The sequence below is a fragment of the Pelophylax lessonae genome (assembly GCF_965119305.1).
Source record: "Pelophylax lessonae genome assembly, chromosome: 1".
NCBI lineage: Eukaryota > Metazoa > Chordata > Amphibia > Anura > Ranidae > Pelophylax > Pelophylax lessonae.
The window spans coordinates 389,205,014-389,277,102 of NC_138768.1; the positions used below are offsets into that span (position 1 = coordinate 389,205,014).

Here is a 72,089-nt window from a genome sequence, read left to right on the forward strand (position 1 = left end):
GGAGGGAGAAGAAATCACCGAAGGGAGAAGAAACACTGAAGGGAGAAGAAACCACCGGAGGGAGAAGAAACACTGGAGGGAGAAAAAACACTGGAGGGAGAAACCTTGGAGAGAGAAGAGGACGAGGAAACAATTTTTATAAAAGGACTTGTCAAAAACCATCCCTTGTGTTTAATAACACTAGACTTCTTTTATTTTGGTGAATGAGTAGGGGGTACGATGTACCCCTACTAATTCACATGGAGGGGGCCTTGTTAAAGGGGGCTTCTAGATTCCGATAAGCCCTCTGCCCGCAGACCCCCACAGGGTTGTCGGAAAGATGCCCTTGTCACCATCAACATGGAGACAAGGTGCTTTGGGGTGGGGGGGGGGCAGAACTTGGATAAGGGTCTGGTATGAATTTTGGGAGGGGCCCCACGCCATTTTTTTCTTTAATTTTTGGTGTGGATGTGTCCCTCCAAATCCATACCAGACCCCCATGCCGTTTTTTTTTTCACAATTTTTTTTTTTTTTGCCAGTTACTTTTTTTTCTGGAATTTATAATAGTTGCATTTAAAATACATTTAATGTTGGTTTTAATAAATATATAACTACATTCTATGTTGTTTTTTAATATCTGCCTGGAGTCTAGCTGTAAAATACTAGCTATTCAAATTTGAGAAATAAACCTGGGGAACTCACATATTTTTCTTTCTTTATTGCAGCTTCACATAACAAGGCTAAAAAATCTTGTTAAATCCCATTTCACATAACATTTGTATGTGGTTATCGCACATTTTTTCATACATTTCTCTACTGACACTGTCCACTGTGTCATTGCCCCACCCCACCCCAAAAAGCACTGTAAACAAAAAAAAAAATATATAAAATAGGATAATAAAAATAAAAAATTACTGACATCATCCACTGCTCTACTGACACTGTCCACTGCCCCCCCCCCCCTCCCAAAAAAGCATTGTGGAAAAATGGTAAAAAAAAAATATTAATCAACCAACCCCCCCCCTCCCCTCTAAAGAATTGTAAAAAAGAATGTGAAAAAATAAAATTTTAAAAATTAATACAAAATGAAGCTGTAAATATTAAATATTATAAAATAAAATTGTAAAAATAAATAATACTAATGAAAATAAAAAACTACTGACAATGGCCACTGCTCTACTGACACCATCCGTCTGTGAAAAAAAAATTGTAAAAAAATAAATTGTAAAAAAAAAAAATCCTAAGGCTTCTTTCACACGGTCCGCCTCCGCAGGCGGATCCGTGTTGCTCAGCGGGGATCGATCCGCGATCCCCGCTGAGCTGGGCGGATGACAGCTCCGTCTCCGCTTGCAGAGCGGAGAGGGAGGTGTCTCAGCACCCGCTGCCCTCTATGGGGGATCGGAGGAGAGCGGACCGCTTGTCCGCTCTCATCAGATCTGCTCCGCTCCGATTACTGAACGGATGGAAAAATAGGGTTTCCATCCGTCCAGATTTCAGCACAGGATCGGATGCGGATGGCAGCGGGTATCAGCGGAGGTGACCTCCGCTGACACCCGCTGCCCCATAGAGCTGCATGGAGGATCCGATCAGATCCGCCTAAAAAACTGACAGGCGGATCTGATCGGACCGCCCGTGTGAAAGAGCCCTTAAACAAATAAAATCGAGAATTACTGACACCATCCACTGCTCTACTGACACTTTCCACTGCCATACCACCCCTAAAAAAACATTGTTAAAAAACAATTGTAACAAAATAAATAAAATAAAAAACTACTGACAATATCCACTGCTCTACTGGCACCATCCACTGCCCCCGCCCCTCTGAAGCATTGTGAAACAAAAATGTAAAAACAATGAAATTATGAAAAATAATAAGAAATTAAACTGTACATATAAAAAAATACTGACACAATCCACTGCCCCCCTCCCCCCCCCCAAAAAAAAAAGCATTGTAAAAAATAAAAAGTACAGTAGAAAATTACTGACACCTGTCCACTGCCCCCCACCCCCAAAAAGCATTGTAAAAATAATAAAATTGTAAAAAAAATAATAAAAATAACTGTCCACTGTTCTCCCCCCAATCTAATGTATTGTGAAACAAATGTTAAAAAAAAATGAAATTGTAAAAAATTATAAAAAATTGTGGCTGTAAATATTTATTATGATAAAATAAAATTGTAAAAAAATAATCATATCAATAAATCATAAAAATAAATAACTACTGACACTGGTCACTGCTCTACTGAAACCATCTATTGCCCCCAACTGTCCCTCTCCAAAGCCTTGTGAAAAAATGAAGCTGCAAAAATGAAATTAAACAAAAAAACTGAAAAAAATATTGATAATAAAAAAAAAAAAAACTTACTGACACTATCCACTGCTCCAATGACACCACCCACTAACCCCACCCCAACCCCTTCCCCCAAAGCATTGTGACAAAAATGTAAAAAAAAGAATAAATTGTAAAATTAATAAAAAAATAAAGCTGCAAAAATTTAAATAAAATAAAACAAAATTGGGAAAAAAGAATAAAAAAAATAAGAAAAAACTACTGACACTAGCCACTGCTCCACTGACAACAACCCCAAAGCTTTGTGAAAAAATATTGTAAAAAAAAAAAAAAACAAAAAAAAAAAACCAAAGCTTTGTTAAAAAATATTGTAAAAAAAAAAAAATTACACCATTAACGTTGTTTATTTATTTATTTATTTATTTATTTTTTGCTACCTTTGTTCCAGGAATGCGGAGTTCCCCTGGTTTTGGCTTTGAAATAAAGAATTGCAATAAATGTATAATACTATGTGATAAAATAATTTGTAAGGATGACATCATGCATCAGGTTTCTTGTGAGCAAGGTTAGCCATGAGACTCCCCTTACCCCACCATACAAGTATTGTCTTGGCAGGCTGAGGTCGCTGTAACCTAAAAGGGCCGCAGCTGGCAGTGTGGAGGTGGGGTTGGAGGAGCCGGTCATTCCCTTCTGTATGAAGGATTACGGTAGAAAGGCTGTGTCAGCTCAGGTCCTGTTGGCAGTACGGTGTAAAGTTTCAGCAGATGTGAGAAGACAATGATTAGGATGGAGCGATGAGAGGTGACAGTGTGCGGAGAGTGCTGGGAGTGCAGGATCAGCTATGGATGTGTTCCGATCAAGGAAGGCTGCAGGGAACACACATGGGTGTATGAAGGAGTCAGCCTAATTACACTGCACACACCCCGAGCAAGGAGTTTGGACTTGTCAGCCAGGAAGCAATCACTTATTTCTATGTAGATCCTTGTGCTGGGGATTGGTGCAAGTGACTTGGATTTCTTCTCCCAGCTTCTCCCATGGCTGACCCATCCAGTCCGGACCTGAGAGATATAGAGATCAAACTGGGGCGCAAGGTGCCTGAGAGCCTGGCCAGATCCCTGAGAGAGGAGCCCCCCAACACCACCGATGGCTTCCCCCAACACGTCCAGCCTGTCACCTTCCCCCAGTCCAGCACCCTGGAGAGGCTGGAGACCAAGATCCAACTTCTCAGACAGGACATGGTAAGTGCCACTGCTGACAGCTGTGTCCCTGGCATCATGGAGGATGGGGGCGCACAGCTGTGCATCCAGAGGAACAGGTGCTCCTGGCTTCCTGACCCTGAGCCAGGGGGTGCTGTCACATGGATGTGTCAGATCGTTCACAGGGGGGGGCACGCCAGATGCAGCTTAACGCGTTTTTAAACGCAGCACCAGCGCACGTGCAAGAATGCATTTCAGTGGCGCTGGTTTACTAAAACTGGAGAGTGCAAAATCTGGTGCAGCTGTTTATAATAGCCAATCAGCTTCTAACTTCAGCTTGTTTAGCTTGCCCTCGTTCACAGTCATGTGATTTGACAGATCAAATTGCATAAGTTGCATCCTTGGCTATGTTCAAATCAGTGCAATGCCCACTTTGCGGTGCTGCATTGATTTGAGAAAGTTGTTTTCACCCAATTTCAGGGGCGATTTGCATAGACCTCACACAGGTGTCTTCCAAGTGGCACTGACACGCGGCTACTAAATTGTGCGAATTCAGATGAAGTCGCACAATTTCAAAGACGCAGTCAATGTGAACGAGGGCTTATTTGACCAATAAAAAGCCTGGGAGCTGATTGGTTTCTATGCAAAGCTGCACCAGATTTCGCACCCTCCAGTTTTGGACTTTTCAGCCAGGAAGCAGTCACTTATTGGTAATAACGTATTAGGAAAGCAACGCCAATGAGTTGTGGTGCTACTTATAGAAATGACTTATTAGTAAAGCAACCCCAATGAGTTGTTGCAGTACTTATAGTAATAACTTATTAGTAAATTAACCCCAATGAGTCATTGTAGTACTTATAGAAATGACTTTTTAGTAAGGCAACTCTTCGGAGGGAAGACCATTTGTGTTCGCACACCCTGTGCACTTTTTGTGTTCTTCACGTTTGTGTGTGTGCACTTTTTTATGCACCGGGTGAAGTCTTTTGAGTGCGTTTCACACGCTACGGGCTTTAAAAAAAAAAAAAACCCCAATGAGTCGTTGCGCTACTTATAGAAATAACCTTTTAGTAAATCAACCCCAATGAGTTGTTGTGGTACTTATAGTAATAACTTTTTAGTAAATTAACCCCAATGAGTCATTGTAGTACTTATAGTAATAACTTATTAGTAAATTAACCCCAATGAGTCATTGTAGTACTTATAGTAATAACTTATTAGTAAATCAACCCCAATGAGTTGTTGTGGTACTTATAGTAATAACTTATTAGTAAATCAACCCCAATGAGTCGTTGTAGTGCTTATAGTAATAACTTATTAGTAAATTAACCCCAATGAGTCATTGTAGTACTTATAGTAATAACTTATTAGTAAATTAACCCCAATGAGTCGTTGTAGTGCTTATAGTAATAACTTATTAGTAAATTAACCCAAATGAGTCATTGTAGTACTTATAGTAATAACTTATTAGTAAATCAACCCCAATGAGTCGTTGTAGTGCTTATAGTAATAACTTATTAGTAAATTAACCCAAATGAGTCGTTGTAGTACTTATAGTAATAACTTATTAGTAAATTAACCCCAATGAGTTGTTGTGGTACTTATAGTAATAACTTATTAGTAAATAAACCCCAATAAGTCGTTGTAGTACTTATAGTAATAACTTATTAGTAAATTAACCCCAATGAGTCGTTGTAGTACTTACAGTAATAACTTATTAGTAAATTAACCCCAATGAGTTGTTGTGGTACTTATAGTAATAACTTATTAGTAAATAAACCCCAATAAGTTGTTGTAGTACTTATAGAAATAACTTATTATTAAATTAACCCCAATGAGTCGTTGTAGTACTGATAGTAATAACGTATTAGTAAATTAACCCCAATGAGTCATTGCAGTACTTATAGTAATAACTTATTAGTACATCAAAAACGCAGTGCCATTTGCTGAATCGGATTCTGGGGCAGCAAAAAAAAAGGGTCCTGCGCAATTTTGATGCGGTGCGATTTGAGCCATACAGAATGAATGGCTCAAATCGCACTGCTGCATTATCGCGTTTTTTTATTCGTGATTTGAACAGGAATGCGGTGTGATTCCTGCCCAAATTGCACGCAATTCCTGCACCGCATCCGTGTGGACTTAGTCTTTATCGGTGCCTTAAACAAAAAAAAAAAAAGTTTGTTCCACCATCAATACAATGCCTCCTGGGACTTGTAGTTCCCATGATTGTATTCTGAGGTTGGGGAGACTTCCCCCTGCTGTCATCATACACTGATCAGTGTTGCAGGCTAAAGCCAGCAGCGCAGATCAAGTGGCAAAATTCTGACTGGTGCAAATGTGAACGAATCCTAATAATGTACTTCCATCCGGTTTAAAACCCAAACCCAGCATGAGCTTTTTTTTTTTTAAGTTTTGATGGATAGTGAAAGGGTTAAAACTTCAAGTTTTTGCTGTTGTCTGTATTCCCATTCTGGAGATTCCGCTCACTTCCTGTCCCTGTGATAGAGTCATAGGGGCACAAAGTGGTATAAAATCTCTCCAATGATGGCGCAAGCAACAAAAACACTTTTTTGATTTGGGGTTGAAGCCCTGGTTCACACCAGTTTTGCTATAAAGTCATGCTACTTCAGCGCAACTTTACAGTTATCTATCAGTGTGATTTCATGTGCAGCTTGCTGACATCTGTGCGACTTCATTTAGGAGATGTCGATTGCACAGAAATAGTGTAGGAACCTTTTTCAAAGTTGCTGCGTCTTGAGTAGCAGCAATTTGAACAACAGTTCCATTGCCGCAAATGGGGTGTGACTTATCATGCGACTTTTAACTATCAAGTCGCATGGCAAGTCGAACTGGCGTGAGCTCATGCTGCTTTAAACCAAAAAAAAAAAAAACCTTAGGCTTTTAGTTCTGGATAGAGTAAGGAACAGCTAGAAAATCTGTCAAATTTTTATCGTGTTCTGTTTGCCCGCTGGGGTGATTTCTCCTCACTTCCTGTCCCTGCGACACCGGTACAAGAAATGTCAAGAATGTAGATCTTTAGGATGGGAATAAACAGCCATAAAAAGCTCAACATAGTTCTAACCTTTTCCCAATCTACCAAAAAATGTAATATATTGCAGCTTACCAATTATTAGATGTGGTGGCTATATTAGTTTTTTTTTTTTTTTTGGGCTTTTCTCCCCTCTATTTTCACCTGGTGATCTGACCAGTAACACACCCCCTGTATTATGTATTAGAGTTCCCCCACTCTGGATAAATGAGCACAGCAGTCAGCAGCATTGTCAGTCTGGTAGGGGAGTGTTAGATTTACTTGCAGATTTAGCTACACTAACACACTGAAGCTGAGCTCCAGCTCGCACTTTATAAGCAGTTACAGCAGTTTTCTTTTCATTTTGGGATAAATGTTTTTCATGAATAAATATAATCTGATCATTGTAAGCACCCCTGTCAGTGGTAAATAGATTGTCTAATCCCTGTAATTTGATATATTTAGAAGAGAGCTTGTGCTTTTGAAAAACAGACTTGCTGGCTGGATCACCAGATGAAAATAGAAAAAAAGAGAGCCTAAAAAGGAAAACTAATGCAGCCATCACATTTAAGAATTGCTTAGCTGTAATATAATACATTTTTGCTTTTGGGTTTAATATGGCTTGAAGATAGATTATGGGCGGGGTTACAAACCCCTTCTTATTACTGTCACCCCACTAATTTGAATCTCCTTTCTTTTCTTTTTTTTTGTCCTGGTGACCATAGTTTTGTGTAACCACTGGAGTGTACATGGGAATTCTTCCAATGCCTACACTTGGTGTAAGAGCAATTCACACCATTGCGTTGCAGTATCGTTGCATGCATTACTGCAAATGCAGTGCCATTCATTCTTAATGGTGCCAGAAAGGCATTTAACCAATGGATTTTGCTTTGCAAGTTAGGGATTCTTCACAAAGTAAGTTTACAAACTTCAATAATAGGAGTAGGTTAAAATTATTTGAAATACAACATAGAATTAAATGTATAATTTAATGCTTTGACCATAGGCACACTTTAAAAAAGCATACTGTAAAACCTGTAAACATGCCGGAACTTTTCAATATCAATATAGATTTATTTTACTTGTGCTTATAAGTTCCACCTGTGATGGACAGCCTGGGTGCCTCCATCAAGATACAGCTTCCTCCACTCTGGAACCAGGAACCAGATAGTATATTGCTTCCAAGAACTAGACGACACTAGCTTAGGTGCAAACTGGAACTGACCATTTATTGTAAATTTACACAGAATATATACCAAACAAAATCAGGTAAAAGCTTGATTACGTTATTCTAAACAATGCAAACTGTAAACAGTAATATCGTTTTTTTTTTTATTAAATTATTTTTTATTGCTCTTCTAGGTGGAGAAACATTAAATCACATATTTCTATTACTAGCAAAATTGCTCCCTGCAACAGGTGTAGTTAAAATTTTAGCATGTTCCAATCATAAGTAGGGCTGGGCGATTTTGCCAAAAAAAAAAAATCTTTGATTTTTAAAGAAAAATTTGAGTTTCGATTCGATTTTTCGATTTTTTTTTTCCAATGCACTTAAAAAATGACTGCAGACATCAGATATAGTGTCAAAAGTGCAACTTTATTGCTATTTTAACTCCTCAAGAGTTAAAATGCGTAGAATCCCAAAACAATAGACTACTAGACGTTAGACAGTAAAAGAAGACGCGGGGGCGTCGCGCTGAGCAGGGAGGGAGGAGAGCTCACTGTGTTGAGCGAGGACTGAGGAAGGAGAAGCGCTGTATATGTGTGTCTGACTCTGATGGACCACCGCCGCGCCTGGATGTTGTGACGTCAGCTGCGGGCGGTGCGTCTGTACAGGCCAGGGGCTGTGATAGGTACAGTCCAGAGAACGAGTCCACAGTAACCGGCCACCTTTTTTAGTTTGACTTCGAAACTATTTTTTTTTTCAAAAATTTGAGTTTTTTCTACAATAGTTTTTTCTGCCTTGTGCAGCCAGCCCCGGGCCCCGCGTAACTACACACACCCTGGGCCTGGGCTCCAGCTAGCTCCTAGTCCGCCGCACAGGAACCGAACTCCCCAGTAACGTTTAGTTTGAAACGTTTTTTTTTTTTAAACTCGAGTTTTTTGTACAATACTTTTTTTTTTTTTTTTATTATTACTTTATTTAATTTTATTTTTATTTAATGAAGTACTTTATTTTTAATTAATTATCGATAACGACAGTTGTAGTTCTGATATCTTCCACATGGAGGCGCAAATAATAAGTAACAATAATAATTATCATTAATAATAATAATTAGTGACCAGTGACCACAATAATAATGATGATGATGATGTTGTACAATACTTTTTTCTCCCTTGTGCAGCCACCGAACTGAGTCCCCACCGCTGCGCCTGGATGTGACGTCAGCTGCGGGGTGGGCGGTGCGTCTGTACAGGGGCACCGCCCGCTTCCTCTCTCGGCAGCTGACGTCACATCCAGGCCGGGGAGACTGTACTATCACAGCGCGCCGCAGCCCCGGGCCTGTACAAACGCACCGCCCGCCCCGCAGCTGACGTCACATCCAGGCGCGGCGGTGGGGACTCAGTTCGGTGGCTGCACAAGGGAGAAAAAAGTATTGTACAAAAAAACTCGAGTTTAAAAAAAAAAAACGTTTCAAACTAAAAAATCGATAAATCGATTAAATCGATTTATCGCCCAGCCCTAATCATAAGTATAACCTACATTGTCTTTAAAGCAGAGTCCCACATGCACGAGTCCCACATGCACGAGTCCCACATGCACGAGTCCCACATGCACGAGTCCCACATGCACGAGTCCCACATGCACGAGTCCCACAGCGTTTTCTGAATGATCCCGCTGTCTTCTGGGACCTGTGTATGTCTCCCAGAAGGCAGCGGGGGGGGGGGGGGCTGCAAATGAGGCAGGTCGCTGCGGCGCCCTTACATGGACGTGGGAGCACGTACCTGTTTTTTTGCACTTATCAAACCGGTATAAAAAACATGCTTTTAAAGTGATATTACAGCTTATTTTTTGGTTTAAAATAAAACAGGTTTATAATTTCAGTACCTCCTCTGTGCAACAATATTGCACAGAGCAGTCCCTTACCTCTTCTTTAGCGATCCTTTGCTGGTGCTGCCCTTCTTCCTGTGGGTGACCCCCAAAGAAAGTCATGTGCTGTGGCAGGTCACCCATGCAGACATGCCCCCCAAGCTGGGCTATGTGCATCCATAGGCACACACAGCGTGGCTGGGGCCATGCCCTCCACTCCCTCCTCACTGGATTTTATTGACAGCAGCAGGGGCCAATGGCCGCCTCTGCTCTTAGAATTTCCTATAAGAGGAAGAGAGAGCAGCAGTTCTGCAGATGGGACAGCTCTGGATTGTGGGAGGACTCAGGTAAGTGTTTAGGGATGGGACGGAAGTGGCCAGAAGATTTTTTACCTTATTGCAATGCATGCATTTAGGTAAAAAAAAATAAAAAATGTAAGACTTTACAGCCACTTTTAGGCCTCATGCATACGAAATGTTTTTTTTTTCCTCCCCTGGATGCCTTTGCTCCTGGCAGGAAAAAAAATCAGCTTAAAAAAACACACCTAAAGTCACCTTTTGCGCACAAATTTCAGCACACCAAGTGTTTGTTTAATAATTCCATTGGCCAATATTATTTTGTTCTGCCCATTGGAATGTGTTTAGGTGCATTCAGTGGAAAGCTCCTCTCCTGAAAGTCCTGATGATGCGTTTTTTTTTTTTTTTTCTTTTTTTTCGGTTCCTCTTCTAATACACCTGTAAACGCATATTTGTGAATGGCCACATGTTTACAGGATGGAAAAAAATCTGTAAAAGCTGTGTTTTTTACGTCCTTTACGTCCTATGTGCATGAGCCCTAATGGTGTATTTAACAGACCAAAAGTAAGCAAATAGGTGAAAGTGGTTCTAAACGCTGCAAGGTTTTTTACCTTCATGCATTCTATGAGGCTGGGCTCACATATGTTCGGCTGCGAGTTGCAGTTCAGAGTCCGGTGCGTTTGTGTTCAATGGTTCAGGTGCGATTCAGGGTTACATTTTTCCCTGAATTCTCACCTGAACTGGACACAAAAACGCACAGGACCCTTTTCAAATTCGCACCGCAGCCACCCTGGACATGTGTGAACTGGCTTCATTGAAAGCCATCACACTCACATGTTATGCAAATTAGATGCGGTGTAAAACGCACTCAATTCGCATATATGTGAAGCCAGTCTGAAGGTAAAAAACCCTGTGTGTGTGTAGTAGTTCCCCCGCCCCCTATGATTTACCTGAGCCCATTGTGATTCAGCAATGTGCACGAGAGCCTTGGGTCTTCAGGGACTCTTCACCCGCTGCTGTCAATCCTAGCTAGTAAGCCAGTGAGGAGAGAGGGGGCGGGGCCAAGATGCAGCTCTGTGTCTGAATGGACATGCAGAGCAGCGGCTCGGGAGCGACTGAACTGATGACACGAACGGTCCGCATGTGTGAAAGCAGCCTGAAGGTAAAACACATGTTAATACCTAAGCGCAATTTTGCAACTTTGACACGTGTTAGTAACAACTACATCATCACAACTACTTTGTCCATCCAGCTTTCAATTGGTGGTAAATGGTAACAGATATCCAGTGGCGGCCCGTGCATAGGGGGCGCCAGGGCGCCGCCCCCCTTAAAAAAAGGAAAAAAAAATTACAAAAAAGAACAATAAAGTTAGTAAAAAAAAAAAAACTTTTCGCCGGCCTGACCGGCCTATGTGGTGGCTAAAGGGGGGTGGGGTTTACGACCCAGAAAGGCGCCGATTGGCTGCCTTCTGGGGGTGTAACCTGGGTGCCGGAAAGATCGCTTGGCCACCCCCACCTTTGTGATGTCCTGGCTGTGATTGGTCCAGTCTCCAGCCTGGACCAATCATCATCCAGGACATCCGATCGCTGACGTCAGGGGCGGTGCCGGTGCGTGCGTCAGTCACTCACCGTCACCGCCGCTCGGAGGAAGAGGGAAAAGCCGATCACCTTCCCGCGCCGCCGCCGCAGAAGAGGACTAACTGGATCGAGGAGGGGAGAACCCGCCGCCGCCAGGTAAGTGCATTAAATTGAAGGGAGCATGCACGCTGGTCTCTGCATTGATTGGGGGACAATGCTGTGGGCACTCTGCAATCATTGGGGTACGATGCTGTGGCACTCTGCAATCATTGGGGTACAATTCTGTGGCACTCTGCAATCATTGGGGTACAATGCTGTGGCACTCTGCAATCATTGGGGTACAATTCTGTGGCACTCTTCAATCATTGGGGTACAATGCTGTGGCACTCTGCAATCATTGGGGTACAATTCTGTGGCACTCTGCAATCATTGGGGTACAATTCTGTGGCACTCTGCAATCATTTGGGTACAATGCTGTGGCACTCTGCAATCATTGGGGTACAATGCTGTGGCACTCTGCAGTGAAAGGGGCTCGCACGCTGAACTCTGCATTGATGGGGGCACGGAACAGTGTTAATTGCATTGAAGGGGGCACAGCACAGTTGCATTGAAGGGGGCACGCACGCTGAACTCTGCATTGTGGGGGCACAGCACAGTGTTCATTGCATTGAAGGGGGCACAGCACAGTGTTTATTGCATTGAAGGGGGCACAGCACAGTGTTCATTGCATTGAAGGTGGCACAGCACAGTGTTCATTGCATTGAAGGGGGCACAGCACAGTGTTCATTGCATTGAAGGGGGCACAGCACAGTGTTTATTGCATTGAAGGGGTCACAGCACAGTGTTCATTGCATTGAAGGGGTCACAGCACAGTGTTCATTGCATTGAAGGGGGCACAGCACAGTGTTCATTGCACTGAAGGGGGCACAGCACAGTGTTCATTGCATTGAAGGGGGCATGTACGCTGGTCTCTGCATTGAAAGGGGGCATGTACGCTGCTCTCTGCATTGAAAGGGGGCATGTACGCTGCTCTCTGCATTGAAAGGGGGCATATACCATCTCCTGTACCATGACCTGTGCCATGCCTATACCATATCTGTGCCATGCCTATACCATATCTGTGCCATGCCTATACCATCTCCTGTACCATCACCTATGCCATGCCTATACCATCACCTGTGCCATGCCTGTACCATGACTTCAAAGTCACGCAATTTTTTACCGCGTTCTTTGCGCGAAGCAATACCTATTACATTTTTTCTTTTTGCGCCCCCCCCAAAAATTTTGAGCACCAGCCGCCACTGCAGATATCTGTTTTTTTTTTTTTATTACTTAAAACTGTCCCGAAATAGTAGAAAAAAAAAAAAATATATATATATATATATATATATATATATATATATATATATATATAAATATATATATATATATATATATATATATAATAATTTTTTTTTTTTTTTTTAACCACCTGAGGACCAAGCCTATTTCTGACACATGTTGTTTTAAAAGGTGAAATCTGTATTTTTTGCTAGAAAAATATTAGAACCCCCAAACATTTTATTTATTTATATATATATATATATATATATATATATATATAGCAAAGACTCTGGAGAATAAAACGGCGGTTGTTGCAATATTTTTAGTCATGCGGTATTGGCGCAGCGGTCTTTCAAACGCAATTATTTTGGAAAAAAATACACTTCATTAAATTAAAAAAAACGAAATAGTAAAGTTAGGTATCTGAAGTTTGGCCTGCCCCTGTGAAGATGTCACCAATGACGAAACGCGCCCGAATTGGCTGTTACTGAAGACATCACTCTTGCTTAGCCGTCACTCACGGTGTTCCTTTCTCAAGAGCTGACAGTCTGCTGGTTTTTTACTCGTTTTTGCCTGTTTACAATTCATCGAAGGTACTTTTTATATATTTTTAATAAAATGACTTAAATGTTAGCAGGCTTCACTATGCTTGTTCATTTTTTTTTTTTTTTTTCTGATCCATCTTGGGCTGCTGCTGAGCAGCCACCGCCTATCTCGGATGCGCGGGTTATTTTGTGCTTTTATGACCATTATAATTTATGGTCTATACTATCTGGTAAGAAGCGTATGCTAAAGCCCCGTACACACGTACCGATGGTCGGCTTACAAATGTTCCTCTTTTCTCCCCGGGATGTCGGTGTCTGCTGAAAAGTGCAAAGACAGCACAAGGACAGCACAAGAATTTTGTCCGCCGACTGCAGAAGTGATGTCATGTAATGGTTAACTTTCCCTGTGTTTTCTATTTTCTGAGCATGCCCAGTCTTGCAAATCTGCGGTCTGTCGGCCGAATTGTGTACTGACAGGCGAACAATCGTCCGTTCTGGTGTCGGCATACAAATATTTTCATGTTTGCACGAAAGACTTTTGTCCGCGGATTGTGCGCAGACATCTGTCGGAGGCACCATACTAACACACGTACAATCGGCAGATCCTTCGTCCACCGACGTTTGTATGCCGACGATCGGTACGTGTGTACGGGCCTTTAGTGTTGGTGCTTGGTGGTAGATTTCATCAATCAACGTTACTTTTTTACGCTTTTTTGCACTTTATGGACACTCATTTGTTTTAATATTGAAAAGGACTTTTTAATTGAAAGGACTTTTTTATGTTCACCTAACATTGGATTTTGCATCTATTTTCATTATATCCCTTTCATATGATTAATTTTTTTTAGTGATTTATTTTGCTCATAATTTATTCACTGCATGTTATGTTGTTTTCATGCCACATTATTTACCATATGATTATTCATGATTGCACTATTAGGATTTAGCGCTGATTCTTATTTTTATTAAACAGTAAAGATAGCCCAATGTTTTTGTATATTGTAAAAGATGATGTCACGTTGAGTAAGACCGCATTCACATTGATCCGACTTGGACCGCGACTTGTCAACCTGACAAGTCGCGGTCCGTCACGCTCCCATTGTGTGGTACAGGAGCCGTTCTAATAGGAGCGACACAAGTCGCTCCAACTTAGAAAAAGGGTCCTGTACTACTTCGAGGCGACTTGCATAGACTTTCATTTTGTGAAGTCCATGCAAGTCGCGCCGAAGTCGCGCTGCACGCGACTTCACAGGTCGCCTCTAAGTCTCAGCGACCTAGTGTGAACCAGCACTAAATAGATACCTAACATGTTACAGTTTAAAAATGCGCACACTCGTATAATGGCAACAAACTACGGTACTTAAAAATCTCCATTGGTGATGCTTTAAAAACGTTTAACGGTTACCAGTTTAGAGTTACAAAGGAGTGTAGATCCACTTTAAAGATATACAGTATATTCCTGTAGCAACTCTAGATATTTTAAAGTAGTAGTCTGTGGCACAATTTTGTAGCATGGTTTGGGGGAAAGGTAGAGAGCAGTAATCACTTCCATGTGACTTTCATTCTTCTGCTATGTGTGCGTAACTGGAAACTGTACGTTCATAGTGTACTTTCTTATTCCACGTATGGGTGACATGTAGATGACACACCTGAAGGAAAATGGGCACAATTCGTTCCAGCTGCACAAAAGTAAACTGTTCTGTAACTCTTCTGCCCTAGGAAATGAATGGACAGAGAATACAGCACAGGAATGCGCAAATGTGTGTTTGGTTTAAGTAAATACCATTGGGGTTGTTTGTTGTACATTCACATTCTTTACTTTCAGCCCAGGAAGACAGATGGGGGAAAAAAGCGGTGTGTATATTCACTTATACACTTGGTGATGAAACATTTGCATGAAATCAGTACTTAAAGTGATACTAAAGTCTCATTTTTTTATTTATGTTATACTTGCCTGCTCTGTGCAGTGGTTTTGCACAGAGCAGCCCAGATCCTCCTCTTTTTGGGTCCCTCTTCGCTGCTCTTGGCCCCTCCTTCGGGTCCTTACTCACGGGCCTTCCATCCAGCGGACTCAGTTTTGCTCAGCCAGGATCGATCTGCTGATCCCCGCTGAGCAGGAGGATGACAGGTCTGTCTCCGCCTATTTTGCAATGACAATTACTGATTCGAAATGACAAATCGCAATGCCAATTCGGCAGAATGTCAACGGGGCTTCGTGTTGCATGAGCGATACCCCGAAACAGATTGCAAAATGCAGTGCCCTTGCCAGAATCGCAATGCATGGGTGTTCACACCCATGCAATGTGATTAGGTGAGGAGAAAAAAAAGGGTCCTACAACATTTTGGTGCACATGTGATGCAATTTGAGCTATACAAAATATATGGCTCAAATCACATTGCACAGACATCACATGTGATATGCACAGGAATGCAGTGCGATTTTGGTGCAAATCACATGCGGTGTTCAGCATGCACCAGTGTGAACCCAGGCTATGTTCCATGAACGACACCTCGAAACAAAACCCAGGCTTAAAAAAAAAAAACAGTGAACTTTAAAAAATGCTAGTTAGCAGCGTTTTTTGGCGTTTAGCAGCGTTTATCGGCGTTTATTGACGTTAGAGCGTTTTTACAGCTAAAAAACGCCACTCAAAACCCACTTCCGGGTTTTTTACAGCCAGAAACTGCTAATAACAGCCTGTGTGTGCATGGATACATAGGATAACATGCTGGGGCGTTTATTGGCTGTAGACGCCAAAAACATCAGCTGTAAAAACGTCCAGTATGCACAAGGCCTTAAAGTGTTACTAAACCCAGCAACTCAGGGCCCTGCATTCACTATGTCTGATCTCCCACAGTACACAGAACATGGACATTTAGTAAATATAAACTGCTAAATACTTTTTCTCATCAGCAGTATATAGCAGTCTTTTGTGACTTCTATCAGTGTCTGGTTAAAGCTTGTAGGAGGAGTTTTCATTCTCTCCTAACTGTCCTATGAGGCTGCAGGACCCCTGACCCTCTGCCTGGACAGTTCTGATTGGCCCTGTGCTGATCACATGCACCCTCCAAGAAAAAAACTCTCTAGAATAACACACCAAACTGAGCATGTGCAGAATGACTCCAAAGGCTCTTTCTTATCAGGAGATGGATTGGGGACAGTGAAAGCAGTGGAGGATCAGTGAAGATAGGATCAAACAGCCTTTTTACACAATGCGGGGGATTAACCCCTTAGGTTCCAGAGTGAGTATAACAAGCATGCTTTACTGCACAAAAAGACTGATTTTACTTTTGTGGGTTTAGTAACACTTTAAGTGCAGACAAAGCCGACAACTAGCATTTTCAGAAGGAGAGGTCAGTAATGGCAGCCTACATGACTGGTATCCTTTTTAAGCAATATTATTTATTGAGGCACAGAAGCTATATAAATCAAACGTGTCAGCAATGAAAGGAATGAGTTGGCAGACTTACCTGATGTTGGGTGTGTCTGCCTGGCTGAGAACGTAGAGCATCTGAAGACAAAAGAGAGACATTTATTTGCTTTTTAGCTTCAGCACAGCTGGCCATTGTTGGAGAAAAGTAGGCTATCCGACAGATGAATTACATATACATATGCCTGTCCTCCAGGAAGTATCGCTGACTTCACCTTCTGAAAATGGCAGTTACTTGTCTGGGCTCTTATGCTTAAAGTGGTATTAGACCCACAACCGTAAAATCAGTCTGTATTTACAGTAAAGCATGCTTGTTATATTCACTGTGGAACCGAAGAGGTTAATCCTCTGCATTGTGTGTTTGATCCTGTCTTCTCTGATCCTCCCCTTCTTCCACTAACCCCTGATAATTTCCTGATAACGCAGTCTATTGAGTCAGGGGGCACATGCTCAGTTTGATGTGTATTGCTAGAGAGTTTTTTTTTTGTTTGTTTGTTTGTTTTTTGGGAGAGTACATGTGATCAGCACAGGGCCAATTAGCACTGTCCAGACAGAGGGTCAGGGCTCTTAGTCCCCGTTCACACTAACGCGACCTGTGAGGCGACCTGGTCGCCTCCCATAGGGAAGCTGCGGACCCGTTCTAATAGGAGCGACACAAGTCGCTCCGACTTAGAAAAAGGGTCCGGAGCTTCTTTGGGGCGACCAGGAGGCGACCGCCATAGACTTCAATGTAATGAGCGGCGCTTGCATGTGAACGGGGCCTTACAGTCTCATAGCACACTCTTACAAGCTTTAACCAGTGCTTAGCTGGACACTGATAGAAATCACAAGACTGCTATATACTGCTGATGAGAAAAGGTACTTAGCAGTTTATATTTACTAAAACTATTGCATTTCCATGTTCTGTGTAGTGTGGGAGACCAGATATAGTGAATGCAGGGTCCTGGGTTTAGTAACACTTTAATCAGTGTTTTTAAAATGTTTGGAGTCACTGGCAGTTGCCTGGGCAGCTAGTAGAGTAGATGATGACTTTCCTGATCTTTATTAAGAAGAAAAACCCTAAAATGGACTTGGTTAAACAAGAATAGTAGAGATCACAGTAATACAATAATGAACACTGGCATAGGCTATTGTATAAGCAATACAAAGACATTTGACCCTGCTGACGGGCGTCATAATTTACTTATGTTTACCCAGGAACTTGTGACGCCCGTGTACAAGGAGCCAAAAACTGTGTGTAAAGACCTGAGTAATGCTAAGTATAGGCGAGTAAAGGTGCGCAAGCATATAGACGAGTAAAATTCTTCTTTATTGCCACCATTGTAATATACTCACTTATACTCATGTAAACATTAGGGTCTCTTACACACGATACTCCTGTTTGAGCATCTCCTTTTGGCCTCTTGCACACAATACTCCTGTTTGAGCATCTACTATTTCCAGACGTTTTGTTTTTTGAATGTATTTGCGCGTATTCGTGCGTATTTGCGTGCATTGAGGCTTAAATTACTGACCAAAAATGCAGATTTTTCTATTTTGTTCTTACAGAGGAATGCACAGCACTTGTTTACGTGCCTGTGTGCACAGGCACATTACAATTAATGAGCTGTATTTTAACTCGGAAAAAAAAAAAAAAAAGCTGTACTGAGCTTTTTCAAGCTGCGAGATGCTCAAACAGGAGTATCGTGTGCAAGAGGCCTAAACGAGTAAACACACAAGTAAATTACTGGACTCAAATGTAAAATTTTTATCTTTGTTTTACTGCTTTGTAGTCAATGCTGTATTACTGATCTTTACTTAGCTGTGTGCAATGTCCCATAGACAACAATGCATCCTATTTCAGATCAATAAAAAGCTCTGCATTTTTACTACCATGGTCAACAGGCCTTAACCTATACGCTAGCCACTGGCCAGTGGAGTATAGTTTAGTCTGCCGTCGCTGAGGTGCGTTGGAATACAGTGAAGCACTTACTTTCATCTGGGAGTAGATATCCGCTGGCAATGACAGCCAAATAAATGCCCCAGAGTGGCCAGTGAGCCTCTTGCCACTCCCAAATATTCTGAAGCATCTTCTAGAACAGTAGCAACTCTAAAATGGAAGGAATACCAGAATAGCAGCTTTGGAATCGCCACCCAGCCTCATGTGCAGCTCAACTCTTGGACTCTCAGCAGCAGGACTGCTGTTAGAAATCATGGGGCCCCGTAGCCTACCTGGCAGCTATCCTTCTGTAATTGCCCCTCCTCCAAACCGCACCAATTTCTTCTGCCCCCTACAGGAGGACTGGTGGTTCCGCCCTATCAGCGGCCCTGCTCAGCAGCAGCAACAGAAAGTAATAGCAGCCATGTATTTCTGGACTCTCAGCAAAAGCAGCACAAGGCCCACAGCAGACAGTCTCTGGCAGCACACACAGCAGCCACGTGTATTCCAGGTGATGCCTGGAAGTTGGAACAGTAAATCAACCCTACAGGCTTGAGACCTCTCCCTGGGCTCTCAACCTGGCAGCACAAGGGGACACAAAGCCCTGCTTCCTTCTGCGGCTTCTGCAATTTTTGTGGGTCCCAGCAGCCACCCTATCGTCAAACTCATGTTTTCCTCCCATCAACTGGCTACATTTGTCCATATAGGGAAGGAGCGCCAGACCAAAAAAATAAGAGTTCAAATTCATTTATATATGTTGTGTTTAAAAGCCAGCCAATGAGTTTTGGGGCTTCAGTTAAAAATTAGAACCTTGAGTTGACTCAAAAAAAGGCTTTTTCTGTTTAAATCTGGGCAGGGAAGCTGATTTCTGGATTAGGACTCCTGGCCAGCAGTATATGCGTCAGTAATCAAAATAAGAAAGTTTCTGGTTGGCATCCACCCAGAAGCCTGGATTGGGATGCAGTGCAGTGGATAGGGGCAGGGTACTAATCAGCCATGCCAGCACCCTCCTAGATCCAGCCCGGGTGACTGGTTCTCTTTATGGAGACATTGGGGGTCTACTAGCCCCACAATGTCTCCAATGCAACTAATCAAGCACAGATAATGTGCTTCCCCTCTGGGGGTTTCATTCTTGCAGCAGCATGTGTACAACCCTCTTCTCCTGCCTTTGGCTGGCTGTAAAACCATTGCCCTTATGGTGAACATTGCCTGTGGATTAGCAACAGCATTGTCCGCTTACCATGTGAGCCCCTTTTAAGTTTTATCTGATAATTTCGAGGCAGCTAATGCGTGTTGTCAGCCTACAAAAGGAAGTGCAGGGACTGGCAGGTTCTCCATGTAAGGAAACTGCAGCAGTAAAATAAAAAATATTTTAAATGGACTGTATACATTGAAACATTGTGTCAAATATAATAAAAATCCGTTTTTGGCTTTGCATACATAATAAAGTAGATGTCAACTCTAAGGTCTTGTTCATGTTGGCATACCTAAAGTGGAAGTTTAGGCAAAAACTAACTCTAATCCCATACTATGCCACATTCTAAGTCTAATTTATCTAGCCCTGTAAAGCAAAAATCACAGTATTTACCTGTTCTGCAGCCACTCAGGTCCGGTCCCATGCTGAGTTGTCAGTGGTGGCTTTACAGTATAGGTCGGTGCAGGAGAGAACCGCCAATGGCTGGGAAGTGACGTCACCCATAGACTCACTATGGGGCTTCCTTTGCCGGCTGCCTCTCCTGCTCCCACCTATACAGTGAAGCCACCCTGACAGCTCGGCGTGGGACCGGACCGGAGCGGCTGCAGAACAGGTAAATACAGTGATTTTTGTTTTACAGGACTAGATAGAGTAGTCTTAGAATTAGTGTTAGTTGTTTTTTGCCGAAACATATACTTTAACCCTTTGGCGCTGGCTCTTCAAGGGGTTTGGAATTCCGGGAGGCAGGCCGGCGCTTGTGACCATGTGACTGCTGTGATTGGCTGTCACATGAGTGGAAAACTCCCGATCGCTAGGAGCGATCGTGAGCTTTTTGTTGGACACCGGTCACTGTGCTGGGAGCGTGCTCTTGCCACACCTCTGTCGGTGCTAATGCACCCAAATATGCGGCCACTCGGCCTCTCGCCAAGGCCGCATATTTGCGTGCACTCCGCGCCTAGGGGTTAAGGGTATATCAGTGGGAGGGTTTTGTTTTGCCTGCACAAAATGCACAGGTATTTCCTACATCCATTTGGAACCCAACAGAGGCATGGACACAGTCACTGCTCCCAATTTGACATCCAGACAGTGCGTGAAAACCTGTGCATCCTGTGCAGACAAAGCACCACCCTCACATGGGTGTACAGTAAACCCCTCTCCATTGCGGGGGTTACGTTCCGGACCCAGCCGCGAAAAGTGAAAATCCGCGAAATAGAAAAACGCTATTAAAATGCATTGTGGGCATGTTTTTTTTTACTGTCACTGTACGTGTAAAAGCATTTCAAGGTCTTTAAACACACTTTTAAAACAATAGAAACTCATTTAAACACATAAAAGATATTGAGAGACATAGCAAGAGCTATGGAAAACACAAAAATATTTCATTTTTAATAATTTATATAGTAAAATAACATTACAAAAAAAAAACGCAATATACCAGGACTGCTAAAACAACCGCAATGGAGCGGGGGTTTACTGTACACCAAAGTGTGAATGAGGTCTAGCTGGATGACTTTAGGTAGGGCAAAGCATAGCCAATTATAGTCTTCACCGGCAGTGCGTATGACACACAAAGCAAGGGAAAAATTGGGGGACAGGGAACTAAGTGTTTGCCCCCCCATAACAGAAAGTGGTTAAACAAGTACTTTCATGGCAGGATCACCAGCTACTCTCTTACATCAGAACTAAACTCTTTCAATCCACTACAACTATTTTTATTCATTAGGCTTCTAACATTAAAGTGATTGTAAAATCTTTTTTTTTTTTTTTAATAACAAACATGTTCTACTTACCCCTGCTCTGTATAATGGTTTTGCACAGAGCAGCCCAGCTCCTCCTTTTCTCAGGTCCCGCTTCGGCTCTCCTGGCCACTCCCTCATGTTGAGTGCCCCCACAACAAGCAGCTTGTTATGAAGACACCTGAGCCGAGTCACAGCTCCCTGTGTCCATTCAAACACTGAGCCCCGACCCGTTCCCCCTCTCTCTCCTATTTGGCTGACTGACTTTGATTGACAGCAGCGGGAGCCAATCGCGCCACACTGCTGTCTCAGCCAATGAAGAGGGGAGTCACTGGCAGCTGAGACACTCCTGCAACATCGCTGGATAAAGATGGGCTCAGGTAAGTATTAGGGGTGATGGGGCGGCTGCTGCATAGAGAAGGTTTTTTTTTTTAAATCTTAATGCACAGAATACTTTAAGATAAAAAAACTGCCTTTACAATCCCTTTAATAAATAGATAGGAAGATATAATGTATAAAACCTTTTTTTTTACATTTCTTCAGTTACTTCCTGGTTTTTGGTCTAGGCCAAAATGATGTCATACATCCCAGAACTCCAGAGGAGGGGCTTTCTCAGCTAAGCACACCCTCCTGTCTGAATGCCTGAGCTAAGGACAGACAGATTCCAGGAAGTAAATGCCACATCATCTGCCCATGCTCAAGATAGCTGCAACTAGAAATGATGAGGGAATTCAAAGTGATTTATCCTCAAAATAAAGCATAGAAAGGTGGATGGATGGATGAATTTGCTTTTGAGAATTAAAAATGAATTAAAGTGTTACTCAATCCAGGACCCTGCATTCACTATATCTGATCTCCCACAGTACACAGATCATGGAAATACACTTATTTTAGTAAATACAAGCTGCTAAATACGTTTTCTCAACAGCAGTATATATCAGTTTTGTGACTTCTATGAGTGTCTAGTTAAAGGTTGTGGGAGGAGTTTTCATTCTCCTTTGACTGTCCTATGAGCCTGCAGGACCTCTGAACGTCTGTCTGGATGGCCCTGTGCTGATCACATGCAAAAAAAATAAAAAATTCTCTAGCAATGCACACCAAACTGACCATGTGCAGAGTGCCTCCTAGGGCTCTGTAATATCAGTAGATGAATTGGGGATTGTGGAAGAAGGGAAGGATCAGAGAAAACAGGATCAAACAGCCTTTTTACACAATGCAGGGTATTAACTCCTTAGGTTCCACAGTGAGTATAACAAGCATGCTTTACTGCATATACAGACTTATTTTACTGTTGTGGGTTTAGTACCACTTTAAATTGTGTTTTGAGTTTGTGGTGCTCAGATACAGTTTAGTTCTGCTTTAACGAAAACTGCAGGTTGAATAAATAAATTTAAATATTAAAAAATTCAATGACATGGGATAACTTACTGTATATGGTGTTTTAACGATTGGGTTTACATCTATTTTAGGTGTTAGCAAATTGTCCTCTATAAGCATGTGAGAGAGATAGCTAGAAAACTCTTGGGACAGATCAGCCTTTATGTTTACATTATGTGATCATCCACAAGGAAGATCATTATTTACCAGGGAAGTTATCTAGACCGGTGTAATGTTTTCTCATCATGGAAAGTATCCTATTACTCTATTATTTTCCATGACTGTATTGTCATTGTGTGTGTCCACCATTGCCCTACCACCTGCTGTGAAAATAAAAATAATGGAAAAGTCTAAAAATAACACAGGAAATAATAACGGTTAAATTATCCATGCCGTCCTAATGAAGTGTACAATTATTACTCGTATTGTTTGTGAAATCAGTGTTCCCATATGCACCTGGGATTTGATCATTTTACACATAATAGTAATGTAGGCTCAAATAACTGATATAAATAATTGCTTGGCTGAAAAGAGACTATTTTGCACTACTGATTAGAGACATTAAAGTGGAAGTCCAGGCAATTACTAACTAAGCTTAAATGAGAACTCTAGCTTTTGAACTAATTTACATAGTGACCCAAACAAACTGTCTCTCCCTAAGCTGTCAGCCTGCTGCATGTGCTGTAAAATGGTATGTAGCTGCGGCTATATACAGTATACCGCACTGTGTTCCAGGTAGGAGCGGAGACTTCTCGGAACACAGACTAGTCTACAGCAGTGGCGCTCAGCCAATCAGTAAGCAATGTATTATATTAATAAATCAGAGGTTGTGACATCATCAGCCCCCTCTCTGACTCAGCCAATCAGAGGAGGCTTTGTATTCATTAATAGAACACATTGCTCGTTGTGATTGGCTGAGCGCTGCTGCTGTAGTCTAGACCAGGGTTTCTCAACCAGAGTTCTGTGGAACCCTAGGATTCCTCCTGAGGTTGCTAGGGGTTCCTTTTGCAATAGGCAATTTCTGCCTCTCAGATAAGTTTCCAATGACACCATTATTCCTTTTAGCTATCTGTAAGGGGTTAATTCTTCCCAAAGATGACAAGAGCAAGGAGCATTCTTCCCACTGACTGTCACACTAATGTGTCATGAGTTGTAGATTTTTACATTTTTAGCAGGGGTTCCCTGAGACCAGAAATTTATCTCAAGGGTTCCTCTGTGTTGAAAGGGTTGAGAAAGGCTGATCTAGACTGTAGACTGTGTTCCGAGAAGTCTCTGCTTGTACCCGGAACACAGTACGGTACACTGTATGTAGCCGCAGCTAGAAACCATTTTACCGCACATGCAGTGGGCTGACAACTTATGGAGAGACATAGTTTGTTTTTGCCAGCTTGGCCCAAACCAACTATGTAAATTAGTTCAAAAGCTGGAGTTCTCTTTTAAAACTACTCCCATCCCCTTTCAAATCCTATTGTAACTACCCTGTAGAAAGAAGATGCTTATACTTGCCTATTTTCAGGGTGCTCCAGTCTGGTCTGGTGACCTGCTTCAGGCGAGAGGAAAGAGCAGTGACAACAGCTGCAAAACCTGGGTGATGGTTTTATTCATAGGCTTTGTCCATCCTCTTCCCTAAAGTCACCTCTGGGAGCCGATGGCGTGACCGGGACCCCACTCTCTCACTGTTCTGCACTCACACTGATCTATAATGAAGTGTTCCCGGTAACACTAAGTCTAGGCCCCCGGTCACACCGATGTGACTTGTCATGTGAATTGACAGTTTCAAATCAGTGCCCATCAGTGCAGCCTCATCAGTGCCCATCAGTGCAGCGTATCAGTGCATTGGGATTACAAGGAGGAATTGGGAAGAGAGCCAGCCGGATCACACAGAGAGGGGATCTCCCACTGTAACACAGCTTTGATCTGAAATGCCAGCCACTGTCCTTCCTGGACCAGCTCCTATGATAGACGTCACACTACTTCGATTTTCTGGCATTTGAGCCGGTCCAGGAGATAGGACTTTCTTTGACAGCAGCCGGCGTTTCAGATCCAAGCTGTGGTATAGCGGGAGATCCCCACTCTGTATGACCTGGCCAGCTCTCCTCTTCCTCTCCTCTCCTTTCCCCACAGTGTCCTGGCCAATCGCTGGGAGGAGACCCGCCTCCTGTTTAACCCCACCTGCCAGTGGTGTCCGCCCCCCCTCCTTCCCCTCTGATGCGGCATTACACTCGCCCTCAGCTTATTTCCACTCGCTAGATGCAAGTGGAAATTTTGATGGCTTCTACTATGTGTCTAAGTAAACTACCACATAGACTACTGGGTGCCTAAGTAAAAGACCCCATGCACTAATGGGTGTCTGAGTAAATAACCCCATGGGCTACTGGGTGTCTGAGGGAAAGACCCCATGGGCTACTGGGTGTCTAAGGGAAAGACCCTATGGTCTACTGGGTGTCTGAAATGCTCCAGGGGCTAGAGCTAACATCACATGCTCTAGAGGTGATGGGCTGCCCAGCTGCTATCAGAAATGGTGCTGAGCAGAGCTGTAGACCATAGAAAACTGAGAACCCCTATAGTAGGTTATGCAAACCACAATAATAATGCTCAAGGTGCAGTAATCCAAAGCTAACAAATTAGTTTAAAGTGTGCTTTCAAAGCATGCACTGACCTAGCTGTCTACCATTCAGGGTTAAAAGCTCATCCAGGAACCGGTTTTACTTAAACAAACATTTGATAGTTTGATTACTTTTCAGTTAACTTACACATCAAGGTTATTCCAGCTAATGCCACATTCCGGCCTCTTATGCTAAGTTTCGGTTAACTCCGTATACAGTACTGTATGTGCCTCAAGACCTCAAAAGATAGCTAGTTACACCAGAAATGTATCCCTGTTTACTATATTCTAATATACCGTACATTACCCATATGTCTGGTCAATCCCTGCATTTAGCAGCTGAACAGGATAAAGGCAGGTCACCACTGGGGCACATAGAAAACAAACGTTTTCCATGTACCGTGATCACACCACAGTGCTGGAGTGATGTGCAAAGCAGTGCAGAAAAATTCAGCATGTCTTCATTTTTCTTCAGCACAGTGGTTAGCACCACATGTAACGACACTGCAGTGCAATGCACCTCACTGTAGTGCAAATACTGCCCTCCCTCCCCGTCACACTGACAGGCGAATGGCTGAGGAGTTTTGTGCTAGGGTTGGGCAGTGCCCGAGATTAGTGCCATGTCAGGTCCACTTTACTTTCGATTGACAGTGCACAGCAGGAGGCTGGTTCATAGCTGCTAGTCATTTCAATAGCGGCTTTTGAATCTATTCACTGCTTCATAGCAATTTTTGTATGCCGGACTCATTAAAGTCTCCTGAAGAAGCCATTGGTTGGCGAAACATGTAGAGCGGGAGTCACTGCATACATATACTAATCATATGACTATTGTGCCATGTTTTTATTATTTGTAAAATTTTGAATAGAAATGTCTCAATAAAATGTTGTTCTACTTTTTATTAACTTTGGGTCTCCTTGCACCATGAAAATCCCATCTTCCCTACCTTTCAATCACTGATAGGGAATTAGTCTCTTAGTGCCCCATCAGGCTCTGTCCACCCAGTGGCATTGCCATATTTGTGTAATGACATCACCTTTGTTAACATTTTATTTTTCGACCAAGGAATCTCTGAGCCGACAGTTAAATAAGGCAGGGGACATAGCCGTGAGCAGGAAGCTGTCACATACATGACAGCACACTGTAAATACTGGCATGCTTCTCTATGCTTTATCAAAGTTGGTCTTTGTTTTGTTTCTAAATGGAAAAGTGGCGGTAACCCTTTAAGAATTTGTCACTGCCATAGAGACAGGTTCTTAAAAGTGGCTGTATTAGAAACTACTAGAATTTGCTACACGTGCCAGTAATGGTATAGACAATGGCACAAATGCTTACCTAAATTAGGTGCAGGTAGTTTATGTTGTATGATATTTGAACAACTGTTTTTCAAGCCTATATTTTCAGTAAAAAGTACACTAAAGCTAATTTTAGCATGCATAATCACAATATATTTGACTTTTCTTTTTTTTTTTTTTTTTCTCGCAAAATTGAAAAGACGAGACTGTGTTGAGTAAATATTTACTCAATGTCAAGCCTTAAAATTATGTGTGAAACGTGAAGCAGCAAACCATTACGAGACTCAAAATTGGCCATTGTCGATGCTTTAAAACCTTTATGAGCTCATCAGTTTAGAAGTAACTATACATAATGGCTCTCAAATTATTCTTCCCACTCCAGTGTGCATGGTAATACCCAATATGTGTTACACACGCTTTGCATGTTCATGTAAAAGAACAGGACTGTGGATCCACTTTTATTGATATCCTTCTGAAATACCCTATTTTTATACATTTCTGGCTGTTAGCAGCCAGAATTTGAAATGAAAGATAGAGGATAAGTGATTGGACTGCCATCTTGAGTGAGCCTAGAAGTGACCCTGAGAATTATTTGGGCCAAGAATTGAATGGTAAAATGATTACCCCTAGTAAATTTCAGGGATAACCGTGTTTATGTTAAATTCCCACTCTGGGTTATCAACAGAGAGGTTATGTTATGTAAACTAAGTTGCACATACCTGAAGGGCAATTTATAATGTTTTAACTTTACATGGCAGTAAGAAAAACTTACTTGGAGTCTGCAAGTGAACGGCAGGCTAAAGACCTTTGTACATCAGCTTATAACTGCACGAACCAAGGGAATTGTGTTAAAAAGCAATTTTCATATTTTATTTTGGATAAAATGGGGAAGAGTTAGAGCCTATGTCAAGTTTTTATTTCTGTCTGAGTCCCTTTTGAGGGGATTCCCCCATACTTTCTGCCAGGACAAGAAGTGATGGAAATGCAGTCTATCTTGGACAGGGACCAAGCATAAAACAAATTTTCAGTAGCGTGCGTTAGGGCTTGGTGAAGACTAACCCCTCCTGTTGGCACTAAAGGCAGATGGCCGTTCCAAGAATTTTAAAGCATCAAATACAACCAACACATTTTGGAGAGGGGGGGAGGCCCTGCTTCTTCATGGCTTGAGCAGTCAATGTTATTAAAATCACGTAAGAATGCATTTGGGACCTGCGTTAAGGCTTGATGAAGGTTAATGTCTCCTATCTGCATTGAAGGCAGCTGGTTAATCCAAGAATTTGCCATCTGGCAAGCATTTCCTTTGTTGCTATCAGAGAAGTAGTGGCCTAGGATCAGAACAAGGTTCACCTATACCAGTGATGGCGAACCTTGGCACCACAGATGTTTTGGAACTACATTTCCCATGATGCTCAACTACACTGCAAAGTGCATGAGCATCATGGGAAATGTAGTTCCAAAACATCTTGGGTGCCAAGGTTCACCATCACTGACCTATACTATGTTTCGACCATGGATCTGCTTCTCTGAGGGAAAAAATCACTTTATGGTAGATCCATTGGAACCAACTTTCACTTCTATTGGTCCAGTGCTAACACACACACACATCAGGCTGTATACCAATCTGGATATTCTTCCCATGCCTGCATAGCTTTCATTTGGGTGCTCCGAGTGTCTCCTGGACCCCAGCAGTCATATTGGGAGCACGGGCTTGTAATGTCGGTGTTCTCTAGGAGTCTCTTGCAACATTCTCTGGTCTCCAACCACTGTAGTATGTTTGCAGTCTTTGACAGTCTACTCCGGTGTTACATATACAGAATTTTATGTGCAGCCCCTTGGTATTATCAAGGCCGAAGTTGAGACCCCCTATATCTTAAGTTGACGACTACTACTGATCTACCTGTTTGTCATAATAACATTAGTTTGTAAGCCCAGGTAGAGACAGTAGACCCAATTCAGTGTATTTTAGCGATCGTAATTTGCCACAGTGACCATTATTTTCAGCAGTTACAGCCAACGAGACCTAACAATACCAGCCAAATGGCTAAAAAATAGCTATCGTAATGTCAAAGAACATTAGCCTAATGAATTGAGCCTAGCATCTGATGTGAATGGCCCGTATGCTCTGCAAGGTGCTGCAAAATGTGCTGGCGCTGTTTTTAAATGAATAAAATAATAAAGAGCATAAAGATTTTATTACCATTTCTTATTTACAGTTATGATCTACATTTAGTTTATGAGCAATTCCAAAAAGATGCAAAGCTTTAAATACATATCACATAAAAAGTGATTATAGTAGGTTGTTTATACTATCCATAAAACACTATAACCATGGATTACTTTTTCCTGTAAGCAGTCATCCTATATAACGCTGTTATTCATACAATGCATTCATAAGCTGGATTTAGATAATAGCTTGTGTTTTATTGAGTGACTCACTCCTCCAGGTAAGTCTGTCTTTTTTAGCATCTTCTCCTCTTTCAGGACGTTAATGTTGAATGACTGCCACTTTCATGTTGTTGTAGAGTCTAAATATACCACTAGCAGACAACACATAAATAATAAAAGCCTGTGTTTTTAGAGTCTTAAAGTTTTCTCATACTGTAGCTACATTTTCCTGAGCTAGCATAATACCTGTAGAATGACGTATACCCAATCTCATACCAAGAAAAGGCATTTCAAAGGCTGAACAATATCTTTTGATGTCAGAGCAAGTTCTCCTGCCTTTTGTCCAGTGTCTCACGTAACATATTATTTTTTTTTTTTTTTTTTTTTTAGAGTTCACCAACTTTTTCAGCAAGCTGGAATCCTTATCAGGAAATTCCTGAAGAACTGAATATTATGCCTTCATGTGCATACAGTCAGGAACAAAGTATAGAATTACGATACATTCTGCTTTCCTTGTCTTATTGACAATGGGGAACTGCTTTGACGTACAGTGCCTTGAAAAAGCATTCATACCCCTTGAAATTTTCCACATTTTGTCAATCAAAATGTAAATGTTTTATATTGGGATTTTCTGTGATAGACCAACACAAAGTGGCACATAATTAATAATTATGAAGTGGAAGGAAGATGATAAATGGTTTTCACATTTTATTTTTACAAATATCTTAAAAGTGTGGCATGCATTTGTATTCAGCCCCCTTTACTCTAATACACCCAACTAAAAGTAGTATAAAAGAAGTATTATTTTGTTAAAGGCTCACAAAACAGTACTTCCGGATCGGACTCGGCATCGGCGATTTCACAAAGCAAAAGATCCGGATCAAAAAAGTCAGATGGGTACATCCCTAATGTGCGTTTGTAAATAGCTCCCTTTACTCTGATACCCCTATCTAAAATCTAGTGGAACCAATTGCCTTCAGAAGTCACCTAATTAGTAAATAGAGTCCACCTTTGTGTAATTTTATCTCAATATAAATACTGTTGTGTTCAAAAGAGGTTTGTTAGAGAACTTTAGTGAACAATGGCCTAGGAACACACCATACAGGTCAGGGATAAAGTTCTGGAGAAGTTTAAAGTAGGGTTAGGTTATAAAAAAAAAAATATTCCAAGCTTTGAACATGTTACCGAGCACTTGTCAATCCATCATCCAAAAGTGGAAAGAGTATGGCAGGCCATAGACGATTCGAATTTCGTACGAAAATCGTAAATGGCAGTGTTATCGAACGATTTTCGTATCGTTAGTGTGGTATGTAAAACGTTCGATTTTCGTACGACAGCAAAAATTCACATATCCAACATGTTGGGTTTTTTTGCGAAAATCGGCCGAATTTCGTATCATTAGTGGGGGAGTTGTATGATTTCGCCTAACAAAACACAGAACAGTAGGGATGTGTCCAGTAGAGATGTGGTTAAAAGGCACAAAAAATAGTGTTTTGTCGTACGATTTTCGGATCACAGTGATGGTACACTCGATGATGTGCACGAGTGCCGCTTTAGTTTATGGAACGATAAATCGTACGTAATTCGAATCGTCTATGGCCTGCCTATGGCACAACTGCGAACCTACCAAGACATGGCCATCCACCTAAACTGACAGGCCGCGCAAGGAGAGCATTAAAAAATATCCCAAGCTTTGAACATCTCATCTCGCCTGTCTGGTGTGTTCCTTCCACTTTACAATTGTGTGCCACTTTGTGTTGATCTATCACATAGAATCCCAAATAAATACATTTACATTTTTTGTTGTAAAATGACAAAATGTTGAAAATTTCAAGGGGTGTGAATGCTTTTTTAAGGCACTGTATGTATTGGGTCACTGCCATTATATTGTATGGCAGTTCATCACCTTAAAGTGATTGTAAACAATCACCTTGTAAAACAATCCATTTAGTTAAAAATAGAAATAAAGGCAAAACATGTGTATAGCTTTAAAAAAAAAAAAAAACGTATAAATACTTTTTTCTCTTTCTTACAGTGATGGACATGGCTCCGGATCTTCCTGACCATTGAGTTATACTGCCCCCTACAGGAGTAGGACACTGGGCAGAAAAATAACTTGACTATGCCTATGGGCATACCTGCCAACTGTCCCGTTTATCCTGGGACAATCCCGGCAAATAGGAGCCTGTCCCGGGTATTTTACATTGTCCCTGTAAATCATTTTTTAAATTTTGTTCCACACAGTGTCGCTCTCACCCCAGCTAGGTGTTGTAGTTCTGGCAGCAGGTTGTCTCTCTCGCGGTTCCCGCTCACTCTTCCCGCCTGTCGCAAATTTAACGTATCACCGGAGGCAGGGTGACAGCATGGTGCACTTTCCGAAATCCGCCAGCAGGGGGAGGCAGAGTACCTTCCGACAAGCTGACACTTTAGAATTGCAGGGAATTGTGATGAGAATTTTAAACTTTAGGCAGAAGTAGTGCAGCTGAATGGGAGAATTATTCCAACTCTGCTACTTTGGCCTCAAGTTTTTAATTCCCTTTTCAAATTCCTGTAATTCTCTCTTTATGAAGTAGACCCTATAATCTGATAAGTAGGCGGAGAGTAATTATGCAGAGTGGGCGGAGCTTCAGGGAAGTGGGTGTGGTAAGTAATTGATAGCTGCGCTGCAAAGTGTCCCTGGAAATGTCTTTCAAATGTTGGCAACTATGTATGGGTAGTCCCAGGAGGTGTACCCCCCCCCCCTCTCTGCTATAGGTAGTCTGTTTTTTTTTCTGCCTAGCTAGGAGTAAGGACCTAGTTCCTTGCTGGGATCTCTGGTCCTGGCAATTTATTTTATTTTTTTTGATAGATTCTTTTTTTTTCTCCTGGGGTTTTTTTTTTTCCCCTGTGAAATCTACAATCAACTGGGGACAGACTAGATAATCCAGATCCAGTGGTCACCTCAGTCTGGCCAGCGAGCGTGCGCAGACATCAGCTCTGCGCTAAGTCGGCCGTTACATAGCCCACCGGACGGGGGCTGGCCTGCGAGTCAAACGCCTCGTAAGGTCGCATACGTCTGCATCTGGGCCTGCGTCACAGCATTCCTCCTGGCCGACAGCCCCCCGATTTCGATGGCAAAGAGGTTCTGTCTAAAGCGGTGCCCGTCTGGTTCCTGGGATGGTGAGTAGCAATCCCCCCCTCTGCCTCTGGAGGGTTTTGGGGTGGACGCGAGCCCCTGCCTGGGATGGTCGGACCCCCGGTTCCCCTTTTTTTCTCGTTGGAGCCCCCCTTGAGTCTGATGGTTCTGTGGATCATCTATCCTCCCCTCTCTGCCCCCCCTTCCCCCCTCCACCTATACTGGGGTTGTATGGTGGTCTGGCTACTTCCTGGGGCAGGGGGGGCAGGGTGCTGTGCTGAAAATAGGGGGGGGGTATGCCGCCGGCGAGCAGGCAATCGGCTGTTGGGGGTCTGTACCTGGTGGGGGGGCCCCTGCCACAAACCTCCCCTTCTTGCTCTGTGTCTTGCCTGGGCCCGGGATCCCTCCTGGATCCAGGTGGGGCTGCCATTTTGTTGTAGTCTCTTTTTCAGTCCAGCATTGAATGGAATGGTGGCCATTACTGTGGAGCCTTCTTGGCATCCATTTTAGCTGTGCGAGCCCCTCCTTATCCCCAGGTGCTGACTCCTGGGCCTCTTTCCTTCCTGGATGCTGCACGTGGAGGGCTTTTGATCCTGGTGCTGCCGGTGACTGCGTGGTGGGTTGGTGAATCTGGTGGGGTCCTCTCCCTCTGTCTGCTGCAGGATCGGGGGGTGCTCTGTGGCTGGCGACCGGATAGTGTTACCAGCATGGTGGGGGTGTCCCTTAGCAGTGGTTTTTTTTTTTTACTTTTATGGGGTAATATTCCTCATGGAGTCCTTGGAGCACATTACCTCACCTGACCCCCTCTCAGAGCCTGCGGGCCCTTCAGGTCCCAACCATCCATTGATGCACTGACAGCGTTCCTGGAGTCCTTTGTGTCCCGGGTGGAGGTGGCTTTTGGGCAGTGGGGTAGTAAAGAGCACCTCCCACCTTCCCATGCTTCATCTGTCTCCTCAGATTCTGAATCTGATCTGGCCGCCATAAACAGGGCCCACCCTGAGGGGTCTGCGGCCTCGCGCCCTGAGTTTTCAGATAGTGAGGATGATTCCTCCACTCCTGTAGCCACGTGCAAAAAGGCACTGGTGGAAGCACTGATTGTGTCTGTGTGTGAGACTTTAAAAATGGAGGACGCAGCTGAAGCTGCGGCGGAGGCACTGGTTACCTTTGGCACTCACAGGCCGTCTAGAGCGGCAAAGGTGTTTCCTTTCCTTCCTTTTCGCAAAAGAGTGGGAGCATCCAAAACGTCCTTTTTGTGGTCCCTAAGCGATTCACAATGAGGTACCCATTTGAAGAGTCCCTCCTTAAGAAGTGGACTGTTCCCCCCCCCCCCCCCCCCGGTTTCCAAGTTGAATAAGGCAACCATGATTCCGGTAGAAGAATCGCCTGCTTTTAGGATCCAGCTGACAGAAAGGCAGAGACTGTGGCCCGCAGTGTGTTCACTGTGGCCGGCTCAGCAATCAGACCGGCCTTCATCATTGCCCTGGTGTCACAAACTCTGACTGAGTGGGCTAAGCTTTTACGCCGTGACCTGGAGAGTGAGCATCTCCTCCCTGCCTTTGCGGAGCTGGCGGACCAGTTGGTCCAGGGGCAGCAGTTTTATCTATCTGTGATGCCTCTTCGGATGCGGCTCCCCTGATTTCTAGACTGTTATTTTGGCAGTGGTCCTTAGGCGTGTTTTTTGGCTCAAATTTTGGTCTGTGGACCAGACCTCTAAAAAGCCTTAACTGATCTTCCTTTTCAAGGAGATTGCCTGTTTGGAGCTACCCTGGATGATATCATTAGGAGTTTCACAGGGGGGGGGGAGAACATTTCTTCTGCAGGCTAGTAAGGGTAAGGTACCCCGTCGCAGACGTGCCTCGTCCTTCTCAGCTCACAGGACTTTTTCGTCCCTCAGGATCGGCTGACAAGGGTTCAAAGCTTTTCAAGGTCCCTTTGGGAGGATCCAAGCCAACTTGGTCTGGCAAGTCCAAAGCGGGGTTCTCCAGACCCGTAGACAAGGCTCCTTCTGCATGACGGTGCACCCTCACCCGTGCCTGGGGTGGGGGAATGTCTTCACTGGTTTCCGGACCCGTGGACCTCCTTGGTGCAAGACAAGTGGGTCTATGAAGTGATACGGTCCGGCTACAAGATCCAGTTTCGTTCTTACCCTCCAGAGAGGTTCTTTTCTTTTAATGTGCGTCTGTCCCTAGACCGATTTGCAAGACCTGTTACTTCAAGGGGTAATGGTTCCGGTTCCAACTCTGGAACATTTTCAGGGGTTTTATTAAACCTGTTCATGGTCCCGAAGAAAGAAGGCAAGGTGCGTCCATTTCTGTATCTCAAGTCCCTTAACAGCTTTGTGTGGGTACAGAAGTTCTGAATAGAGTCTGTTCTCACGGTTGTGACATCGTTGCATCGGGGGGGATTTCCTTGCCTCTATCGACATCAAGGACGCTTACTTACACATTCTAGTTAGTGTCTGTCATCAACACTTCCTCCGCTTTGCCGTGTGAGAGGAGCATTATCAGTTTGTGGCATTACTCTTTGGTCTCGCCTCTGCTCCTCGGCTCTTCACAAAGGTGTTGGCTCCGGTGCTGGCGTTGTTATGTCAGCAAGGAATCACAGTGCTGGGCTACCTGGATGACCTTCTCTTGTGAGCAGAGTCTCCTACTGCTCTGATAGACAACGTGGACATCACTATATGGACTCTGAGGGAGTTTGGATGGCTTCTGAATTTTCAGAAGTCTGCTCTGATTCCTTCCACGAAACTAGACTATCTGGGTCTGACTCTGGACTCCCCTCTAGCCAGAGTGTAACCTCCTCTGGACAAACTCCAGAAGTTGCATGCTGCGATTCATCTCTTGCTGTCCAGCAGGTGGTCGTCCCTCCAAACTTGCATGAGGGTGCTGGGACTGATGGTTTCTACCTTTTTCGAGGCGGTCCCGTTTGCACAGTTCCATACGAGGTCACTGCAAAGGGAGATCTTAGCCAAATTGGACAAGTGTCTGAAATCTCTAGCCAATCATATCCAGCTGAGCTGAAAAACAAAAAGGTCTCTGATCTGGTGGCTTCGCTCTCCAGCTCTTCGCCAGGGCAAATCTTTTTTCCCCCTGTATTGGCCAGTGGTCACCATGGAAGCCAGTCTGTCTGGGTGGGGAGGTGTCCTAGATCGGCACTCCGCTCAGGGAGTTTGAACAATGGAAGTGTCTAGACTCCCGATCAATGTCCTGGAACTCCGAGCGATCAGGCTGTGCCTGAATCACTGGATGCATTGCCTTCAGGGGTGTCCGGTGCAAATCCAATTGGACAATTCCACAGCCGTGGCTTATGTCAATCACCAGGGTGGAAGAAGTGTGTTGGCAGCACTGGAGCTAGCCAGCATTCTTCGGTGGGCAGAACGTTTTGTTCCGGCCTTCTCAACCATACACATTCCAGGGGTGGAAAATTGGCAGGTGGATTATCTCAGTCGGCAGGCGTTGGACCAAGGGAAGTGGTCCCTTCATCCAGAGGTGTTTCATCAGCTGTGTCTCTAGTGGGAAACCCCTGAGTTGGATCTGTTGGCTTCCTGGCTCAACAGGAAGGTGCACAGGTTTTTGGCACAGTGGCAGGATCCGCTAGAGGACAACACAGACGCTCTGGTGGCCCCCTGGGGCCAGTATCTTGTAACTTACGCCTTCCCTCCTCTCAAGCTTCTGCAGAGACTCTTGCACAGGATTGAGGCAAAAGGAATTCCAGTCCTTCTAGTGGCCCCGGATTGGCCTTGCCGGTCTTGGTACGCCGACCTGGTGCGGCTCATAACTAACGCCCCTTGGAGACTACCTCTCAGGGAGGATCTGCTGTCCCAAGGGCCTATCTTCCATTCTGCTTTACAGTCGCTGGCTTTGACAGCCTGATATTGAAAGCCAGGTGCTGAAAGATAGAGATTTGTCTGGGTCTGTGATTCCCACACTACTGAAGCCTAGGAAGTCTACTTCTAGGAAGATCTACCACCGTACGTGGAAAGCATACATTTCGTGGTGTGAGTCGCTTGGTGTTCAACCTCGCTCTTTTTTCGGTGGCTCGGATCTTGACCTTCCTTCAATGGGGGGTTGAGCAGAAATTGGCCTTAAGTACCATTAAGGGTCAGGTTTAGGTCTTGGTGGTCTTCTTTCAACGACCTTTGGCCACGCACTCCCTGGTGCTTACTTTTATTCAGGGGTTCAACATTTGACTCCACCAGTGCGGTTTCCACTACCGCCTTGGGATCCCAACTTGGTGCTTTCAGCTCTCCAGAAGCCTCCCTTTGAGAACATATGGGAGATTGCCCTGTTTATGCTGTCTCAGAAGGTGGCCTTTTTGGTGCGCACAGGGTGTCGGAATTGGCGGCATTGTCTTGTTGTTCCCCTTATTTGGTGATCCACAAGGATAAGGTGGTTCTTCGCCCCGGTCCGTCGTTCCTTCCAAAAGTTGTGTCTCGGATTTCCATCTGAATGAGGACATTGTGTTGCCTTCCCTGTGTCCCAGATCAAAACATCCTAAGGAAATTTTGTTGCATTCCCTGGATGTGGTTCAGGCTATTTGGGTGTACCTGGCAGCTACAGAGTCTTTTAGGAAGTCAGACTCACTATTTGTGCTTACGGATGGGCCTCGAAAAGGACTATCCGCTTCATCTGCAACCATTTTTAAAAGGATCAGTCTGACGGTGACTCAGGCCTATTTGACCCTCGATTAAGGGTTAGGGTCCTCCTTTCCCTGTGAAGGCGCACTCTACGTAGGTGCTCAGTGCTTCTTGGGCCTTTCGTCATCAGTAACACAGGTGTGCAAGGCGGCTACCTGGTCATCGGTGCACACTTTCACAAAATTTTATAAAGTGGATGTGTTGCCTCTTTTTGCCGCAAGGTTTTGCAGGCAGCTGTTTAGGGGCTTGTTCCCTCTTTGGGGGCGTAATGTTGTTCAGGTGGGCTCCAGTTGTTTTTTGGTTGAGCTCCTGTTACCTGCTTGGCTACGGTTTAGCCTTGGGATTTTTTTCTTGCTGTTCCCACCCCTCATGTTTGACACTGCTTTGGTATGTCCCAATGGTCAAGAAGATCAGGAGCTGTGTCCGTCAATGAATGAAAAAGAAAATGGGATTTTTGACTTACCGTAAAATCCATTTCTCTGATGTTCATTGGACACAGCACCCACCCCTCTATGGAGTTGTATTGCTTCTGACACCACTTGTAACAAAACTGAGTACCTATTGCAGAGAGGGGGAGTATACCTCTTGGGACTGCCCATAGGCATAGTCAAGTTCTTTTTCTGCCTAGTGTCCTACTCCTGTAGGGGGCAGTATAACCCAATAGTCAAGAAGAGCAGGAGCTGTGTCCATCAATGAACATAAAGAAATTAATTTTATGGTAAGTCAAAAATCCAATTTTTTTAATACGTGATCACATTCCCTCTGTTCTCAGCTGAATATGAGCTGGGGGGAGGGGGGGAAGCAGCAGCACACTAAGTTTCCCAGTGAATGGCTGTGCAGTGGGGACATGTCAGGACAAGTCTGATCATTGGAGGAGAGCAGGCTGAGTTCCCAGCATAGCTAGAGAACTGACCACAGTGTGTTTGCCTGCTTAGGCTCCATGCACACAGGGCGTCATAAAAACGTGCTCCAAAGCTGTTTACATAATGCCGGGAAACAGCAGCTGTAAAAACGTGCTTTCAGTAGCTTTTTCTACTAGCGTTATTGCACGTTTGGCCACAGTAGCTGTTAGCAGCGTTTTTTTCTGCCTCCATTCAAAATCAATGGTTCCCTATGGGAGCCTACTGATTTGAATGGAATTCACACCGCAGGTCGGATCAGGGTGATCCGACTTGCGGTGCGACCTGCACTGTGAGAATCTTGAGGGGGAACTCCACGCCAAAATGGGGAAAAAAACGGCGTGGGGTTCCCCCCCAGGTTCCAAACCAGGCCCTTCGGATCTGGTATGGAATTTGAGGGTAGCCCCGCGCCGAAAAAACGGCGTGGGGTCCCCCCCAAAATCCATACCAGACCCTTATCCGAGCATGCAGTCCGGCATGCCAGGAAAGGGGAGGGGACGAGCGAGCGGCCCCACCCCCCCTGGATCATACCAGGCCACACGCCCTCAACATGGGGGGGGTGTGGGTGCTTTGGGGCAGGGGGAGCTCTGCACCCCCCACCTCAAAGCACCTTGCCCCCATGTTGATGGGTCTGCGGGCAGGGGGCTCATCGGAATCTGGAAGCCCCCTTTAACAAGGGGGCCCCCGATCCTGGACCCCCTCCCTATGTGAATGGGTATGGGGTACACTGTACCCCCTACTCATTCACCCCATAAAATGCAGTGTATGGAAATAACAACAGGAGACGTTTTGGAAAATGTATTAAAAATCTTCATCCGGCTCTTGTCCTCTCCGGGGGTCTTCTCCTCTCCGAGGGTCTTCTGCTCTTTTGCTGTCCGCCCTTCTTGTCTTCTCCTCTCCGGGGTCTTCTGCCGTTTTTTTCCCCATTTTGGCGTGGAGTTCCCCCTCAAGATTCTCACAGTGCAGGTCGCACCGCAAGTCGGATCACCCTGATCCGACCTGCGGTGTGACTTCCATTCAAATCAATAGGCTCCCATAGGGAACCATTGATTTTGAATGGAAGAAAAAAAACGTATAACGTGGCTTAACGCACGTTAAGCAACGTTATGGAGCCTCATGGAGCCTTTAGCAGCGTCAGACGTTTTTTGCAGCTTGACGCTGGAGCTCCTGAACCCACAGTTCCTGGGTTTTTTTTGGAGCTGTAAAACGCCTATGCCACTTGGAGCTCCTAAAAGCTCTATGTGTGCATGAGGCCATAGAATAACATGGATGGGCGTTCTGCAGCTGCAAAAAAAAACGTCTGACGCTGCTAACAGCAGCTGTAAAAACGTCCAGTGTGCATGAGGCCTTAGTGTTGTCTGTTTTTAACAGAAAAGGAACAGTACTGGCAGGAACACCAGGGACTTCACACAAAAGGAAACAATACAAAGAGAACATGATACTTTTTCATACCAGTACATGGTACAACAGGCTCATATGTGGAATATGAAGTGCTGGGTTAACAAACACATAACCTACTTCATGCATCGCCCTATGCATCATTAGAGTAAATTATAATTTAGTTTGTGATAGCAGTAAGCAGGTGACATTTTACAGCAACAGCTCTCTGACTTGTAATGGGGCTTATTGATGCTTAGGTCTTTGTCTTTAAGCCTAAAAAAGTGTCCCTGGCTCTTGCTCTCTCAACAGGGCATAATAGCTTATTTTTGATTTTCTCAAACCACCTTTGTCTCTAAACTTAATAAACAGGGTGACCCTGCCACTTGCTCTCTCAACAGGGCATCATAGATTATCTTGTGATGATGATATATTTAATATTGTATGTGCACAATTATGTTTGCAATGACAGGCTTTAGTATGGTAAGAGAAGTATACATAGAAGGGGAATACTGAAGATTCCTGTGTGCTAGTGAGTGTTGAGCTACTTAGTGTTGAGCTACTTATCTATCAGGAGGGGTGCCTACTCAAACTCTTGGATATGAAAAGTCTCTGACCATGCTGTGCGAGAATAACCAAATAAAAAAAAAAAAACATCATGCTCACCTAGATGGCTGCAGCATTGATCCAATTCTGAGCGATCAAAGACTGCTGATCTTAGTTGTCCAGTCCGCTCTGAGCAGAGAGACGGTGACTGACAGTCATCGCTCAGTGCTCTGCCCCTCCAGCACTCACTGGAGCGCTGGGCTGTGGCGGGAGTGGATGGCTCAGGCTCTCAGCGGCATATTGAGAGGCTAGGCTAGCTGCTGGTCAGGAATCTGGGAGGATCCTGACATTATTGGCGGGTTCCCTGCAGAGCCTGAGCTGGCTTTGTGACATCAGCTGACAGGGGGCTTTACCAAAAAATATCTATCTTGTATCTATAGCCATTGTCAGCTGAATCTGGGTTATAGCAACGCAAAACTAAGTGCACTCCTGTGACCCACAGGAGAAGTATAGCCAAACGAACTTTGGCCATATTTCTCTTTTAAAGCTGGAATGTTCTGTTGACCTATTGAGGTTGATTTACTAAAAGCAAATAGCTTTTAGTAAATAGCTTGATGTATGCGGTGCAAGTTCACTTTGCAAAGAATACCCAATCACATGCAATGAAGAAAAAACAGCATTTTCATGATAGAAGTCAGCAGAGCTTCACTTCATTCAATAAGCTCTGGGGAAAATTCCCTTGCAAAGTGAACAGTCCACTTGCTTTTAAATCAAGCTCAACTCTTGAAAAACTGAAAATAGGGAATTAACCAGAAAAAAAAAAAAAAAAAATCAGCCTCAAAGTGTCTACATTTCAGCACTTATATTAATGTGGTCTAAGCGTATGCAGGCTTTCTTTAACGGGTATTATTTTCTACAAATGCTTCTCCGTTTGTCACCTCTCAAATAACTTTGGCACTTGCAGCTAAGGAGTTCAGTTTTCATTTCATCAGAGGACATCACTTGATTGCAAAAAATCTGGCCTATCTTATGACTCTTTTACACTGGCGCCAGTGCTTACCACCCTCTGAAAAAGCAATCCACAGGGTTAAAATTTAGGTGAGCGGGGGCCCTAAAACCATGGCTCAGCTGCCTGTTTTTACTGTCCTCCAGTCACCCATGTGAAAGAGCCTTTCACACTGGTGCAAACACAGACATTGCATTTGATTCGCAACGCATTGCTGTACAGATCACATGTGATGTCTGTGCGATGCAAATTTAGCCATACAGTTTGTATGGCTGACCAAAATTGTACAGGACCCTTTTTTGGTCCGCACCCATGCGATCTGATTTCTGTACTATTTCACAGTTCGCACTGCGATCTGCAAACTGATCTGGGGGTGTCACCAGACCAAACAAAAACACTAATCCCAGGATTTCCCTAAACAGGACCGTGATAGGCAATGGTTTCAGCAATGCAGCCCTCCTCCGACTGGGCGGTCCTTCCAAACACTGCAAAAATGTACACAAGAAGTGGAAATGCCTAATGCATTACCATAAATAATAATTTATTAAAATCACATAACATGTTATACTCACAAAAGTAGGAATAAAATCAGGCTTTTTATATACAATACAGTGACCCTACAACCACGTGGTGGAAAGGCTTATGCGTTTTGGGGGACAGACCCTCCTTCCTCAGAGCTAACTCCCACTAAAAAAATGAAACACTATTTGAGAGTTTTCATACTGAGGACACCACACCCAACGAGGTGGAGTGCTCCAAATAAATTCAATAGATGAGAGGGTTAAGATTATCCCTTCCCAGCAACTCATTGGGTGTGGTGTGTCCTCCATATGGAAACTCTTAAATAGTGTTTCATTGTTTGCTGGGAGCTAGGGGGGGGGGGGGGGGCTGGTCTGTCCCTGGAAACACATAAGCCTTTCCACCATGTGGCCGTGGGTCAACCGCCTCACCAGTTGGAGCATTGTATATGACAAGCCTGATTGTATTCCTATTTTTGTGAGTATAGCACTGGTATGTAATTTTAATAAATGGTTATTTATGGTAATGCACTAGGCGATCTGGGGGTGTCATTAACTTTACATTGACACCTGCAGCGGTTCGCAGAGGGCAGTGTGAACTACCTGCGAGTGACATGAGATGCAGGAACCCGCACTGAAATCAAACTGGTTCCCGCACCACAAAAGTGTGAACCCAGCCTAATGGCACTTTTCCACTGCAAGTACTGGCTCGGCTCTGCTTGGCCCGGTTTGGTTTTCCACTGCATGGTAACGCATGGTACGGTGTTGGAACAGTTCGGTACGGTTTGATATGGTTTGCTTTTCCACGAAAGTAGTACTAAAGTAAGTGGGTGGGATAACAATGATTCTCTGACCAATCAGTGGCTAGTAGTGACAAACAGTCAAGACTGCATGCAAAGGATTGTGGGATATGGTACCGGTACGGCCCTGTTGGAACCACAACTAAGGTGGTACTGTTTAAGCGAGCCGTACCATTTGGTTCCATGCAGTGGAAAAGTGCCACCGTACCGTACCGTACAGAACCGTTCCTACACCATACCATGTGGTACCAGCAGTGGAAAAGCACAAAAGCGAGCCGAACCGTTCGGTTCCATGCAGTGGAAAAGCGCCATAAGTGTGTTTGTGCATACTTCAGATATTGACATTTGCGACAAGATTGCAGGTTGGAGTTCCTTCTGATAACTCTTTCATGCAGATTATATTTGTGCAAGCAGTGCTGCATAGTGGACCTTCTACAGCGGTACTTCTGAAAGACAAAAACTATCTCCAAATCTTTTCAAATTCAACAACCAATCTGAAGTTTAAGTTTTCAATACCATAAATTGCAAGCGTTATATTTTAACAGCTTCTACCTTCAGTGTAAGAATCCACTATCTTTATTTTAGATCCTTAGAGAAAGCCATGACTGTAGGATGTAAGCAAAACCACCATGTGCTGTGGTCCTTCTGTCAGCCCTTTCCTCACTACAGGACACATTAGTGGGGGCTGGCAGGAGGAACCACAATGTATTTGATTGGGATTTTATGTGATCGACCAACACAAAGTGGCTCATAATTGTGAAGTGGAAGGAAAAATTATAAATGGTTTCCAAACTGTTTACAAATAAATATGTGAAAAGTGTGACGAGTCAATACTGTGTAGAACTACCTTTCGCTACAATTACAGCTATCGTTTTGGCTATGTCCCTACCAGCTCTGCACAACTAGAGTGAAATTTTGCCCATTCTTCTTTGCAAAATAGCTCAAGCTCTGTCAGATTGGATGGAGAGCGTCTGTGGACAGCAATTTTCAAGTCTTGCCACAGATTCTTAATTGGATTTAGGTCTGGACTTTGACTGTGCCATTGTAACACATGAATATGCTTTGATCTAAATCATTCCATTGTAGCTCTGGCTGTATGTTTAGGGTTGTTGTCCTGCTGGAAGATGAATCTCCACCCCAGTCTCAAGTCTTTTGGTTTACTTCTAAGATTTCCCTGTATTTGGCTCAATCCATTTTCCCATCAACTCTGACCCTGCTGAAGAAAAGCATCCCCACAACATGATGCTGCCACCACCATGTTTCACGGTGATGGTGTGTTCAGGGTGATGTGTAGTGTTAGTTTTCCACCACACATAGCGCTTTGCTTTTAGGCCAAAAAGTTCAAATTTTTCCTCCCCTGACCAGAACACCTTCTTCCACACGTTTTCTGTGTCCCCCACATGGCTTTTCCTAAACTGAAAACCAGTCTTCTTATGGCTTTGTTTCAACAATGGCTTTCTTCTTGTCACTCTTCCATAAACGCCAGTTTTGTGGAGTGCATGGCTAAGGCCCCATGCACACGGAACGTTTTTAACGCTGCTGTAAGCAGCGTCAGGCGTTTTCTTTTTGCAGCCTAAAAACGCCCCTCCATGTTATTCTATGGCCTCATGCACACTCAGACGTTTTTGAGCTGTAAGTGGCTTAGGCGTTTTTAGGCTGCAACAAGAACCCACCACCTGCGCGTTCTGAGGACCAGCGTTACAGCGTTAAAAACGCCTGACGCTGCTAAAAGCTGAATAACTTTGCTATAACGTGGCTTAACGTGCGTTAAGCCACGTTATACGTTTTTTTTTCTTCCATTCAAAATCAATGGTTCCCTATGGGAGCCTATTGATTTGAATGGAGGTCGCACCGCAACACCGCAAGTCGGATCCGACTTGCGGGGTGACTTGCGCTGTGGGAATCTTGAGGGGGAACTCCACGCCACAATGGGAAAAAAACGGCGTGGGGGTCCCCCCCAGGGTTCCAAACCAGGCCCTTCGGGTCTGTTATGGTATTTGAGGGTAGCCCCATGCCGAAAAAACGGCGTGGGGTCCCCCCCAAAATCCATACCAGACCCTTATCCGAGCATGCAGCCCGGCAGGCCAGGAAAGGGGAGGGGACGAGCGAGCGGCCCCACCCCCCCTGGACCACACCAGGCCACATGCCCTCAACATGGGGGGGTGTTGGTGCTTTGGGGCAGGGGGAGCTCTGCACCCCCCACCTCAAAGCACCTTGCCCCCATGTTGATGAGGACAAGGGCCTCATCCCCACAACCCTGGCCGGTGGTTGTGGGGGTCTGCGGCAGGGGGCTCATCGGAATCTGGAAGCCCCCTTTAACAAGGGGGCACCCCAGATCCCGGACCCCCTCCCTATGTGAATGGGTATGGGGTACACTGTACCCCTACCCATTCACCCCATAAAAGGCAGTGTATGGAAATAACGACAGGAGACGTTTTGGAAAGTTTATTAAAAATCTTCATCCGACTCTTCTTGTCTTCTCCTCTCCGGGGTCTTCTCCGGGGTCTTCTGCTCTTTTGCTGTCCGCCCTTCTTGTCTTCTCCTCTCCGGGGTCTTCTGCTCTTTTGCTGTCCCCCTCTTCTTGTGTTCTTCTCTCCGGGGTCTTCTGCTGTCCTCTCTTCTTTTCTTCTCCTCTCCGGTCTTCTGCTCTTTTGCTGTCGGCTGTCGGCTGTCGGCTGTCTTCTTCCTCCGGTCCTCCTCCGACGACGTCTCCGCTGATTATGCCTATCTCCGGTCTCTTCAGCTTATTATATAGCCATTAGGGGCGTGGCCCCGATGACGTCATCTGGAGGCCCCCGCCCCCTCATGTCACATATGACGTCATCTGTGACATGAGGGGGCGGGGTCTCCAGATGACGTCATCGGGGCCACGCCCCTAATGGCTATATAATAAGCTGAAGAGACCGGAGATAGGCATAATCAGCGGAGACGTCGTCGGAGGAGGACCGGAGGAAGAAGACAGCCGACAGCCGACAGCAAAAGAGCAGAAGACCGGAGAGGAGAAGAAAAGAAGAGAGGACAGCAGAAGACCCCGGAGAGAAGAACACAAGAAGAGGGGGACAGCAAAAGAGCAGAAGACCCCGGAGAGGAGAAGACAAGAAGGGCGGACAGCAAAAGAGCAGAAGACCCCGGAGAAGACCCCGGAGAGGAGAAGACAAGAAGAGTCGGATGAAGATTTTTAATAAACTTTCCAAAACGTCTCCTGTCGTTATTTCCATACACTGCCTTTTATGGGGTGAATGGGTAGGGGTACAGTGTACCCCATACCCATTCACATAGGGAGGGGGTCCGGGATCTGAGGTGCCCCCTTGTTAAAGGGGGCTTCCAGATTCCGATGAGCCCCCTGCCCGCAGACCCCCACAACCACCGGCCAGGGTTGTGGGGATGAGGCCCTTGTCCTTATCAACATGGGGGCAAGGTGCTTTGAGGTGGGGGGTGCAGAGCTCCCCCTGCCCCAAAGCACCAACACCCCCCCATGTTGAGGGCATGTGGCCTGGTGTGGTCCAGGGGGGGTGGGGCCGCTCGCTCGTCCCCTCCCCTTTCCTGGCCTGCCGGGCTGCATGCTCGGATAAGGGTCTGGTATGGATTTTGGGGGGGACCCCACGCCGTTTTTTCGGCATGGGGCTACCCTCAAATTCCATAACAGACCCGAAGGGCCTGGTTTGGAACCCTGGGGGGGACCCCCACGCCGTTTTTTTCCCATTGTGGCGTGGAGTTCCCCCTCAAGATTCTCACAGCGCAAGTCGCCCCGCAAGTCGGATCCGACTTGCGGTGTTGCGGTGCGACCTCCATTCAAATCAATAGGCTCCCATAGGGAACCATTGATTTTGAATGGAAGAAAAAAAAACGCTGCTAAAAGCAACGTGGCAAAACGTGCAATAACGCCAATGGAAAAAGCTACTGAAAGCACGTTTTTACAGCTGCTTTTTCCGGCGTCAGAACTAACTTTGACGTACGTTTTTTCTAACGCCCCGTGTGCATGGGGCCTTATAGTTGTCCTGTGGATAGATTCTCCCACTGAGCTGTTGATCTCTGCAGCTCCTCCAGAGTTACCACGGGCCTCTTGGCTGCTTCTCTGATTAATGCTCTCCTTGCCTGGCCTGTCAGTTTAGGTGGATGGCCATGTCTTGGTAGGTTTGCAGTTGTGCCATACTCTTGTTTTTGGACGATGGATTGAACAGTGCTCTGTGAGATGTTCAAAGCTTGGGATATGTTTTTTTTAACCTAACCCTGCTTTAAACTTCTCCACAACTTTATCCCTGACCTGTCTGGTGTGTTCCTTGGCCTTCATGATCCTGTTTGTTCAATAAGGTTTTCTAACAAACCTCTGGGGCGTCACAGAACAGCTGTGTTTATACTTATATTCAATTACACACAGGTGTACTCTATTTACTAATTAGGTGACTTCTGAAGGTAATTTGTTTCACTCGATTTTAGATAGGGGTATCAGAGTAAAGGGAGCTGAATACAAACGCACATTAGGGATGTACCCATCTGACTTTTTTGGTCCCTATCCCGATGTTTTGCTTTGTGAAATCGCTGATCCCGAGTCCGATCCGGAAGTACTGTTTTTGTGAGCTTATAACAAAATAATACTTCGGATCGGTATCGGCAGATACCTTATAACAATTGTGCATTTAAGAGGTTAAAATTCCCTCCTCCGGCAGACGGAACGAAAAGATACATTGTATTCATTGTGTTTACTTAACTGGGAAACTGACAGGCATTTGCAGGAGGCAAATTGACAGCTGTTCTCTGCTCCCTCACAGCTATGTAAAGAGCAAAACCGGATCGGCCCGTGGATCTGTTAATTTTACCGATCCAGCTATTATGGCCATATCGGCGCCGATATCCGATCCTAATATCGGATCGGTGCATTCCTAACGCACACCACACTTTTCACATATTTATTTGTAAAAAACTTGGAAAACCATTTATCATTTTTCTTCCACTGCACAATTATGTGCCATTTTGTGTTGGTCTATCACAAAAATCCCAACAAAATATATTTATGTTTTTAGTTGTAACATGACAAAATGTGGAAAATGTCAAGGGGTATGAATACTATTTCAAGGCACTGTATACCAAGTAGTTGAAGCCCTGGAACCTTTCAGTATTGTATTGGATGTGCACCGTTTACTGAATTTGTATTTCCCTACCCAGCTCTGACAAAGCATTGCAACCTTTTTTAGATTTTAGTAAGCAGCTGTGTCTGTGATTATATTAACAAGTAATGCTCTTATCTAAACATGGCCCTATAATAAGAGTTCACACGAAAAATAGAAACCAGCCACATTTTTAGAGTTGTGACTAGAATAACAGTATTTATAGCTAAACAAAAAACATTTTTTGCTTCCCCAAGACCAAAAAAACTGTCTGCGTGAAATTACTTGAAGAACAAGTCTATTAACACGATCAGACCGAGACGTTTACTCTAAGCTCTAAAAATATGTGCCTTTGCAGTCAATACTTTTAGATCAGACTTATTGACCATGGATGAACTCCTGGGTAACAAAAAAAAAGAAAACCCCCACTAAACTTGTTAGACCTACAGTACATTAGTAGGTTGTAGATAGATCGTTTTAAATAAAAGAATACATATCAGGGTTTTCCTAAATTTCACAAAATGAATTATGTTTAGCGCTTATACTGCTAGCATTAGTAAATGGCTAAAAAGGTATATTATATTGTTTTAAACTTTAATTTTTTCTTGGTTTCTGGCCTAGGCCAAAATGATGTCATACATCCTAGGAGTCTTAATAGGCACTTTTTTTTCTTTCATCTGGAGTAGTGGTTTTCTTAGTTAAGCACTCCCTGCATGCCTGAGCTAAGGGCAGAAGGATTCCAGGACGTAAATGCTTTATTACTTATCTGTCATTACTCAAAATTACCTTGGCTAAAAATGCTGGGGGAGGGGGGTGTTTTTAAAAGTGATTTTTTTTTAAAACAAAATAAAGCATGGAGACATGGATGGATGGGTGAGTTTGCTTTGAATATTAAAAATTAAGTAAATAGCGTTATTGGTTTGCGGTGCTCAGATACAGTTAAAGTGGTCCTAAGTCAGAAGTGTGTTTTGTTTTTTTTTGTATCTTAATGCATTAAGATAAAAAAGCTTCAATGTGCAGCAGCCCCTCTCAGCCACCTTAATACTTACCTAAGCCCTCTCTCGATACAGCGATGTGCACAAGGGCCTTGGCCGTCCGGAACTCTCCCTCCTGATTGGCTGAGACACAGCAGCAGTGCCAATCAAAGTCAGTTAGACAATGAGGAGGGGGCTCTGTGTCTGAATGGACACAGGGAGCTGTGGCTCGGTCAGGTGCCCCCATAGCAAGATGCTTGCTGTGGGGGCACTCAACAGGAGGGAGGGGCCAGGTGAGCAGAAGAGGGACAAGAGAAGAGGAGGACCACTACACAGGGCAGGTAGGTAGAACACGTTTGTTATTTTTAAGAGAGAAAAAAAAGCAAAAATTTAGTATCACTTTAAGTTTCACTTTAGGTTGTAGTTTCCCAGTTGGTACCCACATCCAAATTCTATATTAAGGATTGGGGGATAGTGTGAAGAGCCCTACTGACTGCATCTTGGAGTGAAGTTAGGTTACTGTCTCAGTTACAGACAAACTCTTATTAGTATGAAATCTATCTACATTCTTCAAACTGATTTAGAAAATGCATTTCCCAAATATAACATTACCTTACTCATGGGAAAGGAAAAAATCCACTTACAAGATGATTAAAACTGACTCCCCCTTAACTACTTTTAAATCCAGTACTTTTCTTCCCTCCCTGTTCCACCTATTATCAATCATCTTACTCATTCCCAATATTTAAGGATAATTTAAGATGATTATTTAATGACAGTAGGTTTTGAAGCCGAACTTCAGTTGCCAATTTTTTAGTACCTACTTGTCATGGTATTATGACGAATCGTTAATAAATGGTTCAGTGTGAGTAAAACATTAAAGAAGGAGAGGCGCTCCTTTAACTCACCGCTAAACAACCCTTAATCACAATAGTATCAAATCTATATCGTTCAAGTTTTTTTAAATATGCTTCTTTGTACCCTATTTTATGATAAAAGTCCCCCTGTCATAAAGCTTTGGGGTTTAGTAGATCACTGCGGCTGTTGGGCATGTCCACGCCTCTCTAGGCTTGTCACTACCCAAAGTGACGTACCCAGCCGTCAGGCGTGAGCATTCAAAGCTAGCTCCATTACTTCTGGCGTACCCCTCTTGGCTGTTTGGTGGCGTATCAGTAGCCTGATGGCCAGGTGAGAAGGGGGCAATGTTGGGTGTGTGAGGCTGGGCGGGATGACCGCGGGGCTACTTGGAGCTCTGCTGAATTTATTACACAGAGACCGACAACAGTTTAAAGTGGAGCTTCACCCTTTCTGAGGAGTTTTCTCCTCTCCATCCCAAAATAAATAGAAAACGAATGCGTCCATCACTTCTGAAAATTGGTTACGAACTGGTATCCGGCACCAAGTAACAAGCGTTTCCATTTGATGGCCAGCTCTTTATGCTATTACACATGCATTTATGACCATTATCATTTTCGGTCCAACACATGCGGTAGGAGGCGTATGCCGAGTGTTTCTGGCTGGTGGTGGATCCTCTTCTCCTATCTACATTGCACAGTGCCTGGAAGGCTGGATGCCGTTTCTAACCCATTTAACCACTTTAACCCTGGAAGGATTTGCCCCCTTCCTGACAAGGCCCTATTTTGTGATTTGGCACTGCGTTACTTTAACGGACTATTGCGCGGTTGTGCGACGCCATACTCAAATGAAATTTACGTTCTTTTTTTCCCAAAAATAGAGCTTTCTTTTGGTGGTATTTGATCACCTGTGCGATTTGTTTTTTTTTTTTGCGCTATAAACAAAAAAATAGCGAAAAAAAAAAACCAAATATATATATTTCACATTCTTTTATAATATATATATTTTTCACATTCTTTTATAATATATATATATATATATATATATATATTATATTTTTCACATCCTTTTATAATATATATATTTTTCACATTCTTTTATAAAATATATATATATATTTTTTTTTTCACATTCTTTTATATTATATATATATATATATATATATATATATATATATATATATATATATATATATATAATATATAATTTTTTTTTTTTTTTTTTTTTTTTAACATTCTTTTATATGACATTCTCAAATTTAAAAATAAAACTTTTTTTTTAACATTTTAGGCCAATTTGTTTTCTGCTACATATTTTTGCTAAAAAAAAAATTGCAATAAGCGTATTTTGATTGGCTCATGCAAAAGTTATTGCATCTACTAACTACGGTAAAGATTTATGTTGTGTTTTTTTTTTTTTTTTTTTTACTAGTAATGGAGGCGATCTGCGATTTTTAGCAGGATTGCGACATTGCGGTGGACAGATCAGACCCCTGACTGACATTTTTTACACTTTTGGGGATACCAGTGACATTACTACGATAATCAGTGCTAAAAATATGCACTGTTACTGTAATAATGCCATTGGCAGGGAAGAGGTTAATACTGTGGGTGATCAAGGTGTTAAATGTAAGCCTAGGGGAGTGATTCTAACTGTGGGGGGGGGGGGGGGGTGTGGGGGTATGGGGCTTGTGAAATGATCACAGAGACATGCGATCCTATATAGCAGTGATGGCGAACCTTGGCACCCCAGATGTTTTGGAACTACATTTCCCATGATGCTCAACTACACTGCAAAGTGCATGAGCATCATGGGAAATATAGTTCCAAAACATCTGGAGTGCCAAGGTTCGCCATCACTGCTATATAGCATGATCACATAACCTCTGTGATCATTGCAGGGAGAAGGATGGATGGCTGTGTTTACATCAGCCGACCATCTTTCTCCCTCAGCGAGGAGAGATCGTCAGTGTCAGGTGGCGATATGAGCCACCTGACACAAGCACTGGCTTCTCCGGGGATGAGCGGGGACGGGAGCGCGGTGCCAGCAGCGCGCGCTCGCCCCCTAGCGGCCTTCAGGCGAATGCCGTACATGTACGTCGATTTGCCTGTAGGAGCCAGCCTGCCACAGTATATCTGCGGTGGCTGGTGGGGAACCGGTTAATAGATTGATTTATTCCCAACCCCTCTTCTGCCATTCACCTAGGCGAATGACATCCGCGCCCCCCCCCCCCCACCGGTGCCTCTTGGGATTTGTGGTCTGGATATCCCGAGAGGCATCAGGAGCATCCATGCAATAAAGCAGGAGGGGGTGGGCCTAGCAGCACGTCATCGGGAGGCATGCCCGTGCCTCGTGATGACATCCCAGAAAAAGATGGCAGCGGGGGACCCGAGTGCTGGCTACAGAGAAGGGGATCGCAATTGGACAGTGGTGGATCCATTGGGTGGGTGAGTATCCTTCCTGTGCAGACCACATCTGGTAGGCAGAGGAGGGTAAAACATTTTTTTGGGGGGGGTTGGGTTCTGCTTTAAAGAAGTGCCTGTGACCTGCCACATTCAGCTCAACAAGCAGACCGTGGTCAGTATAGAACAGGAGATTGCTGATTGTCTAGCTGGGACTACTATTTCTAATGTAGACAATCAGCAATTCAGAAAATACATAATATAAAAGTAAGTTATTTGACATGCTAATAGTAGGCAAATTTTGAATTCTACTTCAAAGAAAAACTTAGCATCTTGCATCTAAATTTGGGTATTTTATTTTACCATAACTAGGTTTGTTCACATTCCTTAGCAGATACAAAGACAAAATAAGATCCTCAGAATCTTGCCAAAGACTATTTGGAAACGTCCCCACATTCTCAGAAATGGCCATTTTTCATCCGTTTATGTGACAAATTTTTCCATTCTTGACCTACGAGCAGTCCAAGGCAGCTGTAGATTTGTGGTTATTAACATAACTGAACATATACAACAAGGACCTGTTCTTTGTAAAGTCTTCTGTTTTGGGAACTACGAAAAGCCATGTACAGTGCTTACAGAAAAATCTCGTCTATGAATATATGGCAAGACACATCTAGAATTACTTGGGGAAATAATTGTATCTACACTGAGGTTATATAATATGAGTGTACTGTAATTACCGTATCCTTAATCTCAACATCTTTAAATGGTGAGAGATCTGTAGGGTTTTGCTCAGCAATTAAAGCATGTTAGAACAAGCACTGCGATTCCCAGTGGCTGCTGCTGCTTTAATAATGTTTGCCAACACTTGAGCCATTCTGTATTCAGCTTTAATGACTACATGCAGATTTTCATTACCTTGAAGATACCATAATTGAAAAATAGTTTTCTTCGGGATTAGTTTCATAATCGCTGATTACCTGATCTCCAGCTGCATTTACAAGTTAGTGGAGCGGAATGTCAAAAAAGAAATGTTCTCTCTGATTTCATTTAGAACAATATTCACAGACGTACTATAGACCACACAGCACGGACTATGTGACTATGGCTTACAGTATACTTGCCAACTTCTTAATGATGCTATATGTTTTAATGCTGCCCGTAAAAGCACACATGCAATATGTAAATGACTTTCTACTGACATTAAAAAAAGTGTTTATAACACATGCATCTAAGTTTTGGCTATAGTACTGTAGCAAACTTTTTACTATCTCATGCAGCAGAATTTTATATGATTAGTTCACTGTAGGATACAACCATACAACCACATAGATTTTGGCTGTCCCTCATTTGGACGGACTGGTCCCTGTATGTTGTGGTTTTTTAAAAAGCACACCGTCACAGTGTGCTGGTGTGAACTGGCCTCATAGGCAACAAGGCTTTTTGCCTTGTCTTGCATTGGAACTGCACGAGGTATCGGGTGCCCAGTGCAGTCTCAGCACAGCTGGTGTAAAAGAACCCTATAGAAGCATAAGTTTATGCAAAAAAAAAAACAGAACAAGGGAGATTACTTTACCAATACCGGTGCAAACAGAATCTGGTGCAGTAATACAGAATAACCAATCAGCTACTAACTTCAACCTGTTCAGTTAAGCTTTGACAATAAAACCTAGAAGCTGATTGGTTGCTATGCACAGCTGCACAACATTATGTGTGCACCAGCTTTAGTAAATGTCCCCAAATGTGGTGTGTCCCTTATGCTGTTGATTATGACTATAATCTTCTGGTGCGGCAGGGACTAAAAAAAACTCAGGGAGATGTGACAGGCACTCATTAACCACTTCTGCAGAAGATTTTCCTCCTTAATGACCAGGCCATTTTTTGTGATTCGGCACTGCGTTACTTTAACGGACAATTGCGTGGTCATGCGATGCTGTACCCAAATAAAACTGATGTCCTTTTTTTTTCCACAAATAGAGCTTTCTTTTGGTGGTCTTTGATCACCTCTGCAATTTTTTTTTTTTTTTTTTGCGCTATATACAAAAAAAGAGCAACCATTCTGAGAAAAAAAACAATATTTTTTATTTTCTGCTATAGAATAGTCCCAATTAAAAAAAAAATGAAAAATCTAATTTTTCCATCATTTTAGGCCAATTTGTATTCTTCTACATACTTTTGGTAAAAAAAATCCCAATAAGCGTATTTTGGTTTGTTTTAGCAAAAGTTATCACATATACAAACTAGGGGAAAGAATTGTCGTTTTTTTATTTTTTTTTTACTAGCAGCGGTGATCTGTGATTTTTAGGGGGATTGTGGCGGACAGATCGGACCTCTAACTGACATTTTTTACACTTTTGGGGGGACCAGTGACATTACTACAGTAATCAGTGCTAAAAATATGCACTGTTACTGTAATAATGACGCTGGCAGGGAAGGGGTTAACCCAGGGGTGATCAAAAGGTTAATTGTGAGCCTAGGTGCTGTTTTCTAACTGTTGGGGGGATGAGCTTGTGAGCCTGTGTTCCCCCTATTTAGAAACACAGGTCTCTGTGTTGATAGCTTTGAGCAACGGTCTGCTGTGTTTATAACAGCTGACCGCAGTTCTATCTTCATGGGGAGTGATCGCGGGTGCCCAGCTGCAATCGCGGCCGCCGGCCCGATGGATCAACTTACCCATTGGCGAGTGGGTGCGCGCGCCCCCAGGATCGCTCCCGCGAACCGCTGAAAAGGTACGCCGATTCACGAGAACCTGCCGACCTACCCTCGTACAATTGCGGTGGCTGGTTGGCAAGTGGTTAAGGCTACGTTCACATGTGGGCGTAGCAGATCGCGGGCAGAATCAACGCGATTCTGCCTGCGATCCGGAAATCATTTCAAATCGCGGGACACCTGTGCGTTGCCCGTGATTTGCAATGGCACCCCAAATGCTGTGCGATGTTGCCGCGATTTCCGCCTACCGAATCGCGGTAACATCGCGCAAACAAAATTGCAGGACGCATGATGCCCAAAACAAGCTCTTGTACCTTTTTTGGGCGTCATGCGTCCCGCGGCAACATCGCACAGCGTTTGGGGTGCCATTGCAAATCACGGGCAACGCACAGGTGTCCCGCAATTTGCAATGATTTCCGGATCACGGGCAGAATCGCGGTGATTCTGCCCGCGATCAGCTACGCCCACATGTGAACGTACCCTAAGAGCCAGAAGTATGTCAGCACACCAAGAATCTCTGGAATGGGTCCAAATCTTTATTTAATGGTCACTGCTATTGTTGCTATTGCAACTATGACATAATTGCTGAATAAAGCTTTGGACCCATTCTGGAGATTCTTGGTGTGCTGGTGACATACTTCTCACTCTGAATGCTTTCAGTTCCCAGCCGATGGGCGCCGCAGCACCCATTTACATTTATAGCCAGTTTCATGAACGTGTACATTTGGATTATTGTGCATAGACGTTTACAAAGAGTGCCTGACTATACCTGCTTCTTTCACCCACCTCCTCCAGTACTATAACTATGAAATAAATGTCATCTATGAATGGAGGACAGATGATAGATTGGTCTCCCACTTTAATTTATAGATTGTGTTTTGTTTATAGAAGTTGTAATACTGTACCATACTATGTATATATGTGTATATATATATATATAAGTTTTTTTTTTTTTTTTTTTAAGTGAACAGGCTTAAAGAGGAACTTCAGCCATGTCTGGAAAAAAAATAAAAATCAGCAGCTACAAATACTGTAGCTGCCGTTTTTTAATAAAGAGACACTTACCAGCCCAAGGATCCAGCACTGTCCTCACCCGGGCCGTTTTTTTTTTTTTTTTTGCCAGTTTTCAGGTCCTTGTCACTGCCATCTTCGTTACATATAGTTACATAGTAGGTGAGGTTGAATAAAGAAAATAGTCCATCTAGCTCAACCTGTGTAGGTGTGTGTGGCCGTAATCATCTCTCATACCCCTGAATGTTCTGATCCTTGAGATGTACGTCTAAGAGTCTTTTGAAAGCCACCATACTTCCCACAGAAACCACCTCTTGTGGTAGAGAATTCCACAATCTTGTAGCCCTAACAGTAAAGAACCCCCGACGTTGCCTGAGGTTAAAACGCTTCTCCTCTAATCGCATTGTATGCCCTCGAGTCCTCATGCAATCCCTTTGACTGAATAGCTTTTTTTCTATGCCAAGATCACCATTGAGATATTTATAAATTGCTATCATGTCCCCTCTCAGGCGTCTCTTCTCCAGGGAGTATAAATCAAGCGATTGCAGACGCTTTTCATAATTAAGGTCCTCCAATCCCCTAATTAGTTTAGTTGCCCTTCTCTGGACTCTCTCCAGCTCCAACACATCACTCCTGAGGACTGGCGACCAGAACTGGACAGAATACTCCAGATGTGGTCAGACCAGACTTTTATAAAGTGGAAGGATTATAGTCTTATCTCTGGAATACATCCCTTTCTTTATGCATGCTAATATTCTGCTGGCTTTGGCAGCTGCCGCTTGTCATTGCATGCTATTGCCTAGTCTATCATCTACCAAGACTCCCAGATCTTTCTCCATTTTGGATGTGGGAAGCCGGCGGTGATTTCCTGTTTCATAGATGGCTTCCCACTGCACATGCATGAGACTTGCTGTGCTTTCTGAATGGTCTAGCAGTGACCTGGGATGTGTGGCATGTCTTAGGAGGTTGCTGGAAGGGAGGAGGGCTGAATTTCCAGAGCGGAAGTGGGAGCAGGTACCTGTCAAAAATAGATACCTGCTCTCTGAAAAAAAAAAAAGTTTACTATAATGAGTAGGGGGGTGGTGGGTGGGGTGCTGGGAAGGAGGATGAGCAGAAGCTTTTTAGGTGAAGTTCTGCTTTAAGGCTCCATTCATATTATTGCCGGTCGTGAACGTGTGCTATGTGGCCCAGTGCAGCGTTAATTTAAAAAAAAGGATCCTGCCTTCTGCAGGGTTGGGTAGCCCATTGAAGTGAATGTTCTGCCTTCACGCCAGTTGCACAAGTTTGAACCTAGCCTAATTAATAGAGATAAACAAGCTATCCAGCATGTTATCACAGACAAAAGGAAGATGTACCCAACAAAATAGATCATAAGCCACAGTCTTCTTTGGTGACTTTATTGCAGAAAGTGGATCTCCATGTGAAACGGCCGATGGTCAGGCCTTTCTTACAGATTAATTTTTTTTGACCATCCCACAATAAATAGAAAAGAAAACTTTGAGTGCCCTGCTTTTCTGATCTTTTTACTTGTCCATATAAAAGTATTGTTAATGGGGAATACAATTCTGCAGGAAAATTTTCAAATAACTGTAATTTGATTTGCATACTAATCAAGATTTTCTTTTATTTTTTTGTCACATCAGATCTATCTTCGAGCTACTGATGTTAAACTGATGAGACAGCTGCTCATTATCAATGAAAACATTGAATCTATCAAATGGATGATGGAGGAGAAAGATCTCATCACCAGCCAGGGAAGCAGCTTGAGCGGGAGTCTATGCAGTCTATTGGAAAGCCGGGACACTTCATTACATGGAAGTTATACCAGTTTGCACGGCTACAGTGATGGGATGGATGAGATCTCAGTGGGAAGCTACTTGGACACTCTAGCAGATATTGTTCCCGGACATTGTACTCCAGATTTTGATCAGTACAGTGATACACAAGAGAACCATGGAGACTACCAACGGAATGATTCCAGTGAACAGCTTGATGAATATTACTGCATCAGATAGAGCAGGAAAGTAGAACAACCCACACTGGATGAGTGAGGCATTTTTAAAGGGTAATTCCACTTAATAGCGGACTGGACAGTTTCCATATTCCATATGGTTCCCATATTCTCTATATTTTCCAGCACCCAGGTTCACTAGAAGCTTTAAACCTCTACACTGCAAAAAAAGAGGTTCCATGTTTTTTTTTGCACACCCTACTTACAGTACCTCTTGCTCCACCCACTGCCGCTTAGTGAATTTCTTCTTTCATTTTTCTTTTTACCAGCTTCTAACAAATAAAAGATGTACACATTTATTTGTAATAGAAACAATGTGCCTTGTTTCTACTGGTTTAATGTTTGAGATAATTTACTATTTATTATGTATGTTTTAATTGTACCTATTTTATAATGTAATTGACTAAACATTTACATTACAATAATATCTTTTTGGCTTGTTTTTAAGAACTGGTGGCTGCTTATGTATGTCTGTTAATTGACCACTTGTTTTTGTTTTTTGGCTGGCCTGTATTTCCAATTTTTATAAAATAAATATAGACGTCACTGTGACGCACAGTATGACCTTTTTAGTATGATGCTAAATTATTAGGCCTCGTTCACACTTGCATTTCTGAGTTTAGCTTTTCTAAAAACTGGGAAAGTTTATCAGAGAGATCTAAACCACTTTTATGCTGCCAAGATCACTTTTTCATGCAATTAGGGATTCATGCACAATGGACGTAAAAACACCTTGACTTTTTTTTTTTCTGCCTCTAAACACCCCTCAATGTTAACCTAAGGCCCCTTTCACACATACGGTCCGTTCAGTTCATCAGTTCAGCCATGTCAAAATGCATCAGTTTTTCATCCATTTTTCATCCGTTTTTTTTCTACATCCACTACCAATGCAAAAACGGATGAAAAACGGACCGTTTGTACATTTACATCCATTTTTCGTCCGATCTGTTTTTTTGATGGATGAAAAATAGGGCATTCATCCGTTCCAAAAAACGAACATTGATGCAAGCGGATGAAAACGGATGTTAACGGATGATCATCCGTTGTCATCTGTTTTTACATAGAGATGCATTGATGTCCGTTTTTCATCCGTCAACGGATGGATGAAAAACAGACAAACGGACCGTATGTGTGAAAGGGGCCTAAGGCTGCCCATAGACGAGTCGAAAGGTGAACGTTCTGAAGATCGATAAAAACGGAAATGATGCACACGATTGTGCTATCATTTGTTTTTTGTTTTTCTAAACAAAATCCACATTTTGGATCAGGAACTTTTAATTGTGGCATGAAAATTGTGTCGCCCCTTGCACACTAATAATGAGAAAAACGAATGGCCAGAAATTTCGTTCAGTTTTCTACTTGTCTATGGCCTGTTTAAGTTCCATGCACACCTACGTGTTACGGCCTGGTTCAAACCAATGCATTTTTTAGTGCATTTTCAGTTTTGCAGAAACAATTACAGTCCATTTAACGTTGTTTCCTATGGGTCACAGTCACATCTGTGCATTTGATGGATAGAGCCTAGGGTTGTGTTTTTGGTTCCATAGGCTGGCCATACATGTTCAATTTTTGTTGTACAATTTTCTGATAGATTTACCACAAACCACATAATGTGAGGTCAAAGCTAAACAACACTTTCACTTGTATCCAATTAGGCAGGCCTTTGTACTACATATTTGAAGGTAAATTTCAAGAAAATTGGACAGAAAATTGTAAGAAAATTGGATCATGTATGGCCAGCCATAGACTTCAATGGATCAAAAATGTGTATTGAAAATGCACCTGGAATATGCACCAATTGCAACCTGCATAGGTGTGAACCAGGCCTTACAGTCGTATAGAGGCAAAAAAAAAAAAATATTGCCAGTATGTTGAGGAGCAGCAGTGTTTTGGCAGAAAAATAGTCTGTGTCTAAAAGCATGTAAACGCTAAATGCATTTAGCTCTTGAGTGTTAAATTATTTCAGTGGCCAGAATAAATTATTATTCTGCCCAATGAAATGAATTGCCACACAAGCCATTGATCTGCGTTTTTATCCAGTGCAGCAAAAGGCAGTTCACACCGCTATGTGTCAATGAGCCCTAAATAGAAAAAAAGTGATTACTCTGTAAGCTCACTTACTAAAAAAACATTTCTGTTCCTTGTGCTGTATATTATCTTTTCCATCCTCTCAGACTATTTATATCCAGCTTTACACAACGGAAATTTAAAAAGAGAGTATTTTTTTTTTCTTGCACCTGATTGGATTATTAAAGTAATCTTCGCTTCACTCTTGTTTATCAATCTCAGTGACCATTTACTTTGCTAAGTGTACAGTCTTTATTCCTGTAGTGAATAATCCCCAGAGTCTTGACAGCCTAACTGAGCTGGATGCACACAACTGAATTAGCTGCCAGACTAGCTATGTTGGTTTAATTTGAATTCCAAGGTAAGTGATAAGTCGGAATTCATCTTCACAAGTTCTGTGTTCTCTGGAGCTGTTGTTGAAGTTCCAGTAAGGGCTCCTTTGCATGTGTGCCACCCCTCTGAAAAGCCATCTGAGGTGGATCACTTTTCAGATATTTGCGAGGCAATATGTCTCCTCCTCAATGCCTGATTAACACACCACCGCACTGCAAACATGGTCATTGCACACAGTTGCAGGGTAGTTGTAGCGTGACCCCATTCACTTGAATGGGTCACTATCAGTGGCAGTACTGCCCGCTGAAAGGAGTAGGGAGTATAATATTTGCCGCAATGCATTATGGCTGCTGCATATGCACAAAGGTATTAATATTTTTTTTATATCTATACACAAATGTCATTGTTGGTCCACTTCCTGGAATAGGCAGCCAGCTTGCAGTCCCTAAGGAGAACCAAGATGATGGCAGGGGGCCTTGGCTTGATCTCAGCAGGACAACACTGGATCCAATGGGCAGGTACAGTCAGGTCCATAAATATTGGGACATCTACACAATTCTAATCTTTTTGGCTCTATACACCACCACAATGGATTTGAAATGAAACAAACAAGATGTGCTTTAACTGCATACTTTCAGCTTCAATTTGAGGGTATTTACATCCAAATCAGGGGAAATATGTAGAAATTACAACAGTTTGTATATGTGCCTCACACTTTTTAAGGGACCAAAAGTAATGGGACAATTGGCTGCTCAGCTGTTCCATGGCCAGGTGTGTGTTATTCCCTCATTATCCCATTTACAAGGAGCAGATAAAAGGTCCAGAGTTCATTTCAAGTGTGCTATTTTCATTTGGAATCTGTTGCTGTCAACTCAATATGAGATCCAAAGAGCTGTCGATATCAGTGAAGCAAGCCATCATTAGGCTGAAAAAACAAAACAAACCCATCAGAGAGATAGCAAAAACATTAGGTGTGGCCAAATCAACTGTTTGGAACATCCTTAAAAAGAAAGAACGCACAGGTGAGCTCAGCAACACCAAAACACCCGGAAGACCACAGAAAACAACTGTGGTGGATGACCAAAGAATTCTTTCCCTGGTGAAAAAAAAAACCCTTCACAAACCGTTGGCCAGATCAAGAACACTCTCCAGGAGGTAGGTGTATGTGTGTCAAAGTCAACAATCAAGAGAAGACTTCACCAGAGTGAATACAGAGGGTTCACCACAAGATGTAAACCATTGGTGAGCCTCAAAAACAGGAAGGCCAGATTAGAGTTTGCCAAACAACATCTAAAAAAGCCTTCACAGTTCTGGAACAACATCCTATGGACAGATGAGACCAAGATCAACGGGATGCACAGGAGTTCAATTAGATTCGGCACTCCCCACTATGTACAGCGAGCTGTACTTACACGGCTCACTGTACAAGAGTGGACAGGTGGGTAAGTAACTTTAATGTAGAAGAGGCAAAGCATGTCTCTTCAGCATTAAAATTCCTGCCTGTTTGCCCATCCTTAATGTTGACCTCCAGTTCCACTTTAAGAAAATGGCCCTTTGTTACTAAGTTTTTCACTTTACAAGAAAGTTATCAAACCTAATTTTAGAACTTTACAAATTTTGTATTTTGGTAAAACAGCGGGTGTAAGGAAAGAAAATTGCTCAATTCCCCCATCAGCACAGTCAGTGCCAATGGGGGAATGCCTCCTGAAACACTATTGTGTTCTGATGGCAGAGGGGTGCGGGTAGCCAGTAGAACACAATGATTACTGCTAGCGGCTATAGCCACTGGCAGTAATCGCATGCAGAAAAATCTGACGGGCTAGTTGTACCCAAGTCAATCGATGGATTGATTTGGGTACAATCAGCCTGCTAACACATGGATCAAATCTCTGCTGAACCAGCTCAATTTTGATCCATGTATGGCCTGCTTAATTGCAAAGACTTACCATTGTCGTAACTTCTGCAGACTGATAAGTAGAAGGGTTTGCCTGCTATAATCACACATGGGGGTTGATTTACTAGAGGCAAAACGACTGTGCACTTTGCAAGTGCAGCTAAACTCATTTTCCCCAAAGCTTAGTGAATGTGGTGCAGGTTCACTTTGTAAAAGATTACCCAATCAGGTGCAAGGAAAATACAAAAAAAAAAGCATTTTTGCTTCTACAGTATATGTTAGGATGATGGAGATTAACCACATTTACTAAGCTCCAAGGGCAAATACACTTTCGAGGTGCACAGTCTAGTTTAGTAAATCAACCCCAATCAGTCCTAGTGTTAAACGTTTTTAAATTTAAAAAAAAATCCACCAAAGATACAAAGTTCTGTGTAGTAAACTTGAGAGGGAGAGTGTCTCTAGAATGCATTTTGGAAATTAAAATAATATATCTAGGGATGCATTTTCACCCACCGTGTACAAAACACCCCTGGTGTGGACATGGCTACAGGTGACACCATGTGTGGGGGCAAAAAGGTAATAAGAACAGCTATGAAGCTTAGGTTTAGTGGAATATTATTTTTTGATATCAGCACAAGGGATGGTACCTACAATTATTGAAATGTGTCCGTTGCTGGTGGCTGCTTTGTTTGTTGAAACTTTCAGTCTTCTGCCCCCTGGATACCCCCACAGCTGTGATCCACGGCAATATATTAAATGTTTGGGTTTAATATTACTTTAAGTGATGTCTTCCCCGAATCCTTCACTTGTTATTGTACAATCCATCAATCTTTTATGTTAGCCATTCTCAAATTGCTGTATCAAGTACGTAATTGAATACAACCAAAGGCAATGTGTGACCCTATATTGTTTTTTTGCGGTCTTTCTTATTTGACTCTACTGCAAGATATGGTTGGCAGCTTGCCCTTTGTTCTCCTTTTAATTGTTTGCATCAAACAGAAAAGTTCATAGATGACATCACCAGTTAATTATGCTATCACTTCATTGTGGCAGAGAAAATGATTTATGATTGCTTTGTTCATCATATAAGTAAATATAGTAATGGGGAAATCCCTGCCAAGTGAACAAAGGTTCTATTATCGCATGAACTACTAAATATTAAATGCTGAAAGCTTTATTAAAGGAATACTGGTATGAGATTTTTATCTGAGAGCTATGTTGGTAGATCTTTCTTTTAGCCTAACACAATAAGGCTCAGGTTAAAGACGTATTTGAAAGTTGCTCATACATATTACGTGCTTGTTTTTTAGTTCTTGTAATTTTAACAGGTTTAGGAGGAAGGAGAGCAATCTGTAGAGCATGGGTGTCCAACCTTTTGGCTTCTCTGGGCCACATTGAGTGTACAGAAATTTTCTTGGGCCGCATACAATTTATACTATCAGTTAAGGTATACAAGTAATAAAACGCCGCTGCGCCCCCCCCAGCACTAATTTAACACAACTAGTGGATGATCCCCTCCGAGGCTGCCTCTGTGGCCGTGCCCCCAACTCGACTTCCTTCCTCCCCAGCAAAAAAGAAATTGTCAGGGGGCAGTGGGCCGCATTGCCTGCGGTTCCGGGCCACAGGTTGGACATGCCTGCTGTAGAGTATGAACAAGAGCTGATAACCCAATATAACTTCCAGGGGCATTGTTAGAGTTGTAGAAGGCCTTGGGCATCCTGAGCAAAAAAAAAATCAGCAAAGCTTTTAGCGAATGATACACATGGCTACATTTTGCAAAGCAGTGGACATGGCTTAACCCTTTCACTGCTGGAGCCGCTTTGGTGATTTTTGCACACATGTTTAAAAAAAAAAATTTAGCCCTGAAGATTACACAAAACCCCCAAACATTATAAACATAAATTGTGCAGCGCTCAAATGTTAAAGTGAGTACAATGTGATACACACTGAAATGCAAAAATAAAGTCCAATATTCAAAATTAGACAAAAAAGGAAGGTGACCAGTCCCACATGAGTGAATACTTGTGATAAATCCCACACCAAAAAGAGAATATAATTCGCTCACCAGGTGGCATGGATCCAAATTACCTTACAGCAATTGGGTCATGCAGGCTGAAAGTGATGATCTCCTTGGAACAGATGGCAGAGGCTTCCACAAATTCTCCTCCAAATGGTGGATATAGGAAGGTCACTCAAGGATGGTACACGTATGGATATCTGGAAATCCCCACTCAGAAAGGTGTATGTGGGATAAATCGAAAAGACACCATAGCGTGATACCGTTTAAATGGTTAATTAAAGCAAAGAAAGTAATGCACTTACAATGGGTCAGATGGTAAGAAGCATTCAATACAATTCGGCACTCTTGACAAAACCATTTAAACGGTATCACGCTACGGTGTCTTTTTGAACTTTGGAACTCAATTAACAGCGGGGAGTATGGCTTTTAAAAGACTCTTGGATGTACATCTCAAAGATCAAAACATTCAGGGGTATGGCAAATGAATACGTCCATACACGCCTACACAGGTTGAACTGGATGGGCTATTGTCTTTATTCAACCTCAACTACTATGTAACTATTTTATTTTAAATCAGATGGATCGAAATTTGGCGGATTTAGCAGGGACCAGCCACTCTCACGCAATAGAACTCAATCTAAAGACTGACATCTGTCAAACGGGCTTGTTGGAAAATGTTTCTCAAATTGTAATAAATGGGCTGCATTTTGGCAGCAGAGAGTCCCCACTGTCAGAATACAATATCTAAGCAGGGAGAATTCCTCCATGCATCTCAATTGTGTGGATGAGGGAATTTATTTGTATTGCTTCATTTAATCAACTGGCTGAAAAAAAAAAAACAAAAAAAAAACAACTCATCTATGGCCAGCTTTAGACTTGCTGCTGGGGGGCAGTTTTACCGCCCTCCCTCAAGCTGCAAAGTTAGCAGATAGGGGTGTTCTCGTGGGAAAACATTCTCACCCTGTCATGTTTGGCAGGCAGCACGGCCACCAAATGCCACCCATTCAAGTGAATAGGGCCATGCCACTACCGCCCCTCAACTGCATCCAATGCAATCACCTCCTCACCGCCTGTGAAAATTGGTCCAACTGCGGATTGTTTTTCAGAGTTGCGGGCAAACTTCTGCATGTCTAAGCCTTAGGGTACAGAGAAGTGATACAGATTGTGGAAGAGTGTACGATCTGTTGGCATACAAGATTGGATACAAAAAGTGGAACGGCTTATAGTATAATAGAATGGTAAAAAGCCGTAAAAAAACTGAAAACTGAGAGAGCATGGTCTCTCCACCCTGGATGACCACCAGTTACCGAAAAATATACAACGGAGAATCAGGTTTTAATAGCTGAGTGGTTTATGGGTTGAGAACCGCTATGAGAGCACCAACCTAACGGGGAAGATGTATGCTTAAAGCAAGGGCTTCCAGTTTGGGAGGCCCTGCTACCATTTACTGATGGAACTATATAATCAATTACACTGAATCATCTGGCAGGGATTTGGGGGGGGGGGGGCAGATTTTCCAGTATTCACTCATTTTATATTCATCAGCTTGAAGTAAGACTGTGTATGAATGATTGATATTAACAGACAAAAGGCACACTCTATGCCCAATATTAGAAGGAATCTTCTGTGCTCAAAGTTTCCAATGAAAATTACTTCTAAACTGACAAGTGTTTACAGAATAATTGTTCATTGGCATATGTATAATAGATTGTTCCCTTCCACACACAGTATTTATGTAATGACATTCATCCTTGTCAAGGACTTTGGATCATTAACATTTCAGTCACATTTTTTCCACCTGGTTATTTACATGTCAGTAGCTTTGACTTTAATGACATGTATATAACATCTGGAATAGATACTGTTTCACATAATCCTTCCAAATGTTCCTTCCCTACTTCATATATAACTACTCATTGTTGCTTCTTTCTTATTTATTTTTTTCTCTCGTGTATGCCAACAGATATTTCAGTGCCTCTATTTTTCTATGTAGATAAAGCTAAGCAAAAAAGTTTGTGAACCCTCAGGAATTGTATGTCATATTAATAAAGATAGCCTTTGTTAACCACTTGCCATCTGGGCACCCCCTTCCTGCCCAGGCCAATTCTCAGCTTTCATCGCTGTCGCACTTTGAATGACAATTGCGCAGTCATGCAACGCTGTACCCAAAATAAATTTTTATCATTTTTTCAAACAAATAGAGCTTTCTTTTGGTGCTATTTGATCACTATTGGGGTTTTTATCTTTTGTTGAACAAACAAAAAAAGACCGAAAATTTTGGAAAAAGAAAAAAAAGTTTTTAGAGTTTGTTATAAAATTTTGCAAACAGGTAATTTTTCCCCTGCATTGATGGGCACTGATAAGCAACACTGATGGGCACTGATAAGGGGGCACCGATGAGCACTGATAAGTTGCCACTGGTGGGCACTGATAGGTGGCACTGATGGGTAGCACTGAAGGGCACTGGCAGGTGGCACTGAAGGGCACTAATAGGTGGCACTGATGGGCATTGATAGGTGGCACTGATGGGAAATTATAGGCACTGGTAGGTGACACTGATGGGCAGCACTGATGATGGGGCACTGATTGGCACTGATAGGTGGCACTGGTGGACACTGATAGGTGGCACTGGTGGGCACAGGTAGGTGGCACATATACATTGTGGAATTCCAGCCAAGCAATATAAGACAGATTTATGTTTGATGGGATTGTCATATACAGGTTGATTTGACTCTGTATTGGAGTCCTTCTATTCTGGTAAGAGTCCACTTCTGGTTGGTTATGGTTCACGTGGTGATTGCCAAAGTGGATTGAACACTCTTTCTTTGCAAAGCGTCACTGCAGTGCTTTGAAAACTATATTTGGACTTTGTGTGCTTTTATACACACATTACATATGAGTATTTTATATGTCACATTTCACATTATTTGATCCACATTTATTTATTTGTTTATTCTCACATTTAGCGTGGCAACTTACATAATACCACTATTACAGTTTGACTATTTTTTTACCAGCAGCTTTCCTTTGTTTGTACCTACCAATGCATTTTCTATTATTGTTTTAAGTGCAAAAAAAATTTCAGCCACTCATATGTTTTATTTTTTTCCTGTGTTTTTAATTCTTGTCAGGTTGCCAGGGCTGTATTTAGTCACCATTCGGCCCTAGACATACCCAGTAATGATGCTCCTATGTACTATTGCATGTAGCTCATAATATGCTTTATTAGCAAAGCTACCTTTCAACTATACAGAACAGCAAACAAGAGAAAGGGCAGACAGGCTGATTCTTCCTAAACAATAAACTGTCTTCTGCTTCCTCCCAACATGCTCTGCATCACGTTCTCCTTGCAGTCCTCTTGCTGGATTGGCCATTGATATTAAGATGAGAGTTATGACAATTTGTGAATGTTGAGGCTCGGCTTCCTCTAACCCTGCAGCAAAGGGCACTTACCCTTGAGTACAATTTGTGCAAATTTTGACTTACATTATTTTACGTAATAGACAGATGCTGTAGAAATTTGCAAACAATTACCAGGTTTCACATAAAAAAACATTCTGTGTTACTTCAAGCAGCTCTCAATATCCTCCCCGTGACTTAATGCACACCATCAAATATGTTTTTATTAGTATACAACCTCCTCTAAAATATACATTCTTTAATCTCTTACACTACAAAATATAAAATATTTGAAGCAATAAAAAGCAATACAAAAACAGTGACAAAAAGTAAAGCACTATACTAAAAAAACAGGATGTCTTTTTAAACGATTCATAAATTGTCTAGAGCAGGGATTCTCAAACTATGGCCCTGCAGCTGTTGCAGAACTACAAATCCCATGAGGCATTGTAAAACTCTGACATTCACATACATGACTAGGCACGATGGGAATTGTAGTTTCTGAACAACTGGAGGGCTGTAGTTTGGGAATCCCTGCTCTAGAGCAATAAAGTACAACATGTAAATTGAATAATTTAACATTCTTTTAAGCAATGCCTGCTTAGCAATTCCTTTACACACGTGTAGACAAAGAAGAAAAACAAATGCAATTAAATTCATTCACTATAAATAAATCCTCTTTATCTTCCATGCAGTTATTCCACCACCTACCACCAGGGGAAAGGGAACTGACCACAGCATACTGATCACTAAAGAATAGACGGTCAAAATGTGCTCAGAGATCTATAAATTATTTTTATTCACTGCTAAATGTTTCAAACTGTTTTTTTATAATGTAAAGAAATGATATTAGCGCTGGAACAATCTAAAAAAGTTCCTAAAATAAACTATGGATGTCCACCAAACTGACAGTGCAGTTGGTAAATCAATCCTCACAGTCTTTAGTCGAATGACCCCATAGGTCTATTGATAGGTGAATGTAAACATCAATCCCCTTTCCAGATCTTCAATCACCATGAAAGACTCATGTGTTATTAACGATAGTGCGTGGGTATATAAAGATACACCAAAACTTTGTGTAGTCTGATAGGGTCACCACAAGTCCACCACCAAGTGCAGGGGGAAGTAAGAAATGGCCACTCACCGGATGCATATGCTCACTTACTCTCATAAATGAGCACACCTCGCATGTCAGTAACAAATCCACATGTAACCATAGGATAGGTCAAAAACGAGCAAGAGATGGTTTCCACTGAGTTTTCATCTGAGTAGGAGTGGAGGTCCCGATACTGCCCTGTATTATGAGATGAGCGTGTTTTTACTGCATTACAAGTGAGTGCTATGTATGAATATTTGGTTTGAATAAATTTTATCAAGACATACTGCACTAGGGAAGATATCTCTTTTGTTTTCCATACATTTGGGAAAAATTGTGAAAAGAGGGCTACTGCACTGAAGTGGAAACCATCCCTTGCTCGTTTTTGACCTATCCTATGGTTACATGTGGATTTGTTACTGACATGCGAGGTGTGCTCATTTATGAGAGTAAGTGAGCATATGCATCCGGTGAGTGGCCATTTCTTACTTCCCCCTGCACTTGGTGGTGGACTTGTGGTGACCCTATCAGACTACACGAAGTTTTGGTGTATCTTTATATACCCAAGCACTATCGTTAATAACACATGAGTCTTTCATGGTGATTGAAGATCTGGAAAGGGGATTGATGTTTACATTCACCTATCAATAGACCTATGGGGTCATTCGACTAAAGACTGTGAGGACTGATTTACCAACCGCACTGTCAGTTTGGTGGACATCCATAGTTTATTTTAGGAACTTTTTTAGATTGTTCCAGTGCTACTATAATTTCTTTACATTGTTACCAAGTATTTTCATATTTGTTTAAGTAGCAGCTTTAGTGTAACTTTTCTCTACCAGCTGTGCGCTGGTGCATCCTAGAGCACGGAGATAATCACACAGTTTGGGCGGAAGACTGAGGATTATTATTTATATTGTTTTTTTATAATGGGATCAATTTCTGACCTACTCTCACACTCAGATGTGCCAAATTATGTGGAAGGCGCTATTTAGGCACTTCTGTGTCAAGATAGCCACCCAAATCCCAGGGATTCCATTGGTGTCCAATGGAAGACACTGGCCTTCCCCAGCTGGCTGCCTGGAGCCCACGAAAGGGGAAACTTTTTTTTCTAATGAGTTCCTGCTAGCGTGAAGAATCAACATAGCACCCATTAACTGCCTACTTACTGCAAGTACTGAACCAGGATACAAGTGAAGGAAGAAGCATCTGCAGACCACTCACTTGGACCTTTAGGATTTGTTGCAATTGCTACCCCTAATAAAAAGCAGTCAGTATGGAGAATTTGAACATAACTTGATCTGTTTTAGCAGAATTTTGCAGTTTAGCTTACATGTGTTGGAACTCAGTAAGGACAAAACTTTTAGTTAAAGTTTATGTGTGCACATTTTTACTCAGGCTTAAAAAATCATCAGTCTCTTCTTAAATAATGACATAGTTCATTTCTCAAATAATGGCAAAATCCTAAATATTTATCATGGCTATACAATTGAAAATAGTATAATCTTGCTTAAACAACATTACGTCTTTTCCCGATATGTATCCTTCCATTCGAAAGCAAATCCTAATCCTACACTGTAATCCTTTGTAATGGTGCAGCTTTATATAGTAGCTTGTGGGGCACATGATACACATGATCCCTGATTTGATAACATGCTGGACAGTTTATTAAAAATGTATAATGCCTACTTACCAGAGCACTGGAGCTCATCATAGAATTACATCTTTCCATCTTTAATTAAGCTTTAATTTATCTTTCAAGTTAATCATGTTTCTGTTCAAATAAAGAAAACCTTCATGCAGAAGACTGGACACATATTTGGAATGATGCCATCTTGACAGAGGTCAACATGTACTTTTCCCTGCTGAAATTTCTCCCAAAGAAGTTTGGACTGAGAACACTCACATCCGTCAGGTTAAGATATCTGATGCGAAAACTTTTAATCCTTTCCTAAGACAACAGCTGAATTTTCTGCTTGTTGTTAGTTTATTTTTCATAGACAATAGTTTGTAGTATTTCTGGGAAAATCTGGTCTTGGATTGTCTTACAACAACATTGACCTAGGAAGTAACTCAATGTAATGAAATGTGATGCTCTATTGATTTTAGGTTTAAAATGGTTAGATATCTAATTTTACCACACCGGACCAAGATTTTTCCTATGCCCTCCAATTCTTGAGGCCACACACCTACCAACTTCAAACATATGACATGTTTGTTTTCAGCACTGGGAACGTGAAGATCTTAAAGCTTTCCTAACTGTCCTTAACTTGTAAAGTATCCCTAACATTAAAGCATTTTTCTAACACTTAAAGTGGTAGTAAATCTGTTTAAAAAAAAAAAACTTCAGGTCTCTTGTAATGGAATGGTATAATGTGCTAGTGCGCATGGTATACTAGCATATTATGAAAGACTTACCTGAAAAACAAAGCCCTCCAACAGCATGCTGTCATTCGGTTAGTGGGCTCTGGCCGCTTGAATGGCTTAGCCACTATGACGTCACTCCTGCGCATGCTCGGCACTGCAGTGTGAATTCGGCGATGACGTCACTGACTGCTAGTCATTGGAATATTGGTGCAAGTTTAGGAGATATTCATTTTACCTACAGGTAAGCTTTTTTATAAGCTTACCTGTAGGTTAAAGTGGCGCATTTACAGAAGACCAGGATAGAGCCTTATAAATCTATAATAACAAGGTCTGGTGATGGAATACCCCAGAAAACATTTCATGCCCAAGTTGAGAGCACTTAAACAGAAAAAATGGAACAATAACATGTTGAATTTACTCAGAGATAGCGGATCTGGAAGGCAGAGAACCTCTTTAAAGGACTTTCTTAAATGACAAACAGGGGATCCATCTGGTGAAAAGAAGCAGTGACAAAAAGGTAAACCCTGATGGCCCCTTTATCACATCCAGGCAATGGAGAGAAAGCTCCTTGCAGAGGACACAGGGAGGACCTCACATTATTCCTATCAAGGGAAACAATTAAACCATGTTAGTAAAAAGAAGATTCATTTTCTCAAAACATTGATGACTCGATATGAAATATTAAATGAGGCTTCCAACAGGATATTGCTGATAACACTGAAACCCTTCTGGCTGAATGCCTCATTGGGTTTTAGAAGTGTAAACATGTTTGAATAAAAATCTTGAAATCATTAGTTGGAGGAATGGGAATAAAAAAAACCCTGGTAGAACAATCCCTGAATGGCTGAAAGTATGTTCAACATCCTTGAGACATAGGAAGGTGCATAACTTTTGGATACTACTTTCCACACCCATGTATTCTTTCCAAATCAGAGAAATAGCCATCAGGGTTCCCCTCACTCTTGTTGGAACTGATGGGGGCAAACTTGACGGAACTAAAGGAATGTTATCATGCAGGTTAACTTAAAAGGGTGTCAGATTGCACCAACAATCCTGATATTTCTGCCTATAAATGCCCCTCAATGTTAACTTATATAAAAAAAAAACAAAAATTGCGCTATCAAGATTCAGTGAAAAAAATTAATGAGAAGAATAAAAAAGTGAAAAAACAATAGCTGCAGCACAGTAAATACTAATTCTATCAAAACAGAGTCACACTAACAAATAGCGCTAACAAACAAGCAAATTAAATAAATGATTATATCACATGTAAATAATTACCCACACAAAAGTTGAAAGTTCAGTGTACAAAAAGTCCAAATGTGCAGTGATTATTGAAGTCTAACGTGCACCAAAAAAAAAAAAAATGATAAACAATTCCTCCTCCTCAGTGGCAAATTAGATGTGTAGAAATTTCCAAATTCTCCACCACCAGCAAGGGTTAATCGCCTCATGACACCACTACCATATAGAGGGAGTATACACTTACCAGATGCACTGTGACCCCCTAATTAAAGGGGAGTCATAAGTGCTTTCATTAGGGTACATAGCTGGAATAGCTCAATAGCCACTCCTCCGGTTCCCCCACTAATGGTGGTTGATGGCTAATTCCTCACTTCACAACTTCTCTGGCCCAGCGCTCACTCCTGGTTCTCCCGCTTTGGTCACCGCCAGCTGCTGCACTGCTTACATGGAGGACTTCACAAGGGTGAAGGTGGAGAAGGGCCCCCCGGAGCACCACGTCCGGTGA

At 42.8% G+C, this 72,089-nt stretch overlaps 1 protein-coding gene across 1 annotated transcript; it reads left to right on the forward strand.

Moving 5' to 3' along the window:
- The first annotated feature begins 3,137 nt into the window (after nucleotides 1-3,137).
- Nucleotides 3,138-57,665, forward strand: LURAP1L (leucine rich adaptor protein 1 like). Its single transcript, XM_082260422.1, has 2 exons — nucleotides 3,138-3,507; nucleotides 56,796-57,665. The coding sequence occupies exons 1-2, from the start codon at nucleotides 3,304-3,306 to the stop codon at nucleotides 57,165-57,167; spliced, it is 576 nt and encodes a 191-aa protein (XP_082116548.1). The 5' UTR covers nucleotides 3,138-3,303; the 3' UTR covers nucleotides 57,168-57,665.
- Nucleotides 57,666-72,089: the final 14,424 nt, after the last annotated feature.

Bases quoted from the DNA above. Each gene is read 5' to 3' on its own strand.
- LURAP1L (XM_082260422.1), top strand. From the start codon at position 3,304: ATGGCTGACCCATCCAGTCCGGACCTGAGAGATATAGAGATCAAACTG. The intron at 3,508-56,795 runs GTAAGTGCCACT...TTGTCACATCAG, and splicing joins AACTTCTCAGACAGGACATG to ATCTATCTTCGAGCTACTGA.